At 35.3% G+C, this 58269-nt stretch overlaps 6 protein-coding genes and 1 pseudogene across 11 annotated transcripts; 4 read left to right on the top strand and 3 right to left on the bottom strand.

Moving 5' to 3' along the window:
* Nucleotides 1–10154: 10154 nt before the first annotated feature.
* On the top strand, nt 10155–13954 carry LOC125215305 (calcium-dependent protein kinase 28-like). The gene is made up of 12 exons (XM_048116687.1): nt 10155–10830; nt 11320–11450; nt 11560–11601; nt 11713–11824; nt 11899–11977; nt 12139–12308; nt 12518–12644; nt 12772–12887; nt 12981–13088; nt 13167–13229; nt 13330–13503; nt 13591–13954. Exons 1-12 carry the CDS (start codon nt 10426–10428, stop codon nt 13756–13758), a joined length of 1695 nt encoding a protein of 564 aa, XP_047972644.1. The 5' UTR covers nt 10155–10425; the 3' UTR covers nt 13759–13954.
* Nucleotides 13955–14262: 308 nt separating this feature from the next.
* Nucleotides 14263–15792, bottom strand: LOC125210510 (annotated as a pseudogene).
* An 832-nt stretch (nt 15793–16624) lies between these two features.
* Nucleotides 16625–23230, top strand: LOC125215015 (DNA-(apurinic or apyrimidinic site) endonuclease 2). 5 transcript variants are annotated; one of them, XM_048116295.1, is made up of 12 exons: nt 16633–16991; nt 17111–17222; nt 17629–17856; nt 17988–18073; nt 18631–18746; nt 18856–18936; nt 19087–19284; nt 19563–19720; nt 20632–20706; nt 20866–21308; nt 22122–22283; nt 23193–23230. In XM_048116295.1, the coding sequence occupies exons 1-11, from the start codon at nt 16875–16877 to the stop codon at nt 22194–22196; spliced, it is 1689 nt and encodes a 562-aa protein (XP_047972252.1). In that variant the 5' UTR covers nt 16633–16874; the 3' UTR covers nt 22197–22283; nt 23193–23230. The 5 variants fall into 5 exon arrangements, with proteins under 5 accessions (XP_047972254.1, XP_047972252.1, XP_047972253.1 ...); XM_048116296.1 differs by having other exon boundaries at nt 16634–16991; nt 21058–21308; XM_048116293.1 differs by having other exon boundaries at nt 16634–16991; nt 20632–21308.
* A 6145-nt stretch (nt 23231–29375) lies between these two features.
* Nucleotides 29376–31652, top strand: LOC125214821. Its single transcript, XM_048115985.1, has one exon. It carries the CDS (start codon nt 29578–29580, stop codon nt 31492–31494), a length of 1917 nt encoding a protein of 638 aa, XP_047971942.1. The 5' UTR covers nt 29376–29577; the 3' UTR covers nt 31495–31652.
* A 6614-nt stretch (nt 31653–38266) lies between these two features.
* Nucleotides 38267–42523, bottom strand: LOC125210622 (B3 domain-containing protein Os02g0598200-like). 2 transcript variants are annotated; one of them, XM_048110162.1, is made up of 7 exons: nt 42319–42523; nt 40261–41035; nt 40018–40188; nt 39816–39926; nt 39635–39712; nt 39379–39533; nt 38267–38720 (listed from the first exon to the last, which is right to left on the bottom strand). In XM_048110162.1, exons 1-7 carry the CDS (start codon nt 42430–42432, stop codon nt 38457–38459), a joined length of 1668 nt encoding a protein of 555 aa, XP_047966119.1. In that variant the 5' UTR covers nt 42433–42523; the 3' UTR covers nt 38267–38456. The 2 variants fall into 2 exon arrangements, with proteins under 2 accessions (XP_047966119.1, XP_047966118.1); XM_048110161.1 differs by having other exon boundaries at nt 40018–41035; nt 42319–42521.
* A 4086-nt stretch (nt 42524–46609) lies between these two features.
* LOC125215233 (uncharacterized oxidoreductase At4g09670-like) lies at nt 46610–48810 on the top strand. The gene is made up of 2 exons (XM_048116593.1): nt 46610–47123; nt 48134–48810. Exons 1-2 carry the CDS (start codon nt 46656–46658, stop codon nt 48749–48751), a joined length of 1086 nt encoding a protein of 361 aa, XP_047972550.1. The 5' UTR covers nt 46610–46655; the 3' UTR covers nt 48752–48810.
* A 435-nt stretch (nt 48811–49245) lies between these two features.
* On the bottom strand, nt 49246–50566 carry LOC125215234 (zinc finger protein 4-like). The gene is made up of 2 exons (XM_048116595.1): nt 50429–50566; nt 49246–50142 (listed from the first exon to the last, which is right to left on the bottom strand). Exon 2 carries the CDS (start codon nt 50114–50116, stop codon nt 49403–49405), a length of 714 nt encoding a protein of 237 aa, XP_047972552.1. The 5' UTR covers nt 50117–50142; nt 50429–50566; the 3' UTR covers nt 49246–49402.
* Nucleotides 50567–58269: the final 7703 nt, after the last annotated feature.

The following is a 58269-nucleotide window of genomic DNA, read 5'->3' as shown; positions in this document are numbered from 1 at the left end:
CGGATGACATGTGACGTTCTCTCATCTGTGAGAGATTTCGAGATTGTACAATCAAGATTTAATCGTTGTCAGTATTACATAAGATGTTATCATAATTTAAATATATTCATATTATATACAGTATCAAATAAAGTTGTAATGAACTCCACGTTGTTTTATAATGATGTGTTTAGTGTTTAGCATTTAAAACTAGTTTGGTAGATAAAATAACACTATACCACATTGACTATGAAGTTAAGATGTAGTAGAAGAAAAGGTACTAGCTAAACTAGAATTAACAACAAACTAGAGCAATATATATCCACTGCAAACGTGTACAATTACTTCACCATGGTGAATAAATGTTCCTGGCTGAAGAGAGAACGAAATTGTCTTTAAAAAGGAAGAGAGAAAACATGCTAGAGAGAGATTAAATTAAACTAAGCTAAGAGTTTGACTGAAGATTGTTTGACGTTGACGAGGTGGCATCAAATTGTATAAACGTCGATCACAAACTGATCAATCCCCTAAACTTGTCTGCTAGAACTCCAAAGGTACTTTATCACCATTTTTCCAACTTATGCCATTTTTTTGCTCATTTTCCTTTTTTTCCATGTTTTGTCTTCTTTGCATACTCTTCAAACCCTGGCCTCTTCCTTACATTACAAAATAGACACCATAAATGTTGATTTTTCATAATAAAGCAGGAGTACAAAAAAAAAGTTTTAAACGAGTGACAAAAACTAGTCTATCAATGATGTACACTATATATAATATATCAAGTAAAAACAAGAATTTATATCATGAGCTTTATTATATTCTAAATGCTGAGTACAGAATTTCTAGATGATAATTATACTATTTTTTTTGTAATAATTGAGGTTTTTGTACAATAATTCACCCCCTCATTACTTGTATAACTGTCCGTTAGAGAGTAAAAAGTTATGTAGAGAAATTCTTATGTTACATATTATAGAGTACCGTCTAGAATCATCCACTATATAGTATACTCATTATATTATAGAGAATGAAATATACACAATATTGTGATATTTTCCACGTCACTCCTAATCGAGCTTGTTTAAGAATTAAAAAATAAAATTAAAATTAAAACCTGAGTTAACATAATAGAATGGTTAATATCTATGATTAAAAAAAATATTTGGGCTCGAATTCATTACTATAATAAAATCTTTTAATATTTTTAATAAGAAGTGATGTGTTGTAAAATATTTGCATGTGAACGTAATCTCATGCACAAAAAAGTTATGCATTTAATTTAGCCTTTTTTTTGTCTGTGGGAGCACGCAGTGTACCCCCATCAAATAGGTGAGTCGTGACCTAACTATGAATCTAAGGCTAATGTTAAGGATTGGTACAGTTTATGTCGATGTCAAATTAATTGCACAACATGATGTTAAGCATGGCCGGCAAAAACAATGGCTCCCGACATTAATTTGTAGCTAACTAGCTTTTTCTTTAAATTGAAAAGTGCTCAAGTGAATAATCAAGTATATATGTGGATACTATATCACTAACGCATAGTTTCAAAAATACTCTCTTTATTTTAGGTCAACAATGATGCAGTGATTTTTTTATCATGTTGTGAAAAAGAAGGAAATCATTTTGACTAGAACTGTAAGATGAGGGTTAATAAAATTATAATCTTTTGTATACTCAGTATATATATAGGGGTTGATTATTGTGAAGTTTATATTCATTGTGAGAAAGTTGTATTGAATTTTTAAAGTAATTGTATTATAATCCATGTATTTATCCTGCAAACAAATACTAATATACACAAATTATTTTCTAATCTCTAGGACATGTAATAAATGTAAATTCTAGGATTGGTGTACGTTGTGCAAGGAAGAACCAAAAACAATTGTGTATCATTTCTTTGTTGCAAGCTCTCTAGCTCTCTTTGGTATATTTGCTGCAATTGTTGGGGCATTTCCCTATGCCTTCAAGCCCTTCCTAAAAACCAAAGGCGTGCATGCTTTCATGTCTTGGAGCTCCGTTCAAAAGGTCCAACAAGCATATGTGAATATCCATGTTTTATGTCACTATATGGTCGGTTTGGGATGTCATAAATAAATTAATTTTCTAAACGTCAAACTAAATTAGGAATCTGAGAAGAGACGACTCTAATGGCGGATGAGAACTTGGATTAAAGGATAGTGCTCAAACTTTCCTTACACGCGAGATTTTTTGATGGATAATTTGGAAGATATTAGAACCTGGACGGGTGCACGGAACGCACGATAAGGTATGTCCGTGTGATTGCGGTGGCAGGCAGTGGCGGAGCCACGGTGGGGCCAGGGGGGCCCTTGGGCCCCCCAGCCGTTTTAACGTTTAGTATATATAATATATATATGCATCATTTATATTATCATTTGCTAGCCTAGATGGTGTGAATATGAGTCATTCATTCAACAGATAGCCTAGATGGTGTGAATATGAGTCATTCATTCAACAGATTCAAAGATCGATTCCTACAGGGTGCATTTAATGTTAAATTCATTTTTCAACTTTATTTTTAATTTTTAATTTTCTTGTTGATCTTCATCATATTCTTTAATATTGATTTTCTCACAATAGTATTTTTATTGATTTTCTCTCTAGAGAATTTTCGTAAATAATTTAAATATGTATTCGTAAAGAATGATATTAACAACTTAAGAATAGAAAATAATTCTATACATATGCAAATATATAATCTAATCCAAGTAAAATTAATATCAAATGCTACACTCTTCAAACATATTTTTTTCAATTATCTATTTCTCAAGCGACTTTTTATATAGCTTATGTTCGAGTTGCTTCCAAACACTGAACATACTTAATAAATTTAAAACTCTCTCCGTTCATAAAAAAATCTCATTTTGTCATTTTGGGATGTTCATAAAAAATAGCTCCATTCATTTTCATCCCATACTTTACCTCTTTTTTCCTCATCTGTCTTACTTTGCCTATATTTTTATACATTTTCTCTCTTATTTTATCAATTTGTCATTAAAACTTGTGTCGTCTACAAATGAGCCTATTTTTTGCGGAGGCGGGGAGTAGCTGTTTGGGCCCCCCATCGTTAAAAGTCTGGCTCCGCCACTGGTGGCAGGTAACCTTGGTTATGGGTTGGTGTTTGTTTTTGGTACCTAGAGCCTTGACATAAATGTTTTTACTTTTTAGTAGTATTACTTTACTCTTGGTGTTACCTTGAATGTGTTTTGTTATTGTGGTTTGAGGATTGTTTCCCATTGCTCGCCTCCTTGGTGGCTTGAACATTTTTCATTTTATAAAAAATAAAAAATTAAAAAAAGTTAATCTACCAAGAAGTTGGCATTATTTTCGTTATCTGTAATCACTCAAGAAATAGGATAAATTAATATTTAATTGAGTCGGCCAGCTAATACTTGTATCATTATCAAGTCATGCGTGCGTCAAGAATGGGACAAACAAAAGCCACTTCAGCTTGTTCCCACTCATACAGTAGTCTTTAAAATTTTAGTACAAAAGAGAGAAAAATGAAAAGAGGAACGGACCAAATAAAAAGAAAAAATCTAGGCGATGACTTTGTCAGCATTATGTCCACATTTTGAATCATAATTTTTGAAAAAGATATACGTGGTTTCGTGCAAAAATATGAAAAGGTGTTGACGAAGTCAGCGTGACTACTTTGCTCAATATCAAATCATGAAAGCTACATTTATAGAAAATAGATCACGCGGCAAATTACACATGAAATGTTCTACTCTAATTGGTGTGCTGGTAAATTAAAATATCTAATCTATATTCCAGAGTTAAATTAATAATCGAAATATCATACAGAGTACTTTTTTTCGATATATATATTTAGCTTGATTTTTTAAATGATGTGGTTTTGTATCAAGAATTCGATGTGATAAATTTTTAAAAAAAAGTCATATACGATAAATTAAGTGGAATTTTGTTAATATCAAATTAACAGCTTATATCAATTTTCTAATATCGATTTCTCGACGTAGTCCAAAAAACAAAAGTTTAAAAAAGTAAACGCAAGTTCAGATTTCTTTTAAAGGACTCTAAATTTTGGAGCATAAACTATAGTATATTACTTCCTCCGTTCCATAGTAATGGAGACAAAATTATTTGGCACGGAGATTAAGAAAAATTGTGTTAGGTGAATTAAGTAAAGAGAGAATAAAGTGGAAAATGAAAAAGGTAGAGAGATGAAGAGAGAAAAAAGTAAAAGAGAGTAAAGTAGATGTGGAAAAATGTGTTGACTTTTACTAAAAAAGAAAATGACTCTATTACTATAGAACGAATGAAAATGGAAAAACACCTCTATTACTATGGAACGGAGGGAATACAACTTAATTTGCCATTACGGTTATGGCAGTACACTAGTACGTGATCTCAAAAGGAATAACTTTAGTAATTAATTATTTATAGTTGGCATATACTATATTGTTCGATTAAGTGATTACTCTTGTTTCAATTTTGGTAAGCTGGCCACAGAGTACATTATTCATTTAACATTTTTGTAAGTTGTAACCACTTATTAAGCACTTTCAGGGCATAATGAGTTTTTATTTTTATAATTTGTCCACTAACATTTATCACTTAGCTTAAGTCAGCTTATTCTGATTAATTAGCTACTCTATATATACAGCACTAATTAGTAGTAGTACTATTTAAATTGACAGATATTTTTTATGCTAATGCCAATCGAACGCTTGCATCATTACACAATTTTCGGCGAAATTTATCCATCACTTTACTACAAAAATGACATGCTTCATCGATGTAACAAAAAAAATTGCTGAAAAGTTGAGAATTAATGTTAATCTGCAACTAGTTAAAACATAAAACTGTAATTGCAACATTTATTTACAAAATACATTCTTTGAATTTTATTGTTCTCAGGCAGTAAGATACAGTATAATTAAATTCACTAAATAAGTGATTGCCAAATTTTCATTTCCTATAATACAAATTAAGGGTACGCTGACACTATTATGGCAACAAAATCATATTATTCATATATTTATAAACTGTAAATATGAAACGAAACAAATTTGTACGGGTAAGGATAAGTTGGACGGTCGAAAAATTTCTCATGTCCATATTAGTTTTGAGTCTTTTGACTAAATGATCGAATTTTCTTTTGGAGGTCGATAATTTTGTTAATTTGATACATACCATATTCATTATTTTAAAATTTTATGATTTTGTTTTGCATATTTTGAGGCTGAATTATGCATGCTCTCTCTCTTGGTTGGACGTTTTTCTTCACAAAGTCAATAAAAAGGTGTAATTTTTTTTTTGTTCTATTTTAAACATACACAAACATTAAAGATATTAAGTATATGACTAACATAAATTTAAACATGATTAAGTAATAGTATTATAATTTTTTTAAAATAGTATGACATTGGATAAAAATAGCATTTGAAAAATTTTAAATATTAAATGATTTAACATATTAAAATACATTTTATTGATATTAACGTGTTAAAATATGTAATAATTCAAAAGTTATAAAATTAAAATTAAATATAAACACATTATGAAATTTTTTTAGCATAGATTCAAAATATTTCTTATAATGAGCTTCAAATTTTCGATTCATTTATTTTTATTAGGAGTATATTATTTTATATTAATAAAAACTAATATATATATATAGGGATGCGTTAAAATGACAACACCTCTTAAAGTGACACTGTGACATCACGTTAGACTGCAATATTATAAACGCTAAACTGCAATAGTATAAACTATAAACGCTAGACTGCAATCTATACTGCAATCTATAGATTGCAGTCTAGCGTATTGGATATTGCAGACGGGAAAAATTGCAGTCTAGCGTATTAGATATTGCAGTCCTTGAAAATTTACCCTTGAGTATTTTTTATGATTGCCACATAGCAGCTTATTATTTGTCCACATGTACAAATGATTGGCTAAGAATGGTGGTATGATGTTACTTTAAGAGGTGTTGTCATTTTAACACAAACCTATATATATATATATATTAGTACTATATAAATTGGAGTATAAATATTTTTTTTATTTTATTAAAATCATCATTCAAATATTACTATATTTGAATCTGTTTCAATTATAGCTATCACACAATCGCTTTTCAACTACTCCCTCCGTTCCACAATAATAGAGCATTTCTTTTTGGCACACGATTTAAAAAAATTGTGTTAAGTGAGTTAAGCAAATGAATAACAAAATAAGAAATGAAAAAGGTAGAGAGACGCATAAAGAATGAAGTAAGACAGAGCAAAATAAGAGAAAAAAATGTGTTGAGGTTTGCTCGAAAAGAAAATGACTCCACTATAATAGAACCTACTAAAATTATAAAGGGATATTGGTCTCTAAAACCATGAACTTTGCCCAAAATTTAGTATTTCCCATGAACTTTAAAATTGGTCTAGAATATCAAAAAATTTGCAATTTGTTTGGTATTTCCCAAACTAACCCAAATAAGATATTTGATCAAAATCTTATTTTACATGAGCAGCCGTGATACTTTTATGGTATTTTAAACTATTTTTTAAGTTCATAACAAGTAGGATAAAAAGTCAAGTAGAAACCATATTGATTTAATTGTGTCAAGTATAAAATAAAAAAAAGTCTTGTAAGTTAGTCAAATATGGTGATAGATATGTCGTGGTAAATATTAAACAAAGTGCAAAATTATGATATTCTAAACTAATTTTAAAGTTCATGAAAAATACTAAATTTTAGATAAAATTCATAATTTTAGAGACTAATATTTCAATTATAAATAAATTATGGGGTCGGTTCATAAGTATTGGGCTGGGGGTGTATTAACATCCTGAAATATGCATCACTATAAAATAAAGAGTTAGATGAGACAGCAAACGTTTATTTTGCAAGAATACATCCAAAAATTCAATTGTATGCTTTGATAGCAGATCAATGAGCAACCACTGGCACGTGTCGCGGTCACTACTGGACAGATTAACTGGTATAAAGTGTGCAAAATTATTATAAACATGAGGGAATATTGTATTTTTTATTAAGTGTAATATTTTAATTTTGATTCTAAATCTACATGATTCTAATCATAACAGCGTGTCGTTGTGGCCTTCATTTCTAGCTGACACGGTATAAAAATCAATTTAATAATCAAGACATGTATGGTTACATAATAATCTATCGGACCCTTGAAAATAGACCTTATTGTCATTTTGGGATAGCCTCCAAAAAAGACCCGTTCTATTTAGGGAATATTTTTCTCTCTAAGAGGTGGACTCATTATCCAATAATAATATTTCAATAATTTTCTTTCTATTTCTCTGTTTTTTTACTAGTTGTGCATTAAATTCCTATATCATTTCAAATAAAGTCTATTTTTTAGAGACGAAGAGAGTATATCTCATCAATTATAATCATATGATTCTACCTCCTTATAAAAATAGATTAATTAAGAATTTCATGAATTTTAATGTGTAATTGGTAAAATAAATTAAAAAATAAAGTATTTGAAAATACTAATTGAAATAATATAGTGAATGGTAGACCTATAAATACTAAGGTAAAAGAGAATAAAAAATATTTTTATAAATGAATATAAACTATTTTTATTGAAACAGATGAAAAAGAAAATTTAGCTTACTTTTATAAGACAGGAGAAACGAAATCACTTATTTCATTTTGTTAATATTTATAATTAGTTGCACACATAATATGGTAATATCAGGACCATGATAGGATATTAATGGTTTTTCAATAGAGTTATAGAAAAAGTAGGACTATGATTCAAAAGAGTTATAGAAAAAGCATTATGAAAGAATAGTTATAGTGTGTGAACTGAAAATTCAATTATTATATTGTATCGCACGTCGGCACCTACCACGATTGAAGGCTGCCAATCATACGATTTGCCTTCTTCCCATTAAATTGGAACTAGTAAAACCTCTCTCTCCCTCTCACTAGAGGGAAACCATAAGAAAATCTTTGATCGCATAAATAACTATAACTAAACTAAAATAAAATAAAATAAAATTCCAAGAATTTCAATAGCATCTTGAATTCTTGATTGCACAATGCAATTCAAACTCATTAACTTAGCAAAATTACTTCATAATATTAAACAATATAAATTGGTTAATAATAATGAAATTAAACTAGAGGTGGTGCATCAAACATTTGATGTTTGTACATTGCAAGTGTCCAAGATAGTTAGTGCATATAATTAAATAATTCATGGCCTAGAATATTGAACCACCAATAGTAAATGCGAAGACTATTACCTTAAAATGATTCAGATTGAAAAATCTAATAATGTACTATATATGAGAAGGATATCTAGGAGATCTTATCATTTTCAACGCAATACAAAATTTCAACACGAATATGCATGTAATTAATGTATTAGGTTAAGTTTTATTAGATCTGTATCCTTATCTCATTGATCTATTTGGAATCAATACATTTAGGTTGAGTTCTCGTTAAAACATAATAATATTACTACTATTTTAATTATTTTATTCTTTTTCTAAAAAATTATACATTAATTTTATTCTCAAAGTTTGCATAAATTAAGTTTAAATTGTGTAAATCAAGTTTAATCGCGTAATATCAGATTTTACGTGTAATATCAGGTTCAAGTCGTTATCGTGGCATGTCAACCCATATTATATGGTGGCGTTAACGGATTCATGTTGTGTCAATCCATGTTCGGGTTTGAAGATAGCATTGAGTTTGTGAGTTTGTGTACAGGTTGAGAATTTCCTTAACAGGTCAAATTCAGGATTAGACATTATTGGATTAAGCCGTTATCAACTTATCAAGTTGACACGATAGCAATCCAATCCATATGATTTGTCATCCATAATACTCCATTCGTCTGCCAATAGGAGTCTTATTTTTTTCGGCACAAATTTTAAGAAATATTAAGAAAAGTGGATGGAAACAAGTTACTGAACGGACCAAAATGGAAAAATGAAACTCTTATTCGCAAACAGAGAGAGTAATACTATTTACTTTGATTGATAGAATAGATATAGTATTAAAATTTGATACTCCATTAGAAACACAATTAAAAATCTGATTTAAGTTCAGTTATTAAACTCGAATGAACTGTAAACTTCGAAGAAGTTTGATTATGAAGTAGTCATACAACGAGTGCATTTTGTAATGTCATATAGGGAGCCAGTTATTACATTAAACTAATAATATGCATATATTTAATGTATATTAATATTATTAAATACGTATAGCGTGAACTTGATGCCATAAGCCCATAATACTAATTAAAAAATAAACACAAAATTAATAAATGAATTGCGACGGAAAAGAACACACGTTTTTCCCATGTTGGAAATATTCCACTCCAAGTTGTTCTTCTACCATTTCTTAGAAAACATGTTTAATTTATTTGATACGGAATAAATGGATCTCAAAAAAAGTTAATATGTCAAGCAAATAAACACATAATCACGACCCTAAACAAAATAAACATTCACAAAAATTATATACCCAATTCGATATATCCACATCAAAGTTATGTAAAACCAGAATTTTCGCTATATATTTTGCCAATAACGGCCTTACACATAAATATAAGGTTATTAAACTCCAATAACTTTGAACTCTAGCTATATACTCGCTCCCTCCCAAAAAAATTAGGATATTTGGAACAATACAAAAACTAATATAATATAATATACTAAAACGAATAGCTCGTAGAATGATCTGATTCGAAGGCTCGAGTTCGATTCCTAAAATGAAAAACCATTTAAAATTTCTGGATTCACCACAGTACTAGGTTATGAAAAATGACATATATAAGTTTCATAGTCGACACAATAGAACTAGTACGGATTACTACTATTATCTATTCAATTTAACTAGTAGAATTAGCTTCATTATTTTTCGATAAAGTAAGTCACAGATCATATTAGACTTCAATAAATCGAATAATAGATCTAATGATTCAACACGAGCACAATTAACATTGAGCTTAACAGTTGACTGGGATAGCAGACTCCTCATTTTATTAATTGCGAAATTCGTTATAAACAATTTCTCACTCTTTTGGGTATTTTAGTAAAAAACACATGCAGGAGAAAAATAGAAATTATAGTCAGCAGTAATAGAAATTATATAGAGAGAATAAATGTATTTTTATGACAATAGTTAGAAAATAAGGTCTGTTTGACCATAGGCCACCACACCACCTCCATCTCCTTCTTCCCTTCTTCCTCAAATCTGCTCTAATGTTTCCTCTTCTAATAAATACTAGTATAATATGTTTCGCCATTACAGAGTATATTTCCTCCAATATATATTCCTCCCTTTTTGCTCAATTTACGTCTATGGCTGATCATCCTCACTGATCCTCTCTTTTTTGAATATTCAAATCCCTTGATTTTTGAGACATAAAGTTGGAATCTTTGGGGTTTTTTCTTGTGCTTTTAAGAAATGGGTAGCTGTTTTTCAACCTCAAAAGTCAGTGGCTCCAATAGCAGCACTTCGGTCAACAACCGCCGCTCCTCCGCCGCAGCCAAGCCACCAGCCTCAGGGGCTCCGGAATCTGTACCTAGGAAGCAAGAGAGCTCTAACAATGATCGCAATCGGAGAGCAAGAGAGAGCCACAAGAGTCAGCAGCAGAAGAAGCCATCTCACCACAATCTCAAGAGTTCTTCCAAGAGGCCAACTGGGGCGATTCCATGTGGGAAAAGAACAGATTTTGGATATGATAAGGATTTTGATAAGAGGTATACGATCGGGAAATTGTTGGGACACGGCCAATTTGGTTATACATATGTTGCGATTGATAAGTCCAATGGAGATCGTGTTGCTGTCAAGAAAATAGACAAGGCCAAGGTGAGGTTTTTAGCTAGTACATTTTTTTCTACTTTTATTAGCTTTGTTTCTGTGTATTGATATGCTGGTTTGGGTCATGCCTAATTGTTTTATACTATTGAATTGATTTGTTGTGTTTTCCTGTTTGAGGTTTGTGGAAGCTCTAGTTTTGAGTGATCATACACTCTACATAGTTTTAGTTGAACTTTTCATTTATTGTGTTGTTTTGGATGTGAGTGGAATCAAATGATCAAAATTTCCTGTGCTAGATTGTCTCTGCTCCCTTATTAAGTAAACAGTTGAATGAGGAAAAGCATAGTGTAGGTCATTAGATGATTTCCTTTTCTAGAAAGTCTAAGTCTATTTGGGTATGAATGTGTATATATAGCATCTATTTTGGATAGATGGATTTCTTGTGAAATGAGGATTAAATACACAAGGAATATGAGGCGTTCGGATAATGGATACCTATAAGCTGTGTAGCTAATATTTTCTTGAATACATGATCAGATGGTTCTTCCGATTGCTGTCGAAGATGTCAAGCGGGAGGTCAAGATATTGAGGGCTTTAACTGGCCATGAGAACGTGGTCCACTTCTATAATGCTTTTGAAGATGATTCTTATGTCTACATAGTGATGGAGTAAGTTCGTATTCAAAACTTAAAGTCTTCCAGACAAATTATTAATCCGCATTGAGCCGTTTGTAATTGAAGTGGTGTTAATGACATACTATCAACTTTTGTCGTTTAGGTTGTGTGAGGGCGGAGAACTGCTAGACCGTATCCTATCAAAGTAAGCATTCCCCAAGTTTTGCAGTATCTTTCTCTGTTCATTGCATTTGTTGTATGTGATTTTGCTTTGCTTGAATCATTTTCTAACTCTTAAAGCTTATTATTCTAACAGAAAGGATAGCCGATACACTGAGAAAGATGCAGCATTTGTTGTAAGGCAGATGCTAAAAGTTGCAGCTGAGTGCCATTTACATGGTCTTGTACACCGTGATATGAAGCCGGAGGTTAGTGTGTTCCATTGGTTATGTTGAGAGAGTACTCGATTGATCCTTAAACTCTTTAAATTATTTTCCTGCAGAATTTTTTATTTAAGTCTCCAAAAGAGGATTCACATCTGAAGGCCACAGATTTTGGTTTGTCAGACTTCATTAGACCAGGTATTAGATCCCAACTCAGATATTATGAAGAACCTACTATTTTATCGACAACATTTAGGGCAGATCCGTACATGACATTTTATATTCCATGTTAAATGCAAATCTATGGAGATTCTTTGCATTAATTACTCATTCGTCAAAATCCTTCAAATTTCTATCAGGAAAGAAATTCCAAGACATTGTTGGCAGTGCATATTATGTAGCTCCAGAGGTATTAAAACGTAAATCCGGTCCCGAATCAGATGTATGGAGCATTGGTGTAATTACTTACATCTTGCTGTGTGGAAGGCGGCCATTCTGGGACAAAACCGAGGATGGCATATTTAAGGAGGTGAAATACTTATGTCTTTTTCACTTATTCCATATCTGGATTATATGATCCCATTTTTTGGTGGATATGAATGTAAAACTAGAATTTATGGGCCCATCAACTAAATGCATTTTTCTGTTTTATCTCATTGATTCCTTTTTTACTTTTGTTAGTCCATTTTGTTATATATATGCTAGTCTGTTTATGACTCTAATTTTCGTGTGTTATAGGTTCTGAGGAACAAACCTGACTTTCGCCGTAAACCATGGCCTGGGATTAGCAATGCTGCAAAAGATTTTGTCAAGAAATTGCTAGTAAAAAATCCTCAAGCACGGCTTACTGCGGCCCAGGCCTTGTGTATGTCCTACGCCTCCCATTTATCTTCATAGCTAGTAACTAATTGCCATCCGTTTTCCCATATGTTATAACAAGTGTACACCTAGCTGCGCTTGGGTTAGTGTAGTGATGCTTTTAGCTTGTGCAGCACATCCTTGGGTTCGAGAAGGAGGCGAAGCTTCGGAGATTCCTTTAGACATCTCCGTTCTATCTAACATGAGGAAATTTGTGAAATACAGTCGATTTAAGCAGTTTGCTCTTCGGGTTAGTCATTCTTTCGTGCTAGTGAAATAGTAGGTAGTAAATGATAAATACACAGAGGCGGCAGTTCAATAGTTGTGAATTTTAATGTGCCAGGCATTGGCTAGCACACTCGACGAAGAGGAAATATCGGATCTACGAGATCAGTTTGACGCGATTGATGTGGATAAAAATGGTGTCATCAGTCTTGAGGAAATGAGACAGGTTAGTTGCTTTTCGGGGAATATGCTAGACTGCATCTGCTGTTTGTTTATATGGTACCTTATCGTATGCATTGTACAGGCCATGGAGAAGGATCTTCCTTGGAGAATGAAGGACTCACGAGTTCTTGAAATCCTTCAAGCGGTATATTGCCTTCTTTTTCCTCCTCGTGCAGTATAAGCTCAAGTTCTTATTCGTGCATTTCTGATCGCTCTTGTATTGTATATTTGCTCGCGTCAAACAGATTGATAGCAACACCGATGGACTTGTAGATTTCTCAGAGTTTGTTGCAGCCACCCTACACGTCCATCAGCTGGAGGAGCACGATACGGAGAAATGGCACCACAGGTCGCAGGCAGCTTTTGAGAAATTCGACGTTGATAAAGATGGATACATAACTCCGGACGAACTCAAAATGGTTAGTTAGTTAGTAGTACCTCGTTTGCTTCTTTCAAAGTATGGAAACCGGACTTATGGAGTATGTTCTTTTTTGATGGAACCGCAGCACACATGTCTAAGGGGTTCGCTGGACCCGCTGCTGGAAGAAGCAGACATAGACAAAGACGGGAAGATCAGCTTGTCTGAGTTCCGCAGGCTTCTAAGAACTGCTAGCCTGAGCTCTCGGGGCGTGGCAAGCCCATCTGCGGCTCGAGCTGCTGCCCTCAAGATGTGAAGGCTCAGCAATTTTCATTGGGAGACTGCTGGTTTTTGGTAGTAAGAGCAAGCAAGCCTTCACATTATTTTGGCAACAATGAGGAGTCTGTAAATATGTGTTGTTGCTACTTTCAACTGTGGTGTTGTACTATTATGATGTATGTGAATATGTGATGCTGGCCTGTCAATGAAAAATCATGCAAATTGTCGAAAAATCACGAAGTTTGCTTAAATTCTGGTCCGTCATGCCATTTTGAAAATGTTTTGAAAAATCATGAAGTTTGAATTTGTTGTCAATTAGCGCATGGTAATTCTTTAAGTGAAATTATTTGATATGATAACCAAAAAATTATACGTGGATATCACCACCGCTGAATTAAACAATCAACATCGATTGGTTGAAAGATGTGAACGTAGGTGACCAATTTTTTTCACCATGACAATTGATTGAGAACCTCCAAACTTAATAATTTTTCTGATTGATTTCCAAAATCACGAGATCGATCAGAAGTTGTCGACTAGACTTAATTTGTTTTTTTGACAATTTGCTCAAGTATAGAAGAACGTGACATCTACTTCCAGATAATTTACAGGAGAACTGGTGAAGTGTACAAGTCTTTTGTTATCTCTATCAGCTCAGAATCTCTTCCAAGCATCATCATCAACAACATTTATTCAACTGTAAACTGAAACGAGCCTCGAATGTGTCTGCACTACCGTTTCTTGGCTGACAATTCCTGCACAATTTTGCAAAACACTTAAAAAATTTCTGATTCACTTCACACCTTGTTGTAGATAAAAGGAAACCAACCTTCGATCCTCGTATCTTAAGTTCCAAATCAGTTGCAACGTCGTTGGAGTTTGCAGTTCCTCTCCTGCTGGAATCTACTGGCCTAGAAACTGACACATTGTCAGGGAAATTGGTGCTGGTTGGCTAATGAAGGCGGCGCCTTTGTTGCTTGATGCATTGGAACAGCAACAGGAAACGGATGCGATGGTGCCATCACTAGTTGAGGATCCCACGGGACCATGGAGCCTTGAGTTGGCTGCTGCTGTGCCCCGAGGTTCTGAACATTGGATTTCAGAGAAGCTTTCTCATTCCGTATCTCATTTTTCTCTTGTGTCAGCTGTTCAAGAAACCACGTGAGAGCGCAGAAAAGGCTCTGCAATGGCTGTACGAGGAATCTTTACGTCGTGTGATTCTTAGTGCATGCTCTTTCTTGAGCCTTGAGCACTTGGATTGTGTCGGAGACAATGGTGGCCTTGTCGTTCTTGGGCCTGTCCGGATCTGAATGCTCGAGCGCATCAGAACTGTATTCAGCTATGCAGTGTTACATTATTTCAACGCAAACAAGCAAACAGAGTAAGCAAAAGAGTGAAGAAATATGCTCTATCAGAGATTTCAAAATCCTAATCATTCTTTGAATCAGGCCAGTAGATCTATGAAGAATGCTAAAAATGAGAATCTTGCCATATGTCCATTTCTTACATTTTCCACTTCAAATTCAGTACTTTCTCATTTTAGCTTGGAAATTGAAAAGCAGCAAGAGAAGCCATACAAAAGAATCATTTTCCTAATATTTGGCAACAAAATTTGATGTTCATATTCCTGTTTGATCATAACTTGGCATTTATTAAACTGATCACTATAACCTCAATAAATACTCAAAATATGCACATTAGTGAAGCCCATAACAATACTACCTTAGTCCAAAAAAAATAGACTAATTTTACCATTTTAGGCTTTCCAACAAAATTAGATCAATTTCTAAATATGAAAAGTTTTAAATATTAAAATACCACTATTAATAATATGGATCCCACAAACACTTGTTTTCTCTTCCTCTTTCATTTCTCTTACTTTATCAATTGCACATTAAAACTCGTGTCATACACATTTATGTCTTTTTTTGGTGGATAAAGTAGGGATGTCAATCGGGCCAACCCACTCGGGTTATAGGGCTATATGGGTGCGGGTTATTCGGGTTATGAATTTTTTGGGTCGTAATTTTTCAACCCTAACCCTAACCCGCCGGGTTTTGAGCTAACCCATCGGGCTATTCGAGCCTAAAAACTTTCGAAAAAAATCTCTTGTATCAAAATTTTCTTCTATAAAATAATTTTAAATTTTAGATATTTTTTCTTCTTAGTTATAGAATTATATAAAATTTTCATAGTTTTCTTCAATAATAATTGGAGAGAAGCCTTTCATCTCGATCAACTACGTCATGAACAAAGATAAATCAAAATTAAATCAAGCAATTTTAATTAAAGCTTGTGTTCCGTTATTTTGGCATTTTTCATAATTAATTCTATATTAAAATTAAAAATCATATCTTACTTGAATCATTAATAAAATGATAAATATATTGAAATTTTTTGATGGGGTAGTTCTTAATTTTGTCTTGATTGGCTTTGGGGTTGGTAAGATAGTAGTGGCAAATGATGGGATGATGGAATAATTCTTCGAGGTGGAACGTGAAAGTTGATAATGTGGGATCGAGTGGAAAAGTGTAGAATGAAAAATGAAGAAGACTAATTATTGTCCACATGAAATTCAAAAATACAAAAAATCTCTAAAACTTAATATTTTTTAATTAAAGTTGCAACCCATCGGGCAGATCCGCAATCCGTTCGGGCCAATCCATTCGGGCTAACCCGTTTTGCCCGTTTTGTATTCGGGTTACAAAATTACAACCCTAACCTACTAATTTTACCGGGCTATTCGAATCGACCCACGGATTTCGGGTTTGATTGACGTCCCTAGATAAAGGTAGTATTATTTAAATAAAAAACAAAAAATACAAGAATTTCGAGGGTAAATATCCCAACTAACCTGCTCAAACCTAACCATGGTTAAGAGACCCGCCTTCCTTGCCTTGCCTAGCCTAGCCTAGCCTGCACCGTTCTCTTCCCGCCATTTTCAATCCATGCCGTTATAATCTGTAGCTGCAACTCTAATGTGTATCTTTATCTTGGGCGTGGATTACTACAATTCGAAGATAACATTGCTTTTTTTTTTTTCCTAAATTGATCATTTTTATTGTTCAATATTTTGGTCACTGTTTCGAGGGTTTTCCATCGGATTTTAGGTATTTCTGGTGATTAGGGTTGAGTGGTTAATTCAAGCGTAAAATGAACAGAATGAAGATAGTGACCTACAACGTGAACGGCCTGAGACCTCGAATCTCACAGTTCGGCTCTCTTCGCAAATTGCTCGATTCCTTTGATGCCGACATCATCTGCTTTCAGGTTTCCCAACATCATTCTCTCTCCTCCTATACAAGCAATCAAATCTATGCTTCAAACCCCTAATTTTATACCGATTTTATTGATTGCTTCTTCATCAATTCTATCGATCTCATCTGCAGGAAACGAAGTTGTCGAGGCAAGAGTTTAGAGCTGATTTGGTGCAGGCTGAGGGTTACGAGTCCTTTTTCTCTTGCACTCGCACTACTGAGAAAGGCCGAACTGGATATTCTGGTCATCATCATCATCTTCTCTTTGTGTATATTCTGTATATTTTTTCAAGCTTTGAAATTCATGAAAAACTGGATTTTTGTTTTCTTCTGGAAAATATCTAAACGGATTGAAGTTCTTATATGTGCACTAGATTTATTACTGAAATGGTAAAGGCAGTCATAATCATTTCTAGCTGGTTTCACATCTCAGCATGGTTTGTCATCCAGAACTATTACACTTCTCTTCTCAAGGTCTAAAATTGATTCCATGGGTGGAATAAGGATGTTGTATTTCAGTTATTTTAAAACTACGTTAGCAGGTTCCAGATTGTATGGGTGATGGTTGATACCAAGAATACAGACACTCCTTTGAGCATGATGTAATTTTGATAGATGCATCCAGTTTACATATTATGATTTTTAACTAGGTGTGGCGACATTTTGCCGTGTCAACTCTGTGTTTTCGAGTAATGAGGTATCTTTGCCAGTTTCTGCCGAGGAGGGCTTTACTGGTGTTCTTAAGGATTTCTCAGTTTCGGGGTACAAAAAAGTTGAATATTCACCACTAATCGAAGGGCTAGAAGATTTTTCTGCTGACGAGCTTCTGAAAATTGATGGTGAAGGACGTTGTATAATAACTGACCATGAACATTTTGGTGAGTGACATAATTCTAGTATACTGCAGAGGAAGAGCTCTTATGAAGCCTTATTCTTTGCATAATTGACTTTCAGCATGGACCGTAGCCACTGCGCCACTTAAGTAACAGATGAATGTTTTCTTCTTCAGTTCTTTTCAATATATATGGACCTAGAGCTGTAGCTGATGATACAGAAAGAATCCAATTCAAGCATAACTTTTTCAACATACTGCAGGTATGGATTTGTACCTTTTGCATGAACGTTATGCATGTTGATACTATGAATTGAATTGCTGGTCTAGAACCCCTGTGTGAAATTGTGAATGTTGGAATGTATTACTTATTCTGCCCTGGTCATAGCAGCAAGGGGACAAGGAAGTGCAATATATATAGTTACCTAATTTTATCAATCATTAACTATTTTTTCTGGCATGAAAGTTCAGTGGGCTTCATTTCTCATTTTTCTCATTTACCTTTCAATTTAAATGATTAACATCACTAGAATGATTTGGAGTTATCAAATCTGTTGATTCATTCAGTTTAAGGATTCAAAGTGTAGAAATTACTACAGCGTCACCTTTTATTGTTGTTATTTTCAACTTCCTCATCAATGTCGTCTATGGTGTAGTATTATAAGTTAATTTGTTTTGTTTGGATCAGTTGATGATATTAATGGGTACGACAGGCTTTCAATTTAGTTTGATCATTCTCTGATATCTAGTTTGTTGGTCCCCAACAACAAATATTGTCCGAGCTGATGTTTTTACAATAATATTGGTGATTTTGTTTTAGAAAAGGTGGGAATCTCTTCTACATCAGGGACGGAGAATATTTGTTGTTGGGGACCTCAATATTTCCCCCTTTGCAATAGATTGTTGTGATGCTGGGCCCGATTTCGAGAAAAATAAGTGAGTTTCTTTCTGAATTTTCTCACTCTTCCTGATTAGTACAGATTTTGATGTAAGTTAAGGTTTGTTGGAAATATCTTATTTTTTTATTAAATGTTCAACTTTGCAGGTTTAAATCTTGGTTTAGATCTTTGTTGGTGGATAATGGAGGTGCATTTTTTGATGTTTTCCGGGAAAAACATCCTCAGAGGTTCAAAAGATTCTTGACTTTAGTAATTATTATTACTGGTGAATGATCTTACCAATTGGGAGTGATACATGTATGTGATCAACTACCATGTACCGTGTGTTAGTTTCTTACTATCTTATCAACACCTTTTACTTTCTACTTAAATAACAGAAGAGAAGCCTACACCTGCTGGCCGACAAATAGTGGGGCAGAGGAGTTCAACTTTGGGACACGTATTGATCACATTCTTGGTGCTGGGCCATGCTTACATAAGGAAGAAACTCAAGGACATAGCCTCGTAGCTTGCCATGTTAAAGAGTGCGACATATTAGATCAGTTCAAACGTTGGAAACCTGGTAGTACACCCAGGTAAGTGGTGAGACTATAGTAGAAATTGTCATGTTGGGTCTTTTGGTGACAAGATGATGCAGTTCTGGCTAAAGCATTTTCTGTTGCAGTTCCCTATTCTTTTGCAAAGTTGTAGACATAAAAACATGCCTTTATTTTCCTGTGTAACAATTTTTCTTCTGTTCTTCACTTCTATTTGGAATAGGGAACTGCAACAGAAAATGCTTTAGGGAACATGCCTGTATTTTCCTGTGTAATAATTTTTCTTCTGTTCTTCATCTCTATTTGGAAAATTCCAGGCATAAAGAACAAAAGACAAGAAATGGTAAAATGGAGGGCTCGGATCATGCTCCTGTCTATGTGAGCTTGGTAGATATCCCCAATGCTCAACAACACAGTACTCCGTCACTGTCTACTAGATATTGTCCCCAGGTCTATGGATGTCAGCAGACACTAGGTGCTGATCTCTCATAATTACATACTACCATATATCTCAAGAAAATGTGACCATGTTCAGTTTGAGTGTTATTTGATTTGGGACTACTTGAATATGTGATAGGGAATTTAAATTACTCCCTCTGTCCCCAAAAACAACTATAACTCACTTGCTATATTTGGTGTCCTCTAAAAGTATGGCACTTTCCTCTTTAGAACATGGCGTCATACTCTACTTTATATTTTAACCTCCTAAACAGTAAACACCTCGTATTTCCCGGAAAAAAAAACAGCTTTTTCATACAGTGGGACCCTTAGTAATAATAGCCTTTATCCACTCAAACTACATCTACCAACCTGTCTCTTAAAACCTGTGCCCAAATGTGCTATAGTTTTTGGGGACAGAGGGAGGTACTATATAATGGTTTTCAATAAATGAAGAACATAAGGGAAATGCTGCAAGGTTATTGTACTGAACTATTGATTTTTGAATGCTAAAATATAAACTAATTTAACAACTTTATCAAAATTGTTATCAATATTTATAATTTTATTTGAAAAAATATGCATAGTTCTTTTTAATTTTTATACTACTGTTAGTAGTTGGCCCTTCCAAATGAAAATCTTGGCTCTGTCATTCCTCACAGTCAACATTTTCTATTATAATCAAGATGTTTTCTGAACCATGATGCCTGATTTAGACACTGTACAACACCATTTACAATTAATCACTGCGTTTTAGAAAGGTGGTGGGCACTTGACTTGTCCACAGATTGTCTAGGGTGGTGATTACTGTTTAGGATTTAGTTTTGTGTGCCTCTGCTCATGCCTCCTAGACATTTTTTATTGAAACCTGGATATCTACACAATTTATACTTACCGAAACTAGTAGATATGTTCTCACAACTGTTATTCACTTCTGACAATTTACAGTGTCGATGTTTGCAAGAAGGCAATCCGCAGAAGATAGTAACTTATCTGGAGGATCCAATTTTATTTCAGATGATGGTAATGTCGTCGAAAAATGCAGTCAACTCAATAAAAGAACTCTGCATTCATGTAGCTCAGCTTCATCAGACTTCATCCATCAAGGCATACTTTGCACATCAGATTACAGTAATAATGACTCATTTAATGAACCATCTTCTGGTGCTCAAACCTTCTCAGCATCTGGTCATACTAAATCCTCAGTGATTTGCAAGAAAAAAGCAAGGAAGAGTCAATCATCTCAACTTTCACTAAAATCATTTTTCAAGAAAACAGTAGGTGGCTGTAGTGAGTCAACCAGCTTTTGTTCTAATAAGGAGCTTACTCAAGAAGATTTCTCCATTGGTGAACCGAGTGAAACTTTTCTTGAAGGTTGTGAACATAATGAAGTGAAGGAATTGCAGGAAAAAGCCACAAAACAATGTGGATTAGTGCAAGATGATATGTCCCAAGCTGCTGAAAAGAAGAATAATAATGCTCTAGTTGAATGGCAAAGGATTCAACAACTTATGCAAACTAGCATACCTCTTTGCAAGGGCCACAAGGAACCTTGTGTCTCCCGTGTGGTGAAGAAACCAGGGCCTACTTTAGGGCAACGATTTTATGCCTGCGCACGTGCAGAGGTATCAATTCGCGTGCTAGTAATTGCTATATTTTTAAGTTTGTTGAAAATGATAGATTAAGACATTTATCTTTGATGCCTCTGTAAAAAGTTTTTATTTCATATTTGTTACATACTGTATAGTGATATAGTTCCATAAATAGTCAGGACCGGTATAGCTATGCGTTTTCATCGCATCTTACAGTAAAGCTAGTTATGCAGCCTCATTATTGATAGCTCATTTTTGGTATAATTTTGATTGTTACCTGCATTCATGTTAGGAGCTTCTTTTAAAAAAAATGAGCTATGTTTTTGAAAGAAAAAAGTACTTCAACAAATGGGGTTAGGTAGTAGAGGTTGGATGAGTTGTAATAAAAGTCTAAATTGTCATTGGAGCTAGAAATGACAGTTATTGATCCACTTACTTAAATTAAAAAGGTTTTGTTTATTGTAGCATAAAACTATGTAAATATGATTCATTTATTCATCATTATGTGCAATAATGAACTAGAATTGCAACCAAAAGTGGATGTAACACACTCTATGCTTGACTTCTTTAGCTAATTGCATCTAACTGTATTCCGTAGCACCTGACTTGTTTACTTGGGTCTGTTTCTTTTGTTCTGGGTACTGTGCTTCATGGTGCATGCTTATTTGCTTAAAAGGAACATGCTCATTTTACATTGATTGCATGCAGGCTTACGCTCTCCTAAGCTTTTTGATTTATATAGTGTTTAGACGTGGACAGATTCGGACTAATAAAATTATGATCAACTAATAAAAAAGTTTATGTGCACAAATATATTTGTTCTTGATGGAAATTTATACTTTTCAGGGACCTGCATCTAATCCAGAAGCAAACTGTGGATTCTTTAAATGGGCTACTGCAAAGTCTAAGAAGAAAAGATGATTTTGATGCAACGAACCGTGAAGGTTTTGATCAATATTAAGATTCCGCTATGTGCGACTTCTTAAACTCCCTCTGTTGTCTAAGAAGGTATTTCAATTTAAAAGTAATTTACTTTTGCATTCTTGTTTAAGTTGCAATCACATTTTACTTCAGTTTTTGGCTTTTTGCAAATGTGCTTCTTGTATGATGGAAAATAGTTTTATCACATTATAAATTTATAACAAGCTGAAATTCATGTGTGTCTGTAAGCATGCTTAAACTATCTCTGTCCTTACTTTTCAAATTTTTTTGGGAACCCAAGATCAACCCATCAGCTTGCAAACCAGGAAATTGTGATTTTCTTTGAGTTCGGTTCATCAGTCTGGAGGTTTTTCAATTCTTGAAGCACTTTGGCACCATCAGGCATCACGAGAAACTATTGGCCTAGTTGTTGTTCACTATATTTTGTTCCATCCTTGAATTAAAAATTTTAATCTTTGTGCACTCAGACCTAACTTGTCCCTTTGTATCATAAAGGGCTCTTCCTTTACATGGCCCTAACTCTTCTTGACATGGATAGGACTATAAATGCAGTTCATTTCTGAAGAGGGTCGTAGTTATCATGATGTACACAGTTGGCAAAGAATGTTTTTGTGTAGGCCGGGGTTTGTTGTGTTCTAGTTGCCCAATTATTTAGATAACTGTCTTATGTTGAATTTGTATGTATGGCTGTGTGATAGTTCACATGGCCTTTATATGGTGCCCACAAAACATTTCATAGTCAGTTTTAGCCCTCTGGTTTATCCTCAGCATAATACCCAAGATAGCAATAGATGTGATCTGTGTTTTTGTATGGTTGTGGAGATTTAAAAGAAGTCTGTCGGGCTAATAGAGTGCATAAGGGCACGGCTCGTCTTTGGTATGATCACATAATTGTGGTCCAGAATGATTGAACCATTGTGAACTTGTGTAAATATGGCTGCTTGAACTTGACACGTATCACGCCGAATCTTGCAGTAACACAACGCAGTCGTGCTCTATTTTGACCGATTGGAGAAAACAGCATAATTTAGGAAATTGGGACTGGAGAATCCATCCGCGTTGCACGCCAGGCAGGCCCGGCAAGTCCCTCTAGCTTTCGTCCCTACCCAATGCTCGTGATGTTTATCTATTAAATTTGGATGCATTGCTACTACTACTTTTTGAGTGTATTGTTGCTATATATGCCACACATTTATGACACAATGGAGATGTGGACAAGCGAAAGCTGCTGCTATAATTGAATGAGGACAATATTCATTATATATACAATTTAGGACAGCTGCCCTTATTTAAGACACATGAAGTTCTGTTTATATTTACTAGTTTGCTGATTAACAACTGTATGTTATTTTGAATAATGTTGTGTGATTTCTCTAGTACATTATTGAGAATGCGTAACACCCACATTCAAGATATTTGTTTCTAAACACCTATGTTGTGAATTTTTCCATATATTTGTGCTTACATTAAATATATAGCAGTTTTTATTGTATCAACCATTTGAATCAATCTTTCTGGAATTATTGGTAAATTCAAATGTGACATTAATCATTGCTGCATTCTCAAACTTTGCATCACACTTTGGCAAGTGCCATGGCTCATCACACAATTTGGGGTCTCCATAAAAAAGTGAGGTAAAAAAATTAACTCAAAGGGTAGAAGAAAAAAAATAAAAAATAAATAAAAAGCTCAAAGAGTAGAAGAGTATTTACACATGTCTAGTTTTGTTAGATATTTTTTGTCCAAGTGAAAATATTATTGGAAGACGAATATGCGCCGGGATTGCTGTCGCACAAACCTGCTGTGATTACGCTGACACTAGAAAGTTGAAAGGCATCTCTCTCACACACATATATGAAATTTTAAGTTATTACTGTTATAAATAGAAAAAGACATCGCCAATTTTAATATTGATAAAAACATTTTGAACTAAAATTGCAGTAGATGGATTTCATTTTGATGTCGATTATGTTAGGAATTCTTATCATTAAATGATGCGTATCGAAAAATATAGATAGGAAACAGATTTAGATTCATGACAAATATTCAAAATAGTTACGTGTTACATAGTTTGTTTTCCACGATAATAGTTACGTGTTACATAGTTTGTTTTCCACGATATCCATGCGTATTTTGATCCGTATGAACTATTCCCGGATACAATTGTTTTATCGAGAAAACTAGGAAACCTCCAATGAACATTACATATTTTCATCCTGCATTTTTTCTCTCTGAAATAATTATATTTTTTTTTATTTTTCAATGTCCATAATGGAGAATATAAATACTCCATTCATCTCTGAAAAGTACGAACTATTTTGTTTTAGTCATTCCCTGAAAAGTATGAACTTTTTAATGTTGGAAACTATTTTTTCTCTAATGAGGTGGAACTCATTCTCCACTAACAATACTATAAAAACTTTTTCTTTCTATCTCTCTCTTACCTTTCCAATTATGCATTAAAAGTCGTGCTGAATTAAATGTTCATACTCTTTGGAGATGGAGAGAGTAGCCTAATTGTCATAATTAGGCCAAGTCCAATGGACCCCACATTCCACTAGTTTTATTTCACTCACATTTCATTATAAAACTAATTCTCCCTCCATTCTATAGTAGTGAAGTCATTTTGTTATTTTGGTAGTTCCATTGTAATTGAGTGATGTCATTTTTTAGTAAAAGTCAACACATTTCTTCTCATTTACCTTTCCATGTCTCTTACTTTATTCTCTCTATTTTTTCTTCTCTCCTATTTTATTGGTATCTTTTTATTTAATACATTACACACATTTTCCTAAATTTTCGTGCCAAAAATAAATGTCTCCACTACTATAAAAAGGAAGAAGTACTATATAAAAGTAGGATACGCCTTCCACTAACCTTTTTTCACCCCCTTTCTACTATATTTCTTAAACTCGTGTTATATTAAGAGAGAGTAAAGTAGGTGTGGAAAAATGTGTTGACTTTTACTAAAAAGAAAAATGACTCAATTACTATGGAACATACCAAAATAACAAAATGACTCTATTACTATGGAACGGAGGGAGTAACATTTAATAGTGAACGGAGGGAGTTATATGCGTATTATACATTACAAATCATTTACTACTAGCTCATTGGAGTTATATGCGTATTATACATTACAAATCATTTACTACTAGCTCGTTGCTTACGGAAGCAGACTGGAACTGGAGAGCATGAGATCGAATCACCCTTGGCCCTAGTTTAGTGTATTTATTAGTTACTCTATCCGTCCGCGAATAGGAGTCTCGTTTTTCCATTTTAGTCCGTCCGCGAATAGGAGTCTCGTTTTTTCATTTTAGTCCGTCCACGAATAGGAGTCCCGGTTCACTTTTACTATAAATGATAATAGGGTCTCACCTTCCACTAACTCATGTCACTCACATTTTATTTAAAACTAATATATATAAGTGGGACCCCGTTTCCACTAACTTTTTTTCACCCACTTTTCTTAAAACCCCTGCCGCCCATAAATGGGACTCCAAATGGCGGACGAAGGAGGTACTATATATAGTACTCTTTTTGTGGATAATTCAGCTTTCTACCATACTACTTATAAAATGAATGATAATTTGGGAGTGACTTTCTATTTTGGTGGTCGAATGAGAATGGAAAGATAAGACTATTTTATTTAGATTTGGGAAGTTTTGTGGATTTATAGTACTTCCTCGGTCCCTTTGAAGATGGCACATTTTTCTTTTTGGTTTGTCCCAATCAAGATGACTTATTTTTAAAAATGGAAGTATTTTTATCTCTACTTTATTCTCGCTCGTGCTTTATTCTTTCCACTATTGTTTTTTCAGATTTTCTCATAGCTAATTCATTTATCTACACTATTACTTAAAACGTGAATCATAATTTGAGAGTTACTTTGCATTTTGGAGGATGTACAGAAATGAAAAAATGAGATTATTTTTTTAGATGGATGAAAATGGAAAGATAAGATTATTTTTTGTGCACGTAAGGAAATGGAAAGATATGACTATTTCCTTGTGGACCGAGGGGTAGTAATTTGGACCTCTCAGTATCAAAATCTTGCGCCCGCCACTGGTTACACATGTGTATATATATATATCAACATACATATACCAAATTGCATATATCAATCTAATTTATCTATAAAAAAAAACTATTCCTTACGTCCTTGAAAAATTGTCACTTAATTTTATTTTCGTCCAGTCCCAAAAATTTGTCAGTATCAAATTTCATTAATTTCATTTTATTTCCTTGTGGACCGAGGAGTAGTAATTTGGACCTCTCAGTATCAAAATCTTGCGCCCGCCACTGGCTACACATGTGTATATATATATCAACATACATATACCAAATTGCATATATCAATCTAATTTATCCAAAAAAAAAGACTATTCCTTACGTCCTTGAAAAATTGTCACTTAATTTCATTTTCGTCCGGTCCCAAAAATTTGTCAGTATCAAATTTCATTAATTTCATTTTATTTCCGTGTGGACCGAGGGGTAGTAATTTGGACCTCTCAGTATCAAAATCTTGCGCCCGCCACTGGCTACACATGTGTATATATATATATATCAACATACATATACCAAATTGCATATATCAATCTAATTTATCTAAAAAAAAACTATTCCTTACGTCCTTGAAAAATTGTCACTTAATTTCATTTTCGTCCGGTCCCAAAAATTTGTCAGTATCAAATTTCATTAATTTCATTTTATTTCCTTGTGGACCGAGGGGTAGTAATTTGGACCTCTCAGTATCAAAATCTTGCGCCCGCCACTGGCTACACATGTGTATATATATATATATCAACATACATATACCAAATTGCATATATCAATCTAATTTATCTAAAAAAAAAACTATTCCTTACGTCCTTGAAAAATTGTCACTTAATTTCATTTCGTCCGGTCCCAAAAATTTGTCATCTTTACTTTACCATTTTAGGTACTAACCTCACGTTCCACTAAATATTTTACTATAGAATTAATACTATATAAAAATAAGATTCATATGCCACTAATTGTTTTAATTTACTTTATATTATATTTTTAAAATTCTGTGTCAGGTTAAATAATGAAAAATTATTAGGAATGGAGGGAGTGAGTATGTACTCCCTTTGTCCCATTTCAAATGAAACATTTTCCTTTTTTGGTGTTCTATAAAAAATGAAACGTTTTTTTAAATAAAAATAATTCTGTCTCTATTTTTTCATCTCTCTTACTTTACTCTTTTTTTATTAACTAAAAAATAATATTATTATATAAAATCCTGTGCCGATTTTTAAATGTTTTATTTTAAGTAGGACGAATGGACTATATAATTTAACCGCATTATCTAACTTCAAATCTAATTTATACGATATGGAATAATGTCGCGAAACATCAATTCTTGGAAATGGAAATGAAAACTCTTCCTGTATACACTTTTTTTTTTCATTTAAGTGTGGAGTGAATTGGTGACCAACTCTCTAAAGACTTTTCTAATTTGTCTTTAGTCCCAAATCCTAACCAATCAAGCTATTTTGCTCCATGGCAATGGCATTACTACGTCAACGAATTCGTGTAATGTTTCAAAATTGGGTTCTTACATTTTTATACTCTATTTTTGTTCTATAAAAATAATATATTGACATAAATTTTAATACATATTTATAATATAGAAAAAAACAGAAAGAAAGAACAATTATAATGGAGAATGTTTGTTCACCTCATTACAAAAAAAAAAAGATTACAACAAATGAAAAAATCTATATTTCTTAAAAGAGGTAAAATGATAAAAATAGTTTATTTTGTAGGACTAAGAAATTATGATTCAGTCGTTCACAAATATAATACCACGTCATAATTATTTTCTTTTGCTTGAATCAGTTGACTTAAGTCCTTTAATATCATATTTCTTTCATTTCTAAAAATTGTTCCTTGAATTTAATCTACTGTTAAATTTTAGTAAGTTAATCTTTATAATGAAAATGAGGTAAGTCTCATTTTTTATTATTTGAAATTTTAACTATTTTTTAAATATTTTTTACTTGACTAAATTCGCATCAAAATTTATGTCGTTCATAAATTTTTTATTACTTCCTTCCTCTGTTTCGCTATAAATGAAATGTTTCTTTTGGGCATGAGATTTAGAAAAACAATGTTTAATGGGTTAAATGAATATTTAATAAAGTAAAATAGAAATACTATAGAATAGAAAAATAAAATAAAAGAGATAATAAATTAAAATTAACTATATTATACATTTTGTTAAAAAAGAAAATAACCCATTTTAAACGAGACGTCCTAAAAAAATATGAGTGCTTATAATGACGATGGAAGTATTATTATGATATTTCAATTAAATGTCTCACACTTAAAATTGCAATTAATTACTCCATTAGTCATGGTTACATGTCACAATTTTTATTTTAAACGTCGTTTATTATATTTCATTTTTTATTTTAATTTTTTCAATGAATTAACTCTGTTCTATTAACATATTTCACTCACATATATATTAAAATTCACATTGCATTAACTTTTATTTAATTTTCTTTTTATATATGAAGTTTTATATAAAATTAAAGTGGGACATTGCATTAACTTTTTATCCAATTTTCTTTAATATATGAGGTTTTATACATCAAATTAAAGTGGGATGTGCGAATGTTACCCAATGTAAAAGAGATCAAATCCAGGATTCTAGTCAACTATACAAACGTTTGAAATTAATATTCCCAAACTAGTAGTACTATAAAAACTAAGACAACTTGTTAATCCATTGAATTTGCCTCTTTCCATACATCAAATCAGCACTCGATCACCCAAATTAATGCTATAATATCAAATTATTTGACACATTCCTCAATCGGTGTTTAACAGTGTGATGACGTGTCAGTTTACAGAATAAACAGCAAAATGATGTGAGTAAGAGAACAGGGATTACAATTGAGATGTGCTGGCACGACTAATTTAATTTAGTTAGTGGGTAAAATAAAATTTGGTTACATCAACCCAAAATTTGTAACAGTTGACCATTTTGGGGTGGTTGGGCTGGAAAGTGGCCGCATTGACAGCTGATTAATACATTAAATCAAATTATTACAGCCCATATTTTATATTTGTAAATAAAATAAAGCGTCGATTTCCTTTGTTTTTTTAAAAAAAAAATTTGGGAAAAAGAGCTGATTTCGTTTTTCCAATGAAGGCCGCGTTTGACCTTGTAAACCCCGTCGTCTCCATTTCTACTTCTCTAAGCATAAAAAAACTGTATCTTTTCTGATTTCTCGCACGAATAAATCCAAATTCCCAATCTTGATGCACTCCCAAATCTAAAAATTCAATCTTTTTCCGTTTTCCGATTGGATCAATCGGCGTTCCGATGGGGGATTTAGTAAAGCAGACGCTTGCGACGCCGATCCAGCTCACCGACCAGGTCACCAAGGCCGCCGACGAGGCCGCCACGTTCAAGCAGGAGTGCGCCGAGCTCAAATCCAAGACCGAGAAGCTCGCCGCCCTCCTCCGGCAGGCCGCGCGCGCGAGCAACGACCTCTACGAGCGGCCCACGCGCCGCATCCTCGACGAGACCGTCCAGGTCCTCGACAAAGCCCTCTCCCTCGTCTCCAAATGCCGCGGCAACGGCCTCGTCAAGCGCGTCTTCACCATCATCCCCGCCGCCGCCTTCCGCAAAATGTCCTCGCAGCTCGAAAACTCAATCGGCGACGTCTCCTGGCTCCTCCGCGTGTCCGCCTCCGCCGACGACCGCGCCGACGAGTACCTCGGCCTCCCCCCCATCGCCGCCAACGAGCCCATCCTCGGCCTCATCTGGGAGCAGATCGCCACGCTCTACACCGGCTCCGTCGACGACCGCGCCGACGCCGCCGCCTCCCTCGTCTCCCTCGCCCGCGACAACGACCGCTACGGCAAGCTCATAATCGAGGAAGGCGGCGTCGGCCCTCTCCTCAAATTGATCAAGGAGGGGAAGCAAGAGGGCCAGGAAAACGCCGCCCGCGCGATCGGCCTCCTCGGGCGCGACCCCGAGAGCGTCGAGCACATGACCCACGCGGGCGTCTGCTCTGTCTTCGCCAAGATCCTCAAAGAGGGGCCCATGAAGGTCCAGGCCGTCGCCGCCTGGGCCGTCGCCGAGCTCGCCGCCCATTACCCCAAATGCCAAGATCTCTTCGCTCAGCATAACATTATCCGACTCTTAGTCAGCCATCTCGCTTTCGAAACCGTTCAGGAACACAGCAAGTACACCGTCGTCAGCAAAGCCACCTCGATCCACGCCGCCGCCGTCGTTTTAGCCAGCAATGGTGGTGCGGCAGCCGATCATCATCACCATTTAGATGATGATAAAACCCAGATGCCACGGTCTAATCAGATGTACAATGTTGTCACCACCACCATGTCCGCTGTCAAACCCAATTCGGGCGGTGGAGGTGGTGGTGGAGGAGGAGGGAAGGTGAATTCCCTCCACAACAACCACCTCCACCACCCGAGCATATCGCTCTCGGGCGCGAGCACTCGCGCCCGAGAGGCGGAGGACCCGGCCACCAAGGCGCAGATGAAGGCGATGGCAGCACGGGCGCTCTGGCATCTGGCGAAGGGAAACTCCGCCATATGCCGAAGCATCACAGAATCGCGAGCATTACTGTGCTTTGCGGTTCTGCTAGAGAAGGGCCCGGCCGAGGTGCAGTACAACTCGGCCATGGCCTTGATGGAGATCACCGCGGTGGCGGAGGGCGACGCGGAACTAAGGAGGTCGGCATTCAAGCCGAACTCCCCCGCCTGCAAGGCCGCGGTGGATCAGCTCTTCCGGATCCTCGAGAAGGGGGATTCGGAGCTGCTGATCCCCTGTATCAAGGCCATAGGAAACTTAGCTAGGACTTTTAAGGCCACCGAGACGCGGATGATTAGCCCGTTAGTTAGACTGCTCGACGAGAGGGAGGTCGAGGTGTCTCGGGAGGCGTGTGTCGCGCTCACCAAGTTCGCCTGTGCGGAAAATTACCTCCACCTCGACCACGCGAAGGCCATCATCGAGGCTGGGGGTGCCAAGCACCTCGTGCAGCTCGTGTACTTCGAGCAGGTCGTGCAGAGCTCCGCGCTCGTGCTGCTGTGCAACATTGCGATGCACGTGCCTGACAGCGAGGAGCTGGCACGGGCGGAGGTGCTGACTGTGCTCGAGTGGGCGTCCAAGCAGGCCGCGCTGTGCCAGCTCGAGGAGGTCGAGAGGCTGCTGCCGGAGGCTAAGGGGAAGCTTGAGCTGTATCAGTCGAGAGGGTCGAGGGGGTTCCATTGATGATCATAGCAATCTTGAGAAGATACATGTTTTTTGGTTATTCATATTGCTGGTTTCTTGCCAATATTTATGTCATTTTGTTTTCATTCATATGGATTGTATATAGCATTAGTTGATGCCTTTGTAAGAAAAGAATGTCAAGAATTGTTTTTTTTTTCCCTCTTTTTTTGGAATTGTGATTCAAGCTGCTGTTAGTTTATGGAAAATTTTTGATCAAGCAAAAGATGATTTTTACAAGAATGTGACTGAATAGGAAACAAGTAGAGAATTGTAATTGCAATTGCAATGTGAAAACTAGCATTATCCTGCAAAATCAACTCTATGCAGTCATGAAAGGTTGCTGATTACCGTGTTTTGGAGGTAGCATTACTTGTTATATTCAATGATTTCATTTTCAGATATTTTTTCCCTGCTCACAAAATAGGCTTGGTTCATTACCACTCATCAAAATATTGAATAGAAATGATAAGATGGTGACAAATTTATAGTAGTAGTGCAAATGATAAAGTGGTGGCAAATTTTCCAGAAATAATGCAACATCATGGTCCAATAAATTACAAATGAAGAAATAAAGATGCGAAAAAATATGGTTAGTTATGTATCAAAACAACTGAATTATTACTCTCCTCTCCCTTTATCCACCATTTAGAGAGTCATTTTATCATTTTGGGTTATCTATAATTTACAGAACAATTTCCTTTATTCTACTTTTAGTATTTTACATTCACTAATTTTTTACACTCACAATTCATTATAAAATTAATAAGTAGTATTAAAAATGAATCTCACATTTCTTTCATTTTCTCTCTTTACTTTTAGTCTTTACAAAGTTAAACAATTGTTTAAAATATATGTCAATTCAAAATAGTTTTAAAATTGTGGACGGAAGAAGTACCTTATTACGTCTCATAGGCCAATAGCCCTTGAATATATTGAGAAAAATGCACTATTCATGAAATTCTAAAATTTCCGTTTGTGTCACACTCTATGTCTAATCTAAGTAAATTGACTCTATAATAATTGTACCTAGACCATCAATTAATGGTCTCTATAAATAGACTCCTCGACCACTAAATTGTGGTCCGAATTACATGATCAATTTAGAAAAAGTGTTTTCCATATAAATGTGGAAATAAGCATCTAGTGGTTGCATGTTGTGTAGTGACAATCTGGCATATAGTCTACGCAAACTTTTCCAACGCATAAAATAAATATTCCTACTAATTAACTTGACAGTTTTTTAAACAACACTCCCTAAAAATATCACTCTTTCTTTAGGTTATACGAGATTTATGCAACTTTATTTTTTATATTAAATAGAAAAAGTAAAATAAGAAAGAGAGAATAAAATAGAGATAAATGTGTTTCCATTTTTAGTATTGAATCATTTTGGTTTATCAAACTAGAAAGGAAAGTGAGTCATCTTCAGTAGGACAGAATGATACTATAAAAAAAAAGAAGTAATAAATTAACAGAATGTGTGTATCATTTTTATATCCTCCATTCGTTCTTGAAAATTTGTCACCTATTTTCATTTTCGTCCGTCCCTAAATATTTGTCACCTATTTCGTCCCTAAATATTTGTCACCTATTTCCATTTTCGTCCGTCCCTAAATATTTGTCACCTTTCACTTTACCATTTTTTTTATAGTGAACCCCACATTTCACTAACTCGTTCTTACTCACATTTTATTATAAAACTAATATATAAAAATATGACTCACATACCACCAACTTTTTCAACCCACTTTCTATTAAATTTTTTTAAATTCGTGTCATGTCAAATGGTGCTGAATTACAAGAGATGGAGAGAGTACTGTATTAATTTTATAATAAAATATAAACATAATGAATTAATGGATTATGGATTTATTGAATTCTGAATTGTGGATTATGTAGTATACTACTACTACAAACAATATCACCCAAAAGTTAGCCTATTTTTTTCTACTACATTCAAACTCCATGTATCTTACAACATTCAAACTTCTAGCATATCTTTTGCAAACTATGGTCACAGACTCAGATGACATAGATATCATGATGCTGGGTGAAACTGAATTTTGTTTGGAATTGACTACAAACTCAAAGTTCGTATGCTTTTTCACCACTTTTAAATTTAGTGGAAAAAACCTGAATATTAAAAGTTAATTGCAAATTTTTGGCTATTAACCCTATAAAAAACTCCCTACTTTATTGAAATACATCATGAAGTTATGATGGAACAATGTGACATCGTACTGAAGGCTCAACTAAGTGCATATCTAAAAAGTATCAACAATTATTTTGGTCAAGTAGCATGTAGCCCCAGTTGCATACTAACTACCTGGAGTACATTTTATTCATATATGATATATTCAACCTAGCTAGTATATCACTATATGTCATATGTGATACGTCATTTTGTTGTTTGAGAAACTTTTAATTCCGTAACCTCAATACCATGACCTTCATCATACCGATAAATGATTTCTTTTGGTACAAAGGGTGAATCCAATAGAAAGAAAAGAAAAGAAAAAAAGGAAAGGAAAGGAAAGGAAAACAACTTTCTTTCTTTTCTCATTTGTTTTTTCTCCTTTCCAGTGTTAAGACCTCTACAAATTCCTCTCTTTCTATCTCTCTAGCAAAATTGTTATCTTCCATTTTCTTTCTTACTTAAAAACTTATCTCATTGCTAGAATAAGTAAAGAATCATAAAACAGGAAGTGATCAATTGTTAACTAATTAGCAATTCCAAATTAAGACCAAATCTTAGCTATTAGATTAGGAGTTCTAGTGGTTGAAATAATGTCACATGTATTATATTTTTAATTAAGAAAATTATTAAATAAAAATAAGAGGTATTAATGTCAATTCTCTCTCATTAAAATCATTTTAAAACATTAAATTTACGTAACTCTCTCAATTTAAATTATTTTTTCGCAAAAAATATATCAAATTAAAGATACTTTTATAAATAAGGATTCCAACGGGATCTCAATTGCATATGTTCCGACGATCAAAATGCACAAGACAGTTTTTTGACAACATTCCGATCACCGCTAGTTCGTCACGATCAACCTTCTTGAAGTGGAATCAAGAGAAGCATATTGGACTATAAAATCATTAATTTGTTCACTTTTTCTCACAACATAATCAATTTCTAGAAATACACTCTCCACACTATAATAGAATCTTATCACAGCATCTCACAGAATGTTAATATACATTATAGCCAACATATAAAGAAAGTAGGCAAAAAGTTCAACTTGGATCAAGATTTGAAGACCAATATATGCAGCATCATCTAATGAAGCGTGTGTGGTTATGGTTTAAGGGGTGGATTGTTGAAAGGTTTAGAATCTAATTATATGCCTATCGCACTACCTAGCAGGGGTAATAGATTAGTGAGTAAAGCATATGAAACGTGACCAATTTTTCCTAGGTATACATGTGGGTGTAAAACAACATGGAATCCCTAGAACATAAAAATTCATTCACAAAATAGGAAACATGATAAATTTGAAACAAGTTAGGAGTAGTTCTTTCCCTGTCTTGTTAATATCAATTTATTATGTCAGCTTTAGTAAAAAACTTTTTCAAATAAACAATTTTATTGCATTATTTAGTTTATAGCTTCAATAATAATTATTCTCTCCTTGGATTGATACTTAGTATTCTTTATAGACTAGTACATCTGATTTTGTGCAAACAGTAGGAATTTTAAAAAAATTATTGAGTTACATGTTTGTAAGAAGAAATTTGAATAGTCGCAATGCATTGTGATCTAATCAAATGAGAAATATGTTTGTATTAATATTTTTGTACTATTGCTACATCGATATTCTTTGATTGCTTTACTGTTATTTTTTTACACGTGCTTATACTAATTTGGGATGAAATTAACTTTGTTCTTTCAAAAATGATATGTAACGTGAACACTAAACTAATATGATTATATTGTCTAAATACTGAAAATGTGTTGATAATTATTTTGATATATCGAAAAAATTATACTACAAACATAAGATTTTATACAATGTGATCCAGGTAATGTTTTACATGTATAGTGATATTCTTTGTTATAGCATTAGGGCTTGTCTGGTACGCTTGAAACACCCCGAAACACCCTTCTCCTCACTTTGTTTCCGGCGTTTGGTAGCAACTCCACTTTCCGAGCGACCCGGTATACTCCAAGCGGGTTTCCCTCCTACATCTACAACTATCAGCATTTGTGTGTCAACTCCACCAGGGTGTGGAGGTGGTATAAGTGCCGGCCTTTTCCGGATTTGGCTGTAAACGTAGCACTTGTTCGAAATTGCCCTCCCAAATCTTCAAAATCTTACCGTTGGAGGTTCAATTTTTCGTCGATCGGCTGACCAAATTCCGGGTAAACTCCGCTTCAATTCTCTGTTTTTTTTTTAATTGTCAATTTCAGAGGGGTTTATGGATCGATTTTCGGCATTTTATGGGTTGCTGTTCGATTCTTGTTTCGTATTGTGGTTTACAAACTCCGATTTCGTCGTCTCGTGCTGTGATTGAGTTGGGCGACTTGGTGGAAATAATTTTGTGAAAATTTTGCTTTGTTTGAGATGGTTGTCCTGCTAACTTGAGTCGTGATTTTTGTGCAAATTTGAAATTGGTGGTAATCTGGTGAAGATGCTGAATTATTTGTGGGACAATTTCTACCCGGTAGGGGCATCTGATTAAATATGAGTTTCGATTCGATTCGATTCTGAACTCTGTTTCTATGAACATTGATGTTTGTGGTCTTTGATTTTCATTTGTGAATAGAGTAATGCTTCCATACTGTTCAGTTCACATTATGTACACACACTACCTTCCCAATTATGCATCAAGAAACTGCCATCTTGCTTCAGCTCTTATTTTGTTGTTGTAGTTGGAATGTAGCTTACTTTGCAACTTGATGCTAGCTGTTGTCTTCTATCTAATAATGCTTCCCGTTCGATGTTTTCATTTTTTACAGAATGACCGACGCCAGGCAAAAAAAGCGTAATGAGAGAGGCGATGATGGGAGTGGATCCGGTTGAAGTTGAGCTAGACGAGAGAGGCGATGATGGCGCTGCTGAGGCCACATACATGGAGGTAGAACCAGCTGCAGAAGTCCAATTCGTGGACACAATCGAAGCTTCACCCGGTTGGAATCAGAAGCGTGTAGATTTGGCGAACTACATGTGGGAGAACCAATAGTGGTTATTTCCCGAAGCTGCTGTTTGGCGGGACGCCGTTTAGGATCCGTTTGAAGCTATGTTCTTTGTGATCTAACCCCCCTGTTTGTACTGTCGTTTTGTCATATGTTGTGGCTGTTTTTGATGTGTAAGGAATGACGATGTTCAGCGTGACTAATTTTGATTTGCTGCTACTTGGAGTGTGTTGTGTTTGAGTTTCATATTTTAATGATTGAGCACGAGTCATTCGGATTTGTCAATACTATATGAAGACCAACTCCTATTTTATTGTTTTTTGCATGTACAATTGAAAGATAATTTAATGATATAGCATATAACATGGATAAGAACCAGGTTGTAAAACATGAGATACTCGACGGGATCAAATACTATGTGATAAATTAACATTTTAGGTATTTTACATTTTCAATAAATTGATGATGATTAATTGGAGGGAGGAGGGGATATCTTAATTTGAAAATAACGAGGGTATTTTAGTCATGGGCTTTTGCGTTTCAGGCCTACACCATTTAAACCAAACAATGGAAATGGAGTTAACACTTTGCATGGATTGAACCAAACAGCCCAAGTTTATACCCATGAAGTCATGAAAGCCCACTAACCATACATCCTTGTTAATTATATAAACCCTACCAGACGAGCCCTAACTCTATGTCAAAAAACTCCCAGTTATCATCGTCGTCATTGGTATCTTGTGTCTTCTTGTTTGAAGTCTCTGCTTTGGCCGCCTGATCACTGCCAAGATCGGGATTTTAAAGAACTAATGACATTCAAGATATCGGAGACGAACAATACATAGTGAACTAAATAAGAATACTAAAGGTCCATTCTAAAATTGTTTAAAATTGTTTCCTCATGTTTGCCACCTATCCTTTTTTAGTTTGGCATAAGAAAAGGATAAATATGGAGTATATAGATAGGTAAAGTTAAAAGCCAGAGATAAATAACAAAACTAATCATGTAAAGTTGTTAGCCATCATAGAATTAACCAAAAATCCTCAAACAGCCATTACCAGATCAAGCATTACTTGTGCATATGATCTAAAAACAGATCAAGCATCAAAGGAATGCTCCATCAAACTGAACAAAGCATCTACTATAACAAAGCATGTGCTAGAATTTGGTTGTAATAACTCATATGATAACAGAGAGATGTTTACCCATCTAAATCTAGCAGCCAAATTAATCCTTGACAAAACTCGCAAACAACAAATTTATGTAAAAGAAATACTAGATTGACAAAACCAATACAATCAAGAAACTTAACACTTGACTCAATGAACAAATCAAATAAGAAATCGGAAACAGAGAATCGCATGATAGCAAATAATTAAGATATTTGAGAGAAGAAAAGGTCGATACATCCAATCCAGACAACAAAACCAACCTTTTCCGCTTGCGCTTGGTCTTGGCTGCACTCGAAAAAGCGGCGGCGCCTGCTTTGAGAACCTCACGGAGGAAGCGGCTGATCAGCACAACGTTGGAAGCGAAAGAAAAGGGTGTTGGAGAATGCGAGCGCGGGGAAAGCGACCGAGAGAGAATACTAAAAGAGAGTACAACTGATACTAGAAAGCAAAAGCGAATGTAGAAAAAAGCATACACATTACACAAATAGGTACAAAATATCGACACAGTAGCATCACCAAATTTCAGGGAATCAGGTGCACTAAGAAAAAGTTACAAAAAACCTACAAGATCTGCATTGCTTCATCTAGTACTTCCAACTTCTAAAGGCTAAGATAGCTACACAACAAGCTCTGCATGACTCAGGATTCAACCAGATCCATGTGTCACGTCGACTCTAAACACAAACAATGAACTATCTTCAACTTGAAACCGGCATTTGTCCCCAGGCTTAATGTTGTTTTGCTCGCACAAGTTAGTCCAGTTAACAGTTAATGCTCTACCACCAAAACATTCACGGTAGACAACCGGCCATATCCTTCCTACTGAGTCTCTCAGATATACAATCCTTGAATAAAATCTCAGCTGACTCCTACATCTTTTTCGAGGTAATGTAATTGGTACCGGCAGCTCCTACATAAAACACGGCAAAGAGGTAATGCAATATGCACAACATAATAGATTGAAGATATAACAGAGCTGATCCGAAATAACAGTACTGAATACGCATCCAACTTCTATCTGCAGTTTGGCATGGTTTTCAACAACACAGCATAAGTGGCTGGCTTACTATCACGGATAAATTGCAATTGATGTGAGTACAGAGTACCACAGGAAAAACTTTATTTTCGCATCACTTGAGTAGGAATGTCTATGCAAATTTCTGTTGTTTATACAAAGAAAATTTTCAATTATAAAAAAAGGGAGTATGATCAGAGGTATGCAAGGTTTATGTAAGACGATAACAAATACCAAGGGAGTTAAATGCAGTTCAGAACACCACAAGATATGACTATATTTAAACCAACCTTTTAGAGAAATACTATCTCAACGGAGATTTCCGCAATTATCCTCAAGGATCATAAATGCTTTTTAGAGGTTGCAATTTAAGAAAAATGACAAGCCCAATATACACATCTTTCACCATCATCTATCGATTATATTTAGCGCAAATGATAAGGAGCAATCAGGGGAGAAGCCATGATGAGGCCAAGTTATCGATGCATTCATATCGGATTTCAATTGCAATCCACAATCAATACGAAAGGAAAGGATGACAAAAGCAGAATACCAGGTATAGTTTGCTCTCCATCTCAGCTGAAAATGGAGATAAAAACCGATTGGTAGTATCCAATTGGCCTGTTTCATACGGCAGATCAGGTTCAACTTTTACTACTTGTGGATAAATCATCTGGGGTTCGTTCCATGTCACTGGTGGCTCCTTTCCTGCAGCTCATGGAAAAAATGTGCAGACCACATAGAACATATATGCAAATACATAGAAAAACAACATTACTTAATTAAAATGTGAGAAGACTAGAACGCACCACCAGTTGGTAGTTGAAGAAACACATTGTCTTTGTCTTCCATCTTGATTCCCTTCGTTATAGTAGTAGCATGTAGTCCTGTATAGTGTATACCGTTATTAAACCAACAAATGCAACTTAAGACATCTCTTAATAAATTAGACATACTTCATTTCTCTAGTAAGTGAGACAGAGGACAAACCTAATGGATTTTTGACAGTTGAGTTGGAGATGGAAGCATGCTCTCTTTTCGCAATCTTTATGAAAGGAGATTTGCTTATGGATTGTGCTTTGTCTAGTGCAACAGGTACCACTGGTCAATGAAGAATATCATAAGACATTAATTGTATATTATAATATGTTAAAAATGGAATGAACCAAAGTCTAAGCACAAGTTGTCTTACCATCTTGGAAACTGCAAACATTATCCAACTCGCCCTTCTTCATTTTTCTGTTATCAGAAGTTTTCTCATAAAACTTGTTCATGAAATCACCACCAGACTGGCCTCCCTCTTGATGCGAATGCGGAGCGATTTGAGTGTCATCCACCTTCTTTTTAATCTCATTTCCATTTACTGTATGAGAAAGGGCTGTTTTCACATGCAAAGCTTTCACCAACTTGTCACTAGAAAGTTCAGCACTGTTACTTGTGATTAGAGTTTCCTTGTTCACAGCCACTTGAGCATTCTCTGCATTTGTCTTAGTCTGCTCCGCTTGAGCTGGGTTGGTCAGTTCCAGAACCTGATTATAAGAAAGGGATAATTTTGGGCCTGATGCATTATCTAAGTTGGCATCATGCTGTTCAGTTTCAGTACGAGGGTCTAACATTGTGATTACAGCTCTCTCACATTTCTTTGCATCTGATGTTTTGTATTCCATCTCAAAGCTTAAGTCATATAAGGAATTCCTGTGTTCTTCGTGATACCAATCACTATTGTTGATCATACAAATTGGATCCTCAATGTCCACTGGTATCGGAAGAAGTTCAGAAACCCCCAAGCCAGCACTTTTAACCACATGCTTGGTTTTACGGTTTTGAAATTCATCACCAGTGGTCGAGATGGATTCATCACTTGAATTTACACCAACTATCTCACATGATTCATCTTCTGAAGCTGTTCCAGGGTCTCTTCCACGTTTTTTGCCCTGGCAAGCCATGTTATAACTGAAGTTTGTTCTCTCACGGGCGCTTGTTCCATAGATTTGAACAACAAAATCACTTTCCTCATAGTATTCGAATACCAAGAACTCTCCTGCTTTGAGATCGTGGTCTCGAAAAAACTTTTGCCAACCCCTTTTAAATGCAAGGGAGCCTTTGACAGGGGAAAGTGTTACAGACCATTTCTGCCCATTTACATCCACAATTTGTGTTTCCTGATTAGTCAAGTGCTTCATTATTTTTGCAGATCCCGGAGGCAAGTACTGCAAAAGGTTAAGAACTTTATTTGTTCATTTCAACAAAAGGCTCACATTCAAAATGCAAGATTAAGCCCATATGGGCGGTAGAAAGTAATCCTTTTTTAGCCTCCAAAAGGTTCATAGATTTTAATCTATGTGGGATAGGCATGGACATGGTAAAAGTATCTTGCATAGCACCGTAGACACAGTTCTCCACCATGCAACCTTTTTAAATGTGTGATCACACATGACCGGACTAGCATCATTAATATTTGAGATACAGAGCCCTTAAAGTTTACAATGATTCTCAAATGCACCTTAAGTTTGTGCTGGGCCAAAAAAAAGTCTAAACCTTTAAATTAATACTGGAATTACACCAAAAAGTTGACTGGTGCAAATGGCCAATAAATTTAAATTTTTGAAGTTCTTTATTGGTTTGTAGATACCTGTCAATATGTAATCTTTTCTATTTCCCCATGCTCAAACATATTGAAATCAAGCAGTAAAAAAATTGTGATGATAGATACTTAGGGCTTTTGCTAATAAGCTAAATGGACAATGGGATTATGGGAGATGCTTTTAACATGACGTCGAATTCATGGCAACAATAATAATAAGCCGATAAGTAAACCAGTAAATAGGAGATTACAACCAGCCCATGCAGGGGTAAAAGTAGAACCAATGCAATAAGAAATATACTTATTTGATTATGCTAAGTAAGTTCACATTAAACTGAGTGCAACAGAACATATATAAACTGCATTGATGCTCTCTCTCTACAGAGAACACAGAATAACATACTCACAAAAGCACATAATATAAAACAGAATCATACAAGAGCCTTAATACCCTCAGTCCCAGTTTGGAATGAGACACTTTTCCATACTAAATTAACGGCGTACATTCAAAGTGATACATTTTCCTTTTTGGTAGTTATCATTATTTCAAAAAATAGAAACATCAATCTCCCACTTTATTCTTTAGTAATTTATTCTCTCAACTGAACACACAAAACAACACCAATAAAATCTTGTACTGAAAAAAGAAATGATCCACTTTAAATGGGATAGACTATAGAGGGAGTATAAAAGTAGAGCTCAAGCTTCAATTACTTTTTCCACTTACTTTCTTTTTTTTTTCCCCTAAAATCGCACTCAAACTTCAACAATTTTATCCATCCACTTTTATTTTACATTTCTTAAAACAGAATCAAAGTGAAAGAGACATATTAATATAGAAAAAAAGGCGAAACAGAATAATCAGAAGCAAAAAAAAGAAAAGAAAAAGAAAATGAAAGAGAGACGTACCAGAAATTGTGAGCAGTCTTCGCCGAACATGATTTTAAAGAATCGATCGATGGGTCTTGGCTGCTTCCCCTGAGATCGGTCGCAGTCAACACATGCTATGGCTCTTGAAACCATCTTCTTCTCAAAGTAATCTGTTATCCGGTGACAGTGACAGTGACAGGTGGATTGAAATGGGGGAGTGAAAAGTTATATTGCGGTAAAAAGTAAAAAGTTTATTTGGGCGCTTATAAAATTGTCAAATTAAACGTTTTATCGCATTAATAATGGATTCATTTTTATTTTATAAATCGAGATAATCCAAATGTCAAGAGCAAGTAGGATTATCTATTTCGTCATGTACTTTTTAGATAGTAGAATATTTTTTTAGGAATCAAATTTTGTACGTACCTCTCTATATATTGTTTGATATAAAGAAAAATTATCATTTAAATTATAATAACTACTTTCGGTTGACTTATGATTAATCACGTACACTAATTTGTACTCCCTCCGTCCCATGTTATTTGCACTGTTGCTTTTCGGCTCGTCACAAACTCCTTATACTATTTATAGTTTAAGTTAAAATTAATGCATTTAATTAATATGTTAGTTTAAGTTAAGAAGTCCTTTATTAAGTGATGTCTCATTACACTTAAAATTCTAATTTTATTACACGAAAAAATTAATCGCAAATTTACGGCCTAAAATGAAGATGATCATCTTTCCTTTTTTTTTTATCTCAATCAAGATGACCACTTACCAATTTTGGAAATAAACTCCTCTCTCCTCGTTAAAATATTCAACTATTTTTTTCCTCTCTACTTTATTCCACCTAACAACACTTCCTAAAATCTCAAGTCACTTAAGAATGTGGCCATCTTGAATGAGACGGAGGAGTAGATTATAATTTTGCATATTTCTTAATTATTTTTTATAATTAAAATATTAATAAAACTTATCATTTAAATTAGTAATTATTACGTGATTGATGAAAATATAATAGTATAAAAGTTATAACAAATTTTATCAAAATGTTTACTATATTGGACAAGGACGTGATCAGGTCAATAAGTAAAATTCTGTCAAAAATCAAAATAAATTTAATTCATTGGATCTTGTGATGTCACCGTTAGACTAATGTCACGTGTCATTTAATAATGTAGATTGTGTAGTCTAATAATGTAGCTCGGCTAATAATGTAATAATGTAGATTGTGTAGTCTAATATGTAGCTCGGCTAATAATGTAACGCTTTAAGTGTAATAATGTAGCTCGATATTATTATCACAACCATCCAATCTAAGGATACAAGGACTGAGGTTTGCTTTTACTTTTGACAGAATTTAACGTATTGAACATAGTGCGCCCCATATTGGACAATTAAGATATATGCAAAATTTATGATTTAATTAGCTATTTTTATAAATTATGGAATTGACCTAAACTTAACCAAAAGTTGTTATTGATCTGACACGAGGGCATGTGTTATATTGTTAACTAATATTTAAATTGTTGACTACAACTAAATGATAGACATTTTCAAATCAAGGGTCAATATATATCATTTTCGAGTATCAATGTATCTAACATAAAATGTCAATTAGGATATTTATGTCAATTAACAATAAATTAGTTATAACTAACTTTTTAAAAATATCTCAAAAGTTTAAATGCATATAACTATCTCAATTTAAATTATTTTTTCACACAACACATATCATTAGAGATAATTTTATAAGGATTCTAACGAGATCTAACTTGCATATGTTCCGATGTCAAAATTTGGAAAAAAATATTGAGTTTTCGTATTTTTGTAGTGCTAGATTAATATAAACATAGCTAATAAAATATGTCAACATAATACATATAAAATGTCAATTCGAAATTATGTTGACATATTCCAAGCATCACAATGATATGCTTAATACACTATATTGATAGTTTGATCTAAAACCCTAAATTTAATAATTATTTTATTTTTAAAAATTTAAATAATAATAAAATGAAATTACAAATGACAATTTATACACAGCCGCAAGGACCATGACACGAGACCGAACCACAAGGGCTCGTTAAGCTCCAGAGATCCCCTCCGGCCTGGACCTATGGTTAGGTAACGCCAGCCCCTACGCATATGAGGACTTATATTGGAGAGGGACGCTCGAAACGTACCCCAAGAGGCATCTCTGTTCAAGCGAAGACTGGGCAAAAGTGCTGAGAAAGACATGCACACAGCCGCAAGGGCCATGGCCGAGACACCGAAGGGTACGAAGACCCTAGGGGAAGACAGTCTTGTACCGCAAGGGTACAAGGCCGCGAGCCAGAGCTGCAAGGACTCGGCACACCGAAGCTGCAAGGACTCGGAACACACTAGGAGCCGCGGAGGGCTCGGTGAGAGACACCATGAGCCACGAGGGCCCAGGGGGCAACACAAGACCAACCCGCGAGCCAAAAGGCTCGGGACATCACCACGAGCCACGAGGACCTAGGTGGAGTAGCACAAGGCCGAACCACGAGCCAGAAGGCTCGGGGACACGCGCCCAACCGCAAGGGCTAGGAGCGAAACCTCATGGAAAATTAATTCCTCAAGTTGTCTCCATGAAAATCGAACCATGGACCTCATGAACTGATAACTCAGCGCCCTTTGCCATTAGACCAAGGAGTGAGTGGCCCATTTTTAATATTGATGACTTTATCGACCGTAAACATCCAATAATCCTTTAAACGTAAAAAAGAGATAAAAAAAATTAATTCAGCTTGAAATCGACATCATTTCGAGCTCAATTAAAAGTAGAAAATGTCGGATGTTACACAGCGCGAGCGGTATGTCCTGCGCGTCGCAACCCTGCGCGTCGCAACCATACCCATCGCCCTGCCCAACAACGTCCTCCCATCATCGCCCACATGGCCCCAAGCACACAAAAGGTAAAATTCTACTACTTCATTCGTCCCAACTAAAATCCAGCTAAGATGACACAATTTTCTTCTTAGTTTGTCTAAAATAAGATGCACACTTCTATTTTTGAAAACAATAACGTAATTGTCTCTCTATAAATAATACTTTTAACCACTTTTTATCGTTTCTATTAAAATATCCAATTCTGTTTATCTCTCCATTTAATCTTTATATCACTTTTTCTCTCTTTCTAATTCAACATATTTACCAATAACTCTTAAAATTATATGTCGACTAAAAAATGTGTCATCTTATCGTGATGGAGGGAATATTTAATTTTCTTTTCCTTTTAAAATTCACCTTTTAAAAAAGATAAGCGAGAAATATATACTCTGGATTATCTGTTTCCTAGACATTTTCTTACTTCTTCCCGTGTGTTACTATTTCGTGTTTCTTAACTTTCGTGTGATTCCAAAAATGAATACGATTCAACTTAGTTGGGTCCGGAAGTATAAAAAGAAGTAGAAAAAGGGAAAAGGGGAAGATTGTAAGAGCATCTCCAATGGTCGGCTAGCGACCGGCTAGCCGATTCGTCGCGCTAGCCGAACCATTGCAATCGGCGACGCGATTTTGGCGAGCGGATCGGCGTGGCGGCCGATCGCTCGTCGCTGGCCGAAGCGCTGGCCGATCGGCTAGCCGCCATTGTGGAGGCCCGATCGGCCAGCGACCGGCGAGCGCCGATTTTCCGTTTTTTTTTTTTTTTTTTTTAAAATCATATATAAACGCGATTTTCGTTCCATTTTCATTTGCACCACTTGTTTTAACGAGTTTTCTCTCTCTCTCTCTATCTTTCTGTTCAAGAGCATCATCGAGTAATGGATCACAACAACGAGTCCAGTCCGGCGACGAGCGGCTCTCAGACTCCCACGGTACCCGTGGGATCTGGATGGGGGCAGATGGGCCCGGGGTTTAACATCCCTTGGAATCAGATGATGGGGATGATGGCTGGTGCGCCGGGGGGGATGCACGGCGACGGCGATGAGGAGTAGAGAGTGGCGGGGCTCGTGTGTTGAAGCCCATTTATTTTTTAAAAAAATCATGTATTTTTTTTTTAAAATCTCTGTACTTTTTTTTTTATGAAATGGATTATTTTCCCGTATATGCGTCGTAAATTTAATTCCGTATATCGCAATTTTTTAATTTCCGTAAATGTAGTATATTTTGAATTATTTTTATTATTGCGGCTGGCCTATGGCTGGCCTAAATCTGACGTGGCAGGTGGTTTTTTTAGTGTTGCTGACGTGACAGGGAAGAGAATGGCTGACCTATTTGCCATTGCGGATGCTCTAAAATAAAGTAATGGTGTAGATAAGTAAGACGTGGACAACATTAGCCACTTATAGTCATAGATGGTATCACACTGAATAATTTCATCGTTTTCGTTTCCTCGCACCGAAGCAAAAATGGCGGAAAACCAAGACCCAATTCGTTTCGGGATCATGGGATGCGCCGAGATCGCAAGTAAAGTGTCCCGAGCCATTCGTCTATCTCCCAACGCCGCCCTCGTCGCCGTCGCCAGCCGCTCCATCGACAAGGCCAACCAATTCGCAGCTCGCAACAAATTACCCGAAAATGTGAAGCTTTACGGGAGCTACGGCGAATTGCTGGACGACCCTTTTGTCGATGCGGTGTACGTGCCTTTGCCCACGACTCTTCACTTGAAATGGGCGCTGATGGCTGCTCAAAAGGGGAAGCATCTGCTGCTGGAGAAGCCCACGGCGCTTGACGTGAAGGTGCTCGATGAAATGCTTGAGTCGTGTCGGAGGAATGGATTGCAGTTTATGGATGGGAGCATGTGGTATCATCACCCGCGGACTGCCAAAATGAAGGAGCTGCTGTCGGATTCCCATGTTTTTGGGCGTCTTAAAGCTGTGTGTATATGCTTCTTCACGCTTGATACTTTCCATTTTCATGAATTTTGCTTTACTTTTTTGGTGATTTATATGCAAATTAAGTTTTACTACTAACTAGTTACTACACCCTCCGTCCCCCATTTATAGTCTGATTTTGACTTGGCGGGTTTTAAGAAATTATATGACTTTGTGAAAAAAATAGGAAAATGAGTTAGTGGAAAGTGAATCTCATTTTATATATTGGTTTTATTATAGAATGTGAATGTAATGAGTTAAGTGAATGGTAACTCCCTTTACCTAAAATGGAAAAAAGCAAATGGGACTTCACTGACATTCCAAAACAGCAAAATGAGACATTATTTCATGGACGGAGGGAGTAGATTTCAATTCTTTTTTATGGTAATTTCACATTTTGAGTTCTCACATTCCCCTTTTAGGAAGGTGTTAATTTCAATTTTATCCTATGTATAACTTTTCAAAAATTTGTTTTTTTCTCACGAACTTTAAATTTGGCATATATTCAACAATATTTACCTTCTAAGGACTTTGTAATCATTATCACCGTCAGCGATAACCATATCTGATGTGATGTGGTAGCAAATGAGATGCAATTAGATTCTGTTGCTGGTGGAAAAATTCAACAACTATTTAAGTGGTGTGATATTTTTTGCAAAATATAAAGTTCGTGGGAAAAAACGAATTTTGAAAAGTTTCGTGATATTAGGGGCCAATGTGCTTTGATTTGATGTTGATTGTCGCTTTTGTTGGCTAAGCCCAACTGAGTTTAGCAAAGCCTTGAGGGGATATGATCTTTGGTTGATTGATAGACAGGATTAGGTTTCTTATAAGATTAATCTGTATAAAATGGATGCTTCTACATCCAATTACTAGATAATGCTCTTTTCATATGTATAAATATGAATCCTTTTATGCCTTCACTCCTTTGTCTATTTAATGAATAATCTCAAGTTACTATGTTATGCCATGTCTCTGCTAATCAGCTAGTTATATTTTATGTGGCTTCTCAGATCCACAGTTCTTCATCGTACCACCCACCGCCTCATTTTCTCGAAAACGATGTAAGAGTGAAACCAGAACTCGACGCCCTTGGTGCCCTAGGTGATGCAGGGTGGTACTGCATCGGTGTCATACTGTGGAGTATGAACCAGAAACTACCCACAACCGTGACTGCTCTACCCAGCACCGTTAAAAACTCAGCTGGAGTGATCCTAACGTGCAGTGCCTCCATGCTATGGGACGAGGAGGAAACTGTTGCAACCTTCTTTTGCTCGTTTCTCGCTCATGAAACCATGTCCCTTGCAGTAAGTGCCTCCAACGGGACTCTTAATGTTGATGACTTCATAATCCCTTACGAAGAGACTGCTGCTGGATTCAGCTACACGTCTGGTGCTAAGTTTGCCAATCTGCATATTGGGTGGAACATGAAGCCTCAACACGTTCGAGTGGAGACAAAGCTGCCACAGGAGGCTTTGATGATTCAAGAATTCTCCGGGCTTGTGAAGGGCGTTAAATACCTTGGAGCTCAACCGGATACACGGTGGGCTGAAACCAGTAGATGTACTCAGCTTGTGATGGATGCAGTGAAAAATTCCATAGATGATGGTTACAAGGCTATCAAGATGTAAGTTTATGTGCCTAAACTTGATGTTTATATATAAGTGAGATATGGTTCTTTCTGTTTGCAGTTTGCATGAAATCTTTGTGGAGAAGTTGAAATTTGAAAATATTCATTTTGTAACGTTTATTGAGAAATACAATATATACACTGGATATAACTATAATAAAATGTGTAGATTTTTTAAAATGTTTTGTATATGTTTTGACATAAAATGTATACTACCTCTGCGCCCCGCTCTTCTTTTCTGCACTCGTTTTGTAAAAATAGAGTGAAAGTAAAGTAAGAGAAAGAGTAATATAGAGAATCCACATTATTCTCTCTGTTACTTTACTCTTTTTTCCACTTTAACTGCTACTAAATATTATTTTTCCAAAACGAGTGCAAAAAAGTAGCGCCTTGCTTAGGATGCTACAATTGATGGAATATAGTGGCATGGAATATACCGGACCGTCGGTGTCTCGATTTCCATGCATTAAGTAGGGACTACCTGATCACTAGGAATGGTCAAATCTCATTTATACAGATCAAGTTTCATGAAAATTAGAAGGTTCAGCCAATCTTGCTAACATATCTAGAAAAAAAAAACAGAGTCACTCACACATTGAAGCTGAAAGATGCACACACTACACTACAGTTTGATTGACTCAACACCGAGCTGTCATAGCCGGAGCGTGAGGTCTGGCGTCGATTCTGAGGCAAATGCTGCTGTTTTATCTAGATAAGTGACATGTGAAGTTGCATCATGTACAAAATTCGTAGGCGAGGACATGTCAGCGCAAAAACTACCCGGCCACACGAGGTGATCGCCTTCCTCCTCCTCCTGCTCCATGTAGATAGGCTGGAAGAGGTAAGCATCTCCGAATCTTGGGGTGATCCGAGAATGTTCTGGTGGCCTAGCTAGAGGCAGGAATTGGTGGTGCACGGAGGCGTGTGACTTGATTCCTAGGCACTTGAATGGAGATCCATGTAGAGGGAGGGAAGCCAGGCCGGCATATCTGTCTGAGAAGACGCCCATTCTGACAGCGCGTTTTGCTAGTGTTCTCTCGCGTTTGTGCGCGTTTTGGTGGCCTCCCAGTGCCTGCGAGCTGTAGAATTTTCTCTGGCAGAAGTTGCACGGGAATGCTCTTGGTGAAGGCGCTGTGGTCCGGGTTTGAGGGGGCTCGTTCGTGCTCCCACTTGTGCTTGATGAGGAGAATCCCACAGAGTCCGTGCCTGCGTCCTGGCTCGACTTGAAGGTTAGTGATAGGTCGAGGGAGATTGAGCCGGAGCTGGGCTCGATTAGGCTGCTGCTGTCTTGAATTGACATGTTGATAGCTTCACAATCATTCTCTGTGGATGTTTCCACTCCAAGATCAGATTTTGAGGTTTTCATATCAAAGATCACAGAGTGTGTGCGCCCTGAATGAAGAAACAAGTTGAGATTATGTATTATGCTTAAATACAAGATTAAACACACATCTCAGCTTCATCAACTAAGGCAAGTATTTTCTTCATCTTATGTATGGTGTATATGAGTAGTTATGAAACTATCCAATTCAAGACATACTATATCAAACAATAAACAGAAAATAAGATAAATTCAAGAAATGAAACAAGTAAGTCCATGGTAAAGAAAAGAATCTAGAGTTATGAAAGATAAATTAAAAGAGTGGCTACACATAATGCTAATGCAAAAATCACTCACCACCCTTGTGTTTGCAAAAAGCCACCAATCTCAGTTCATCAGATAAAGCATTTTTTCAAAACAGAGAGAGAAAGAGAGAGAGAGAGAGGTGGTGGAGGCTCTTTGTTAGTGAATAAATAGCTAAAAAAATGAAATGAAATGAAGTGATCTAAGTGTCAGCATGTCACCCACCTCTGTTTGTTTATGTTTTGGCTGCTTTTCCCCATAACAAACTACAGCTTCTTCTTCTGTAACAAACATGCCCCATGCAACACTTCTATATTATTCTAAATTAATTCATTTTTTTTTAAATTCATGTTTGACGTAGACTGTTAATATTCAATTATAAAATTCTTCTGCAAATTTTATAGATATTTTTGAAACATTATTAAGTTCTTCATCATGTCAACATTGACTGTTTTCTCTTTGGACCGATGTTTATGTTATAACTATAGTGTACAACATTGTTTTGTTTTTATCTGAATATCCCAATCCAATTTCATTTAATCTTTAACAATACAATTTTCTTGCATAGTTGTACTTAAATAAAGTAAGTAGGAATTGAATAAGGGCCAGATATGGGAATGGGGAAGTTCCAAGATGAAACCAATAGCCAGTTGAGTCACGTGGCCATACAAATTTGTTATCAACTGTCACATCTGAATTATTTAAAAACTTAGGTCAAAATAATTTCTTGTTTATTTTTGTATGCTGTCTTTTATTGTTTTAATCAGTATTTTAAAAACCGGTTTGGATCGGCCGGTCGGACCGGTTCAGCCGTGAACCGGTGACCTTTTCGGTCCGATTCACCATATAAAACCAGTGGAGCATTAAACCGTTTTGGACCGGGTGAACCGGCCGGTTGGACCGAAAATCGGGAACCGATCGAACCGGTTACCAATTTTTTTTATTTTTAAAAATGAATTAAAAATCAATTTAAAAAAAATGTAGACTAAACTTTCATTTCATATTAACTCATACTTGTATTAGGCCTATGAAATTTATAAAAACTAGCTTAAAAAATCATTTGTGTCTTTCTTTATAGAAGTATTCCACAAGATTGTTCTTTCATTTTTCAATGTGGGATGAAAAGCTTGTTTTATAGTCATCTTTTACAATCTTTTGTCTTTACTTTTTCAATGTGTGATGTAGTTGGTTTTGTTAATATGTACTACTTCATAATATATCAACTATCAACTATATACTAATTGCATATGTATAATTAAAAGCTATATACATATTTTATATCATAACTAAAATTAATAAATCTTAATTAACTTTCAAATATAATTTTAATTACTAATGCTTAGATTAAAAATAAAATAACAAGAATATATAATGGGAGAAGTGTTCATAACATAAAAATTAATACATAGTATAATAAACATATGAATATGTATTTTTACATTACTAGTATTACTCCTTAAGAATTGGTATATATATGCTTTATCTATACTTATATATTTATATATTATTTAAAATTAAATTATATATTGCATTAATCCTTGTTTATTTACATGTTTTGAAACCAAATGTTTTATAATAAATATGTATTTAATTATATACTCATATATATATAAATGCTACAGTAAAACGGTTCGACCGATGATTCGACCGGTTGGACCAGTTGAACCGTGAACCAGTAGCCTCGCCGGTTCGCTCGCCGGTCCGGTTTTTAAAACATTGGTTTTAATGAATGTAGAATGTCCTATACAGATAACAAAATCCCCAAGTCCAAGAATGCATTCGAATAATATGACTAATATTTGAAAAAAACTCACTAATACTATTAATAAAAAATATATCTAACAAAATCCCAAAGTCCAAGAATGCATTCGAATAATATGACTAATATTTGAAAAAAACTCACTAATACTATTAATAAAGAATATATCTAATCTGAACTCAAAAACAAGTAGGAGTATTATTCAATTTATACAAAAAAAATAAAATTAAAAACAAAAGATAAAAACAGTGCTCGAGGCGCCGCTCTTGGCCCTTGAGTGAAGGAGTAGACCCTTCAAATAGCCCCACAATTCCACTAATTTATTGGATGTAATTTGTGATTAGCAAGATAATTTAGTTTAATCACCGGTTCTAATTAAACTGTATTACTAAAAGCCTCGCACCATGTTGGTGCTTTGGCTTTATTATTTCTTCACACATGCTTATTTCACCTTTTGTAAAACTTCAATTAAGAAATTAATGAAGGGATTATGCGTAGATGAGTTTGATCCTACTTTGGAGTGGCATATGCTGCCTCCACAAATATGCCTTTCCTTGGCATTAGATTCTCTCCACTTTTCTAAGGATATATAAATACTAGGTTGTCTGTCATACAAGTATAGCTCTTCATCTTATGATTTGCATGTCTAATATTCTAAATTGACATGACAACGACTCTGTTAATAAGATGTTTATGAATAACTTTGGGAAGTTTTACAACACATTACTTCTAAGGACTCAGTTGACTATCAATATTTCGATTATGTAAAGTAATGTTGCACTCCCTCCTATTTTTTTTTTTTTTTAAATAGACACTTTGAAAAATGGTACGGATTTTAATATAAAATTATTAAAATAAGAGCGGAAAAGAAAAATGGGTAAATTGAGAGAGATGGAGAGAAAAAAGTAGTAGCGTTAGTGTTAGTGGATTATGATTGTATTTCCTAAAATGCAGAGTTTCTTTTTTTGGGAAATGGCCAAAAAAGAAAGAATTTCTATTTTTAGGAAATGTAGGAAGTATATATTATAGTTTGAGCTAGTTATGAATCTAGTTGATGTGTTTAGTATTTTAGTTAAAATTTTAATATATGTTTAATTTATGTTTGATGTAAAAGTTAAAATAATTTTTGTGTAGACTAAAATGACATCAATAATATATTTTCTCAAATAAAGAATTAGAAAGATAGATGACAGCATGGTAATTTAATCTTACTATGTAGGTATGATTTCTAAAGCTGTTAGTCTAACCTACCAAAATAGTGGGTTAATTTTCTAGGTTAAACATAAGCTTCCTAATATCATGAATTTACTAAGATTAATACTCCCTCCGTTCCGGATTAGGAGTCATTTATTGTTATGCCTTGGATTTTAAGAAAGAGTTGAAGTGTGTAATAAATGAAGTGAGATGGTGGAGTGTGTAATAAATGAAGTGAGTTGGTTGAAAATGGGTCCCTTTTGACTTTTTTGATTTTTTTTAGTTTATTTTAATGTAGATAATGACATTTTGATGCAACTTTAATGAACAATGAGGTAAAATTGTATGGCCAAATATGAAAATTTCTAAATGTGACTCTTAAACTGAGACGGACTTTTATGGCAAAAAGTGACTCTTAATCTGGGACGGAGAAAGTATATATCTTCTTCGTTTCCAAAAAATTGACAAACTTGTAAATAACATGAATTTTAATTTGCAATTGGCAAGTAACATAGAAATGGGAAAAAATAAGAGAGATAAATAATGGAAGAAATATTAGTAAATTGTGGGGTCCACATTATAAAATAATGTTAAGATAATTATTTATTGAAAACTTTTTGTAGTTAGACTTTTGGTCTAATTTAGGGAGACTGTCCAAAATAGTAAAACTAGTCTATTTTTTTTACGACAGATGGAGTATATATATACCAAATACATTATTGAAGTCCTATAAGAGGATCCCCAAGGAAGAAAGGTAAATGAAAATGACATATCATTTATTTACCTTCTTAAAAAGTGAAATATTCCTTTTTAAAAAGTAGGCAACTCCAAAGAGTAACGATATACTCCCTCCGTATTAAAAAATAGAAACATTTGAAACGACGCGGGTTATAATGCACAATTGGTAAAGTAAGTGAGAAGAATTGGTAAAGTAAGAGCATCCACAGTAATAGGCGAGCGACCGGCTAGCCGATACCCGTCGCTAGCGGGTCCGCTCGCCGAACCATTGCAACCGGCGAGCGCGGAATCAGCGAGAATTTCGGCGAGCGCTCGCCGATTCTCGGGCGCTGACCGATGCGCTCGCCGATCTGCTCCCCGCCATTGTAGGCGGCTCGGCCAACGCAATTTTTTTTTATTAAATTTTCGAAACACTATATATACGCGATTTTCACGTCATTTTCATTCGCACCACTTGTTTTAACGAGTTTTCTCTCTCTCTTAATTTCTGTACAAGAGCAATAACGCGAAATGGATCACAACAACGAGTCTACTCCAGCGACGAGCGAGACTCAAACTCCCACAATACCCGCGGGAGCGGGATGGGGGCAGATGGGCGGCGGGTTACCCTTGGCAGCAGATGATTGCGCAGGGCAGCGGGCAAGGGGGTACCAGGCATGCAACCCGGTATGCGAGATGATGCCCGGTTGCGATGATGCACTGTGCAGCTCGTGGGCGCGGGGGGGGGGGACAATGTCTACCGCCCACTCTTATTTTTTGACTGCGTCTTCCCACACATCGTGAAGGAACTGGCAGCGGAAGCACGTTTCGATTTTCATAATTTAATAATTAATCAAACAAATAAATCACATAATAATCAGATCTATTTAGCAGATTATTTAGACAAAATCTATTCGCGTAATTCTCACATGTATCATGCTCATAACTTGAATTAATCATGCTTTAAGTATATTGAAACCAAAAACATGCTTTTCTACGGAGCAGAAATAATACCTTATTAATTCTCCAAAGAATTGATGATGGCTAGCTACTTCTCCACGTGACGCTTTGAATACTAGACCACGGATCTTCTCTCTGGTTCCCGAACTATACTCCAATATTAGTGTGGGCTGATCTCACCGGAATACTAAGACTTAAATAAAGAAGACAGATGAAATTCTTTTTCCAATTAGAGGAAAATTTCGAACTCCTCTTACTAGAGGGGGATGAAAATTTTAGTAGTAAAAATTATTATTTCTGTCTCCTTTATTCTCTTATTTATATTAAGTTCCTTTTGGGCCCAGACAGGGATCTATTGAAGGTTTTGGATATGGGCTCATCCAATTTACTTTTTACTAATTAAATTGAACCCACAATTTAATATAAGCTTTAATTGGAATATTACGAGCAGCCACTACAGAAGTAATACTCAACTCTCCCAATCCAAATCCGAAATTATAAGTAATCCGGGTTTCCGTTTTAAATTTTATTTCCCGCACTTAAAATAAAAATGTCCATTAATTAATTAATGTCTTCTATGGACTTAATTAATTAATTTCTTATTAATTCCAAGAGTGGACTTAGCATGAAACGCTTACTTATTATTCATAGAGTGATCAAACTCCAACTAGCTAGGTTTCGAATAATAAAACCTTGTTTCACGCTCCTCTTGAGGACATTATCAAACGAGACCCACCTCGCGCACGATTCAATATAATAGCAATCATAGCACCGCTGGATATTGATCACCATTACCCAATATATCAGGATTATCGGGTTACGAAAAACCCGCACCATTTGATTAGTCAAAGTAATGCATAATCAATACCGTATGCTCAATGCTAACCTACATTGATTAAGAAACAAATATTTATCAAGACCTCGCCTTTCAGTAGATAGCACAAAGACAAGTCTTGCTGTTAGATCCGTTCAGTGCTTTACCACACCAATGTCATCTTATTTCAGTAAGGCTTAGAAATATGCGGACTGACATTGCAACCTTTCACAATGGATAGTCTAATTCCATCTAGGTCGTGAAATTCTTCTTTTTCTTTGTTTAGAACTGACCGTGTTACCTTAAAGTGGACGCCACCCACAACCGGTCTACTAAAACAAAGACTTAGACTTTGTTAAGTTAACTTATACATTTAAACATGCAATTAACATCCATTAAATGTAAAACATAACAATATTATGACAAAAATAAGAAGAAGAAGAAGAAGAAGAAGAAGAAGGTGGTAGGTGAGTCGTCGCAGCCGGCTGATGACGACAGTGTATGGAGGAATTGGACGGATGATGAGAACGTCGTGTTGTCCAAGGCTTGGGTGTCTTTTTGTGACGATCCCCTCGTTTCGAACAATCAGAGGATCGAGTTAGTGGATTGTGGGGTCCATGTCCTAAAATGGAAAGATTATAAAATTTCTATTTTTAAGGAACAATTCAAAATGGAAATAGTTACTATTTTAAAAAACGGAGGGAATATAGAAAAGGTAAATGGTTATTTCTAAATGATATAAAGTGCTAAGAGCATTCGAGGGTGCCAATCGGCCGCCGTGTATCGATGCCCCCATCGGTGCCTATTGGGGGTGGGGTGGGGTGGGATGGGTTGGGATGTGGGGGGTTGGGGTGTGGGGGGCGTCAGACGGCGCTCGGGATGGGGGGATGGGGGAGAGTGATTCTTGTTGACGTTTTATTTAAAAAATTAGGGTTCAAATATAATGGTATTCTGTTTCTTTGTGTCTGGAATTAATTTCATAACCAATAACCAATTTCAATATAGATATATGCTCTATTTTGTTGTAGAGATTTTGTTATCTCCCCGCCAAGAAAAAAAGCAGATATTTTACCTTTCCTTTGATGAAGAGGTAAAAATATCTCTTTGAAGTGAGAAAAGGTATAACACCTTCCCTCTATCTCTTCCATTGGGGATTGATTTTCCATAAAAAAAAAAAAAAAATTTTATCATGCTTAACCTTCCACATTAATTTCTCCTCTCGGAGATGCTCTAAGAGCTCTTAACGTTGGTAGCAAATATCCTATTTAGTGATATCGATTTACATTTATTTAAGAGCTGCTTTCCTATGCGCTCCAACTCCATACGTGCAACAGACTGTAACAAATTAACAATTAATTATCTTAATTAAAACTTCATGATCTTAATTAACATTCAAATCCGGTCATTAATGGCATAGAGGTTGACTGTTGAGCGCATTATCATAAGAGGAAGGTGCCCGTTACCAATTGGGCTCAAAATAATTTGGGCCAAGCAAGGTTATTTGTAATATATAGGTTTGGCCCAGCTTAGACCCATTTTATTGGACTAGATGCAAAATATTTGAATCAGGTCGGGCTTGAGTTAATGTGTATAATTAAAATTATCAAAGTAATGTTTGAATTCACATATCCACATCAAGATCTCTTTGCATATAAAACAAAGATTTTACAATATATATCAATCACCCAAGTATATATTTCCTCGGAATAGACCTTCCAATTTTTTCTCAACGTCCGTTAAATTTATTTACAAGAAACATAAATTCCTATGACAAACTAATTTCCCATGCAAATCATTAGATATAAACTATAAATTTGGGGCAGGACTTATGTATTAGGCTATATATATCTTAATTCTAACCTACCTTTACGATAAATAGATATTCTAAACATTCTAGAAGTCTCTTATATATAAAGGAAAAAAAATATTGAGACAAAAAACGACTCTAAAACGTAGCTTTAGTTTTCCTTTTTGAAGAATTTCCTTTTGAGTTATTTTTTTATTTAATATATCATATATGTAGTGAGTTCACGGGCCTAGGAGTCTTGGACTAGGTCTTTTTCCTTTCCTATATATATGAGGAACATAAACAATAGTTGACATAAAAATACAATAATAAAATTGATATTTCTCCAAATACCTGTGTCTCAAATTCTCGACAACCTAAACACTAGTTCACGCCTACTTGCTTGCGGCAGGGAATTAGTCTCTTTCGTTTTCAAGTTTGTGGTGCTCGGCTGTATTATCAGATGAAGAGGAGCGCACAATAGACAAACTCTTCCACAACCTCGTCGATTTCTTCATCCCCTTTAAGTTGGAGCTCTCACTCATGCATGGAGCTAGCACTCCTCCTAACGCCCTCGTCAGCCATCACGCTGCAGCCATCTCAAGCATTATCATCGGCTGTGGCTGCAGCGTGATGGCACACAAGGGCGTGTGGAGGTGTGCTAG

Source organism: Salvia hispanica, chromosome 3 (genome assembly GCF_023119035.1).
Source record: "Salvia hispanica cultivar TCC Black 2014 chromosome 3, UniMelb_Shisp_WGS_1.0, whole genome shotgun sequence".
Classification (NCBI taxonomy): Eukaryota; Viridiplantae; Streptophyta; class Magnoliopsida; order Lamiales; family Lamiaceae; genus Salvia; species Salvia hispanica.
This window is presented reverse-complemented; position numbering and strand designations above follow the sequence as displayed.

Excerpts from the sequence above, each read along its gene's own strand:
- LOC125215305 (XM_048116687.1), top strand. The coding sequence starts at position 10,426 with ATGGGTAGCTGTTTTTCAACCTCAAAAGTCAGTGGCTCCAATAGCAGC. Across the intron at positions 12,645-12,771 it reads TACTGCGGCCCAGGCCTTGT|CACATCCTTGGGTTCGAGAA; the intron begins GTATGTCCTACG and ends TAGCTTGTGCAG. Across the intron at positions 13,089-13,166 it reads GTCTTGAGGAAATGAGACAG|GCCATGGAGAAGGATCTTCC; the intron begins GTTAGTTGCTTT and ends TGCATTGTACAG.
- LOC125215015 (XM_048116293.1), top strand. The coding sequence starts at position 16,875 with ATGAACAGAATGAAGATAGTGACCTACAACGTGAACGGCCTGAGACCT. Across the intron at positions 16,992-17,110 it reads CCGACATCATCTGCTTTCAG|GAAACGAAGTTGTCGAGGCA; the intron begins GTTTCCCAACAT and ends TCTCATCTGCAG. Across the intron at positions 17,223-17,628 it reads AGGCCGAACTGGATATTCTG|GTGTGGCGACATTTTGCCGT; the intron begins GTCATCATCATC and ends ATTTTTAACTAG.
- LOC125214821 (XM_048115985.1), top strand. The coding sequence starts at position 29,578 with ATGGGGGATTTAGTAAAGCAGACGCTTGCGACGCCGATCCAGCTCACC.
- LOC125215234 (XM_048116595.1), bottom strand. The coding sequence starts at position 50,116 with ATGAAAACCTCAAAATCTGATCTTGGAGTGGAAACATCCACAGAGAAT.
- LOC125215233 (XM_048116593.1), top strand. The coding sequence starts at position 46,656 with ATGGCGGAAAACCAAGACCCAATTCGTTTCGGGATCATGGGATGCGCC. Across the intron at positions 47,124-48,133 it reads TTTTTGGGCGTCTTAAAGCT|ATCCACAGTTCTTCATCGTA; the intron begins GTGTGTATATGC and ends GTGGCTTCTCAG.
- LOC125210622 (XM_048110161.1), bottom strand. The coding sequence starts at position 42,432 with ATGGTTTCAAGAGCCATAGCATGTGTTGACTGCGACCGATCTCAGGGG. Across the intron at positions 39,534-39,634 it reads TCTTCAACTACCAACTGGTG|GAAAGGAGCCACCAGTGACA; the intron begins GTGCGTTCTAGT and ends CATGAGCTGCAG. Across the intron at positions 38,721-39,378 it reads TGGAGAGCAAACTATACCTG|GAGCTGCCGGTACCAATTAC; the intron begins GTATTCTGCTTT and ends TGTTTTATGTAG.